Consider the following 72,089-nt stretch of genomic DNA (forward strand, 5'->3'; position numbering starts at 1 on the left):
ATACTAGGTGGTCTAATTTAATAAATTACACTTTTAATTTAATTAAATTGTAAACCAAAACTTATGGATTTATTAAATCTCCTTTAATTATACACCTTAATTAATTAATAAAACCATAAGGGTGTGATTTGAACTATTCAAAACAATACTAGGGTTTTAGAATTTAACATTTCTAAATTAAACTTTTAATCAACTTTTAAATTCCAAAACTTGAGAGCAAGTTTTGAAACATTTCAAAACATTAGAGTTTCAACTATTTAAATTTCAAAACAAAACTTTTGAGTTCAAATTTAAACTATAAAACCTAAAAGGGAAAAATTGAAATTTTTCATAACACAAGGATCAAAAAACAAATAATATAAATTAAACAATTAATTTCATCATTATCTATATTTGACCTGATTTCAGTTTCTTGCAAAATAAGTTACCCAATTAATACAAATAATCAAACTTTATCATATAAGGAAGTTATTATCTAATTAATTGGTAATTATCTATTGTTTAATCAAGGATATACTTAAAATATGATTAAAATTCAAATTTTAATGACCCATAACAGTTAAGGCAAGTATCCATGACCAAAACAGCCAGAAATCCCGAACATGCCTCATTCTGACGCTCGAACTCGCCGAGTACCACACTGTACTCGCCGAGTTTAGGCCTACTCGCCGAGTACACTGTGGTACTCGCCGAGTTCATCAGGCAGGGAGCTCAAAATTCGATTTTGCAACTTGAACAAACACACAAGGCATCAATATAATAGAAACCAATCAAGGCTCTGATACCACTGATGGGTTTTAGCCATAAGAACATCCTATGTGCTCATGCAACCCTAATGCTTGGATCTAGATTTCTTTATTGTACATGCTATTCATCCAAGACTTTAAACCCTAGTTCTAGCATACAAGTAATCATATTAGCATAAGAAATAGGTTTAGATGTTACCTTGATTGTTATGTAGCAATAAAAATCACAAATCCTTCTTGTAATGACTTTAGAAAGCTTAGATTCACAAATGTCACTCCTCTAATGGCTCACAAACACCAAGAGCAAGAGGATGAAGAGGAGAAGAGAAGGAGGCTGCCAAAAACATGTGGAAACCCTAACCAATTAGTTCACCACGTTTTTTAGGCTTAAGGGTACTATTTATACATGTAGGCTATTAGGGTTTTAAACTAGGAAACCCTAATTTGGATGCTTAGGCCCTAAGCAACCCATGGACCCTTCTTTAATAAGCCTTGGACGATTTCTAATGGGTTTCCCCATAGAATTCGTCCAACCTTGTATAATAAGGTAATCCATAGCCTAATTGCAATTATCTTATAATTACAATTCTAGTCCCTTAAGTTTAATTAATCTCTTTTAGTCACAAACTTAATTCTTATTAATTCTTGAGTAATATTAATTAAACAATATGATTTCTCCTTTAATATATTATTCTCATAATATATTAATAAATCATATTTAATCCTTTCTCTCCATAATTCATCCTATCAAGTTGCTTTGGTGAAGGCAACCCAAAAGGACCATGCACCATCGGGTCAAGTACATACCAAAATAGTTATAGACTTAGACACTAATCCAAAAATATCAACGGTATCATGCACCTAAGGAAGGTACGAATCTACATAATAAACAAACATATATTAGTGATAAGTAAAAAGTAATCGAGATACATTACCATGAAATATTATACAAATCAATAAAAGAAATATATTATACCACGCAACCTAATGCCACAAAACATAATTGAAAGCGGTTGGTATCTGTTTTCTTAATGGCTGTGAAGGTATTAGGATTTGTTCTTTGAAGATTATGCAAGAATATTGGTAGCTGAGAAAAGCTTCTTTCGGTGTAAGTACTCATTTTCGCAAGCAATGAAAGTGTTTTACAATCATCACACAAATGCAATTATAATTATATTAAAATTAGTGTTTCTTTACAGCTCATACTTCATAGTTCAACTTTTTAAATTCATAGTCAAACCAGTTCATTTCATAGTCAAAAATCACTGACCGACAAGACAAGACAAGACAATGTACTTGTCTGCAGTTCATAGTTCAAAATTTTCAATTCATAGTCAAACCAATTTATTTCATAGTCAGACATCATTAACTGACCGACAAGACAAGAAAAGACAATGTACTTGTCTGCAGTTCATAGTTCAACTATTCCAATTCATAGTCAAACCAATTCATTTCATAGTCAAACATCATTAACTGACCGACAAGACAAGACAAGACAATGTACTTGTGTGCAGTTCATAGTTCAACTTTTTCAATTCATAGTCAAACAAGTTCATTTCATATTCAAACATAATTGTCTGTAATATAATTTCTTCTATAAATGGGTGTAAGTCATTATGAGAAATTTATCTGAGAAAATAACTCGTATTTAATAGAAAAATAAGGCTAATGGCATACTGCAATTACAGAGGTGAACGTATCGTTAGGTTTTCGGGTACAGCTAAAAACCCAAGAAGATTGTTGTTTTACGCTTGCTCGTATTTGGTATCATGTTCTTAACGTCATTCATATGTAAACCCTTGTGTTTACTTGGCAACAATTCTTACTGTCTATGTTTAAATTCACAGGGACCAAAATGCGGGTTTATCAGTTGGGTTGATGAAGAGAAGGACCAATCATCTATGGTAATAGCTAAAGTAGCTAACTCTAATAAGCTCTTTCAATCAGAAAATAAGAAGTTGAAGACAGCATTGGTTTGTAGTTGGGTGTTGTTCTTGGCAGTTCTTGTTTACATGTTGTAAGCTTTTTAATATTATTTTGATAGTTTTGAAGTTGTTAGGTCAATAAATTGTTATATTTGTACTTATGTTTAGAACCATGTACTTGTAACGTTTAAATGAATGTTGTTGTCGTTCTTATGTTGTAACGTTAAAACTAAAAATAAACTAATAATGAAATCCAACATTAATTTACATATACAAAAATATACTCCAACTACATAGGACCAAGACTCGACCCCCAAAAAAATTTTGCCATCCGTTGGCAAAACTCTAAAGCTGCGTTCTTTGGGTCAATAAATTCACAGATTGGTTGACCTGAAACTAATTGCTCCATAAACATACAAACAAAAACACCGCAATCTCCCAAATGACTAATTTGTTGGGGAACATTTTCTTCATAAATGAATTGCATATCCAATGGAATCCTTGGGATGTTCCTTCGGGCCCAATAGTTAATCTTGTCTAAATAATTTGCCACCCAAGATTCAAATTTGGTAAAGGTTCCATCAGATTTGAATTTTTTATAAGCCAATCTACCAAGACTGTCATAAATATGGACTTCCATTGACGCCAATCGTAGTTCCCCAAATAGCCAGTGATTAGGGATGAATGAATCGACAATAGGACCTGTATAAGGATAAGAAAAAAAAATTATGTTTTTATATCACAATACAAAAACATAACGACAATATCGATAATATTTTGAATATAATAAATTAAGTTTACAGTATCGACATCCCCCAAATCCTACATTAAAAATAAAACATTATACTTATTAACGAAATACACATTATAAATTAATTATTAAAATCGTAGTGGTAATATCTATAACAACCTTTTCGTCATCAATATCACCAAAAAGTATTTTCAGTCGTATTATTTTTATTCATCACTTCATCTTGTACAACCTACATTTTCAAATATAAAATATGAACACAAATATTTATTTATGTTAATAAAATTAAAAAAATAATGTAGTGTGTAACTAACCCGTTCATCAAATTTTGTTTGGAGTACTACAGGCTCCTCAAAACTGATGTCATTCAAAAATTCTTCATTATTCACTTCTTCAACAAAAACATCTCTAGGTTCTCGGTTCATAAACACATGTTGCTCGATTGCATGTAGCCGTTTCAACACCTTGTTTAGGTTGTGTTTCTCACTGCCCCTACCTCTACCATGAGAGTGACCACTGGACGACATACTAGACGAAGATTCGTCTTGTCTCCTAAAATGGTCCCGTACTGGGGATGGAACTGATTTCCGTTCACCATATACATACTCTTGAAATGACATATAATAACAAGATGCCATCTCACCATCACTCGGTAACATGTTTTGTCTTCATGGTTGTCACTCCTAAAAAATTAAACATATTAAAAATGCATATAAAGTATAATAATGAAGTTTATTAATAATAAAAAATATTTATAAACCTGTATCTTTGAAAAAATCTTGTTCACGTCAACCCATTTTAATTTTTTTGTCTCACTCCATCGTTTCATCCGTGGCATGTCTCTATTTTTTCTCAATACAAATTCACATGCACGAACAACCGGAAGCATCTCATATATCCATATCTACAATTTTTTACAATTACAGTAATAAAAGTTAAAATTAAAATAAAAAACATAACAATAAAACAATTTAAATATAAGAAAATTTGTATACCCTTATTGGACCCGTAAATCCTGAGACGGAGTATTTTAAAGTTTGACGATGCTCAGGAAGTGATAAATATTTATTTATCTTGTTCCATGTTTTCTCAAGGTCATCATAAGTAAAATCCCAAAGATAGCTACCCCAAGCGAAACTAACAAAACAAAAAAACAAAATTAGTTATAATATAAATTATAACTTTAATAAAATAAAACTTTTAACGTAAACAAAATATACCTGTTCCAGACATCCAAATTCTCAGCAAAAAAAAATCAATCTAGTGGCACCCGATCATTTATTTCTTTTCCCAAAACACTTTCACACAAAATGTATATCAAACATACTCTAACTGCATCAGCGTCGTCAACTTCTAAGAATGTTTGATTTAAAATTAAACTTTTGAGGTCGCCGATTTTCACCGAACTATTTGTATGGTTCGGAAATTGCCGCTCACGCAATAAACATCTTTTTTTACTAGTTACTAATTTTTCCGACACTTTTTTACTGATGTTTTTTCGGATACTCCCCAAAATTGAAGTCGGTTATCAAACAAAACTCTTCCGGCCCATATACCATTTTTGTATTGCCTACTCTAAAATATAACCGTTTTATTCCATCTGGAGATAAAACAGGGTCCGACCGGATCTGATGAAGGAATATTTTATGGAACAACAATCCGTCCCATTGTAAACGAGGGACATCCAACAAATAACCAAATACGGTATCTCTAAAAATGTCACGCCTGACACCATCTAAAACTTCAAATACTTACCATATATTACAGCCTGAACCTTTTAAGTTTACAATTGCTTTCACATTGAAATAACTAAAATCATGCTGCAAAAAACACAAAAACATATTAGAGAACTAAACAAGTATTTTTTTTTTTAAATATATGATTATTAAGTGCAATAAGTACATAAACAATAATAATTTATTAATGCAAATACAAATATTTAATAAATAATTTATATATTTACGATAAAAAACAATAACATACATATAGTATAACAATTTTTCAACTTAAACGACAAATATATAAACAATTTTCCAAGTTATACGACAAATATATTTACGATAAAAACAATAACATATACAAATAACCAAATAACATTTTGTTAAACAGTTTTTCAACTTGAACGGAAAATATATATAAACAATTTTCAACTTTCTAATTATATAAAATAACATTTTCTAACAATTTTGCAAACAATTTTCGCAAGTTATACGACAAATATATACAATTTTTCAAATAAAACGACAACCAAATTAACAATTTTGCAAGTTATACGACAAATATATACAAATTTTCAACTTATACGACAAATACAAACAATTTCTAACAATACTATAAAAAAAATTTATACTTCAAAAACAAATATATACAAATTTTCTACTTATACGACAAATATATATACAAACGACTATTGTGCACATACTGTAATTTAACTATTTTTCAATTTATAGAAACAATTACACGATAAGAATATACAATTTTTCAAGTTATACAACAACTAAACAAACGACAAATAACATATTGTAAGCAATATTCTAACAATTTATTTAACTAATAACTTAAAAAAATTAGCATATTCTAACCATTTTACTAAATGTACAACCACCCGATGTACACTCTACGCAGTCTCTACTTGTACATTCAAACAACCACTAACAAAATAGTATTTAAACTTCAAGTATACTAATAACAAATATTAAAACTATCAAATACAGCAAAATTACTCTTTCACAAACATTATAATTTCTATTTTTTTACACTAACTAATATAATAAATAATAAAATAATAAAGAGTTAAAACATTAAAAGAGTTAAAATCTAACCATATTTGCGCGATTGTTGAAATAATCCTCCATGTTCTTCAAAAAATCACCAAAATCGCGAAAATCGCCCCGAGAGAGAGAGAGAGAGAGAGAGAGAGAGAGAGAGTTTTTCTGTAATGAAGAGTGAAAAATGAAGAAGAAAAAAGTTTATATAGGAAAATCCGGGGAAAATCGCAGATAGGAAGGCAATTTCGCAGATGGAGCTTTCCATCTACGAATGTACAAACAACTAAAGCACAGTTGTGCTTTAGCTGCTTGTACATTCGCAGATGGAAAGCCCAAATCGCAGATGGGGCTATTCCATCTGCGATATTCGGGGCTATTTTTGCAATTTCGATTTTTTTTGGCTATTTTTATAATGTAATTAATGGTTATTTTTATCATTTTCTCTTAATTTTTTGTTTGGTAGATGGAATATGAGAAGCAGATAAAAGAAGGACAAGTAAATGTTGAACCAGGAACGGATGCCATGAACTTAGTTTTTGGAAAGGAAAAGGGCAGATTTTTAAAGGGTGTCGGCACGTGAGTCACTTGCAACAGATATTTCAATGTTCCTCGCATCTAAGGAAGAAATTAAAGATCTTAAAGTTGCACTACATAATGAAAAACTTGTGCTTGAGAAAAAAGATGTTGAACTCATGGCTTTGTCTACAAAGGTTAATGAACAAGATCAATAACTAAAGCTATTTTTGGCTCATCTTAATGCAAAAGGAGCTGACTTTCCAAATTTGTCTCATACAATTGTAAGTATTCTTATTGAAAATATCTGTTGTCAATGTTAGTTCTAAATTGCATTTTCTTTTAAACATTTTTCATGTTTCTTTATATTTTCTAGGGTATTTCAAGTGAGAAGATTATACAGAGTAATGAAACGTCTCCTGTTAGTCTAAAAACCAATGAACCTTCAGAACCTGTAACACCAGTATGTTATCGTCTTATTAGATCATCATTGATATATATATATATATATATATATATATATATATATATATATATATATATATTTGTTTGATACTGATTTCTGATTTTTCATGTTGGACTTTATATTATGTAGGTTATTCCAAAACCCAACAACAAACCTGTTCAAACGAAATCTGCAACTGCAGCACCCGATGGAAAATTGATTTCCATGAAACATGCAACATTAGTATATACTAACTTTATAGTTTTCAATACTTTTATTTAATCTTTTTTATTAAAATATATGTTTAAATATGTCTTAAATCTTGATATCAGACAAATACAAAAACCACCAACAAAACAGTTGAGTCTAAGACTACCACCATCAATCATGACATACCAAAAGTTTCACCAAATAATCCCATTCACCAGACCAGTGTTTGTTTACATGATGAATATACATTTCCGTTTTTTTTTCCAGATTATAACATTACTTGTCATTGTAGCCAATCAAGTGTAGTCTATCATATCTATATAAAAGGAACATTGTTGCCCGCAGTACCATTCACTTATCATCAGAAAGACAATTCATTCATGGAGTTCCTCTACTAGATGATTGCTATAAAGTTTTCATTGATGAAGTGGTTGTAAAAAACTGCATTTCTACCCCCATCAAACTGGAGAATTCAAATTAGTTGAGGATGCATATAAAAGTTTTGTTCCATGGCCAAAATACCTTGTGCAAACCGAGTCAGAGGTTTGTTTCAATGTGTCCAATACTTTTTGCATTAAACTTTATTTTCTTCATAAAGTACTATACTAAGTTTATGATGAATTTATTTTATTGGTTTCAATGTTGTTGTTATAGGTACCAGAAATTATATCACATCAAAAATCAACAAAAAGGAAATCAACTTACATATCATCTGATACCCTTCTGAAGAAGACAATGAGCAATACAAACAAAAAGAATGCCTAGCCAGTTATGTTTAGGTTTTGGTTTATGATGTGTTTGATTTTTTAACCGTTATATAAATTCTTTTAATTATGCAAATTTTCCTTTCTTTGATATTTTAAATAGGAATATAATATATATATATATATATATATATATATATATATATATATATATGGATTTCGATTTCAATTATTATTAATATAAAATTATGAATTTTGTTTGTGTTTCATATTGTTGTGTTTCGTTACTTTAATTTAAAGTATTTTCATGTGTCTAAAATGTATAAAAAGTAACAGTAAATAGTAAGTTATAGTGGCTGTAGTATAATTTTTGTCATGTTACTTACGGTTTTAATATATCTCTAAAAATATACAATGGTTACTTTACATTAATTTGTAACGTGTGGCTAAATGGTTAACAATAGTCATAATGTACAAGAATTATGAGACTACAATTGATTTAAAGTGATGTTTATTAAAAAAAAATTATCACTAAGATAAACAATAACAACATGGAAAACAATATATGTGGCAAATAAATACCATAATTAATTGTTGTTGAGACTAAATACTAGGAAATCATCACATACATCATTAACTATATGTGTCCATTTACAGAACACGGACATGTTTACCGTAAATTATATGTGTCTAAAAGATACTCAATAGTCTTAATACGATACCGAATTGTCCTTAATTTTAACAAAATGTGTGACTTTATAATACTTATGATTTTAATTCACTTCTTCGTTTGTCTCTATACGTTAGGTTATAGTCACAAACGTTGATTGTTTTTTGTGACTAATAATTAACAATTCGTCATATATAAAAGTAAAGAATTTGTGGCCATTTAGCAAACATGGTCACACTCACCATAATTAAAAGTTTACGAAAGATACGCAATAGTCTTAATAAAATTTAAATTGTGTGACCATATGTAAGAAAACAACTATACTAAAACATCATGAATGTCGCATTTTGGTGATATACAGTCACAACGTTAAATAAATATGTGTGACTAATAACTGTTTAACGCTACAATATTAGATATTTAAGGAACAAAATTTCGTACACATTTGCCACACTTTTATACTACGGTCACATGTTTTCATAACATACAGACACTACATTTTAAAGTGACCATAAGACCCATATGATGGCGTCACCTTCCGTCACTCTTTCAGTGAAATAAAAAATATCACTATACGCATATAGTCACACTTTTTTGGTGTGACTGTAAATCATTTTTCTTGTAGTGTAAAAATGTTTTTATTTTATCTACTAAATGAGTGGATAGGATTACGTCTTAAAAAAAAAAAAAAAAACGGAATTTTTTTTATTTTTTTTATTTTTTTTATTTTTTATATTTTTTTAGTTAATTCAAGTTCCGAAAATAATATTTAAAAAAAGAATTTTTGGATTTTTCCATTTATTTTGCATTTTAAAATTATTTTTAGATTTGGTTTCACGGTCTCACAAAATTAAAATGGTCTCAAATGAACCTGAATCTCTCTCTCTCTCTCTCTCTCTCTCTCTCTCTCTCTCTCTATATATATATATATATATATATATATATATATATATATATTGGTGTGTAACATCTTCAAATCTAAGTGCTAATATATACTAAAGAAAAATAGTTATAAGTATTGTTTTTGCGAACAATATTATTTTTTTTTATGGATTTTAAACTTGCGTGTGTATAATTTCTTGAATCAAAATTAAATAAATTATTTTTCATCAAATGATGTAAGTTTTTTAATTCTATATTTTAAAAGTAAAAAATTATGCATACGTTTTTATGCTTGATTTTCTATGATTATTTGAAAAGGTAAACTTTTATTAAACTACTAGTTGTGAAACCCGTATATTATACGGGTTGATTAAAACAAAATGTTAAATAGAAATGATTAAATGAGAAGTTTATTTGAATTTGAAATTTAAAATAAATAAAAATTATGAGAAAAAAACATGCAAAAAATAAATAAATTAAAATTATTGTTTAGTTATCATACCCGTATATTAAACATGTTAATTATAACAAAATATTAAACACAAAGGTTTAAACTGTAAATTTATTTGAAATTTAAAATTTAAAATTTAAAATTAATATCATTATGGTAGGTTTAATTTATGGAGACTAATTAATAATATATTAAAAATGAAAAATGAAATAAATGACAAGTGGAAAATAAATATATCTTTAAATTATGACAAAATGACATGTGGCAAATTGAATGAGAGAAGGACATTTATTCTTATTTATTACGGTAGATTGAAAATTTTCATGTAGAATGGAAAACATTTTTTTTTCCATGATTAAGGTTATTCGGTTGCCTCTAAGCCGCTTGTTTGTGATAACAAATTAGGGCATTAGAAGACCACATACGTTAGGCATTTTTAGACGAAACACCAAACATGGTTTTCATTATATTTATCACTGTAACAGAAAAGACAAAATACATGTGGCATTAAATGATGACATATGAAACTAGTTTTGTCGGTTCTTTGAACATTTGTTTTTGCTTCAATGATTTGCCGGTTGAGTTAAAACTCTTGTACTACATTTTCGTTACTATTTTATTTTTGTACATCCTTAACAAAATGATTTTTTGCTCCTTTATATACCACTGTATATGCTTTTCATTATTGATTGTAATTTAATTCTAATGATTGTATTTTTTGTTTACCTTCAATAACAACAGAAACATACTGTAAATCAATTCTCACCAATAGACGCAACACAAATTGTATTATATATTTATTTATTCGTTACGATCTTGCTTTATTGAAGTTTAATTGTATTACATTATTACTTTCTTGCCACTCTAAGAAACGGTTGGAGTCGATATGCATGAACCAACCTAATACATATTCGAGGCCAAACGAGGGGCCAAAAGGACCTCAAGTGGAGTAGACTTGCTGATAGTCAGTCCCGAAGTTTCACTCATATCAATAGGTTCATTAGATGGATTTTTCAGCACAAATTGTTGAATGAAACTAGCTAGTGTTAAACCAACAGCCTGAAGAGCGAAGGGAATACCAGGGCACATTCTTCTACCACTACCAAAAGGTAGTAACTCATAATGTTTTCCCCTGAAATCAATATCCTTATGCCTTGTCAAGAATCTCTCCGGCCTAAACTCGAGGGGATCTGACCAAATATTTGGATCACGATGCATCTTATAAACATTTACCACCAGACGAGTGCCTTTTGGAATGTTGTAGCCACCCACAATGCAATCCTCAATGGACTCATGAGGAATAGAGAGAGGAGCAGCTGTGTACAAACGCAATGTTTCTTTGATGATTGCATTAAGATACACTAAGTTCTTCAAGTCTGACTCCTCCACCAGTCGCTCCCTTCCAACATGCTCATCAATTTCATTTTGCGCAATCTCTAATGTTTTTGGGTGGTTTAGCAATAATGACAAAGCCCAGGTTAACGTCCCAGATGTAGTGTCCAAGCCTGCTATCAGGAGTTGCTGCGAAATGGATATATTTATAGGCAAAATGCTGAAAAAAATGATAAATCAAGAAACAGTGAGATGATAGAGTTTGAGTTTACTTGACATGCGGATTTAATGATCGTATCATCGTCAAAATCCCGGAATTCCTCTTTGGAAACACCTTGAAGAATGGAAATCAGCACATCTATAAAGCCTAATTGGTTGCTTTCATGTTGCTGGGTAAAGCTCTTTATTGTTTTATGTTCTTGTAACCATCCGCCAAAGATGTTGTCCAGATCTATCGCCATCTTCTTCATTTCTTTAATGTATCCACCCATATCAAAACACTTGAGATAAGGGATAAAATCTGAAACCACAAATGCTCCCATTAACTCAATGAATTTCTTTACTACAGTCTGAAATCGAACCCGTTCCTGATCATCATGTGGCGAAAACTTCTTCCCCCTAATAATCCTAACCATAATATTCACAACCAAGTTACCAAACCATTGACTCATCTCGATCTTCATCATCTCTGAATTTTCGCTCATTTTATTTAAAACCCAACGATCATATATATCTTTGATGGATACTCTAACCTCTGAAGCTCGAATATGTGCAAACGTTTCAACTCGTCGCTGGGAAAGAACCTCCAGCGTGATCATCTTGCGTGCTTGTCGCCAATAGTCTCCATATGTAGCAAAGCCGAACATAGCATAATTATAGCCCATGAGTTTTGTTGCCTCAGCTTTGGGTCGAGTTGCAAAGGCCTTATCGTTTGTAGTAAAGCACTCTTTAGCTATCGACCCATTACTCACCACCAAAGCTTGGTGATAACCAAGCTTGATTGTGAAGATAGGGCCATATTTGTCTGCCATGTCACCTAAAACGTAGTGAGGTAGCTGAGAACCACGTAAAAGGTGCAGGTGTCCGATGATAGGCCATGCACCTTGTGCTTGTGGTGGTTTTTGGTTCTTCCCTCTATTTGCCTTCTTCCTGTTGAGGCTATGGAGAAGGAAAAGTGCTACAATAACAGAAAAGCTGGTTGCTACAATGGTTGAAAACGAGAGATGGAATTCCATGTCTAATTTGTGAATCAAGAACTGAGTAAGCGCATGTACGAATGTGTGTTATAAAAAGTTCGAAGATATTTTTTACAAATATAAGAAAAACAAATCTTCAAACATCGTCCTGTGGTTAACATTTTTAGTTTTTTTTAGGTCATCAAAGCCTCAACGGTCAACATTGGTCCATATAGTTTCAAAAGTTTGAATGGTTAGGCCATTTCCAATGCATTGAACTCTTAAGAGTTCAATGGATTGCCACATCAGCATTCCACTAACTATACCATTTAACCTATTAAACTCTACACTCCATTAAACTCTTAAGAGTTCAATGGATTTCCACATAATCATTTTAATTTTTTTTATAAATAATACTAATAAATAAAACTAGAATATTACATTAATTAGAAATTCAAAGTTACAATTACTAAATATTAATTAAAGATTACAATTTAGAAATTAAAAGTTACAAATAATATACTAAATAAAAAGTACAATATCTAAAATACAAATTTTACTTCATATTGTATTTTATCTTAATCTGGTCACAACGATTTCTCCAAATTTCACGTCCATCTTCCGACATGGTACTGGGATCCATGAAAATGAAAATGATTGAAATTTCATCATTCTTTACCTTTTCTTCTTTAATCTTCATCTTTCTTTCTTTCAATGCATTCTTCATATCCAAAGAGTTTTGATAGCGTTCAAAAGTCTTTTTATTTTCTTCTATATGTTTTTTAAGTATTTCATCAAGCCTATTACCAGATGACGAAGTGGAATTGGTAGCTTTCCCTTTTGCTGCTTTTTTTGCTGCATTCCTACCAATTGGACGAGTTGTAACTTCATCATTATCTAGGTTAATGAAAGATTCTGTATTTGATGAAGACATAGATGCCCCATATGCAGTGCTTGAACCTTTCCATTTCTGTTCATTTTTAACGATATTCCAAATATGTTCGTGCCTAAAATCGGCACCATTTCTAGCATGATAATGCTCAAAAGTTGCACGTTTGAGATCATCCTCAGACCATCCACTCAGGTGTTGACTTTTCAACACTATATACATTTGATTAAATGCAACTGCAAATGGGTTCATGTAATGCCAATGCGTTTTGAGGTTGGCTTGAGTTCTTGCAACGTTCGACGTGTTGCTTTTTTCATAGTATGCAGTAATTCGTCTCCAGAACTCTTTATCACGTTGTTGACTTCCGGTAATGCTATCTTCTGAAATTTGTAGCCAAGCTTTTGCCAACAACATTTCTTCTTCTTTGCTCCAGTAGGTTTTTTTATTTTTTTGTCGTTTGCTGGTAGGAGTTTATGTTGGTGTTGGCTCATTTTCTGGAATATGGGGAGGATCCGGGCTAGTAGAATCTGGGTATGCATTTTGGTATGAATGTTGTGAATGATTATTTGGATTTGGGTATGGATATTGTGGATAATTGTTTGGACTTGGATATGGATATTGTATATGATTGTTTGGATTTGGGTATGGATGTTGTGGATGATTGTTTGGATTTTCGGGATCATAAGAAGATAACAAATGTGTATAGTAATTCGGATTCATGATTGGTGTATCAGATGGTTGGTAGGTGTGAATGAGAATATAATATGTTCGTCTTTATTTATAGAGTTGAACATCTTGTATGCATTTGCCTTTAATTTGGATTTCATTCCACTTTACTTTCAATTTCATTTGACTCCAATTTCAATTTTATTTAACTTTAATTTGGATTTCATTCCACTTTAATTTCAATTTCATTTGACTCCAATTTCAATTTCATTTAACTTTAATTTGGATTTCATTTCACTTTAATTTCAATTTCATTTTACTTTAATTTCAATTTCATTCGAATATAATTTGGATTTCATTTTACTTTAATTTGAATTTCATTTGACTCTATATTTTTGCTATAAAAGAATACAACGTTTTTATTATTTCATACCTACCAATTCAAACTATTTCTTATATCTTTCTTATACGATGTCATCATCATCCTCAGACGATTCTGCTTCTGAATTCATAATCAACCATCTCACAAGTAATTCTACATTTCAACTATATAAGGAGCTAAAATGCTTGGAAGCAGAACAGTCAGATGCTGAAAGTTCAAGACGTCTTGGGCAAAGTCGAAGATATATAGATAGAAATCGTGAAGAAGGGCATAAACGTCTTTGGAAAGACTATTTCGATGAGCATCCTGTTTTCCCACCTCAAACGTTTAGACGAAGATTTCGAATGAGGCGAGATCTATTTGTTCAAATAGTTAACGGTATCTCTAACCATTCTATTTATTTTCAACAAAGAAAAGATGCTTTAGGAAACAATGGTCTTTCCCCTTTACAAAAATGCACTGCTGCCATACGCCAGTTGGCATATGGCACAACTGGTGACCTCTTTGATGAATACATACGAATTGGTGAATCAACTTCAATCAAATGTCTACAAAACTTTTGTCGATGCGTGATTGAGGTTTATTCAAGCCATTATTTGAGAAAACCAAATGCTAATGACATCCAAAATTTACTACAAAAACATTCAGAAAAGCACGGGTTTCCTGGTATGCTTGGAAGTATTGATTGCATGCATTGGCCTTGGAAAAATTGCCCGGTTGCATGGCAAGGTCAATATACTCGAGGTGATCAAGGTTGTCCAACAATTATGTTGGAAGCAGTTGCATCACAAGACCTTTGGATATGTCATGCATATTTCGGGGTTGCCGGGTCTAACAATAACATTAATGTACTTAACCAGTCACCGTTATTCAATGATGTATTACAAGGTTATGCTCCTGAATGCAATTTTACTGTTAATGGAAGAACATACACAAAAGGATATTATCTTGGAGATGGTATATATCCTGAATGGGCTACAATGGTTAAAAGTTTTCCACATCCGGCCGACCCAAAAAGGATCAAGTTTAAAGAAATGCAAGAGGCTGCAAGAAAGGATGTGGAGAGAGCATTTGGTGTTCTGCAATCTCGTTGGGCAATTGTACGAGGTCCAGCAAGATCGTGGCAACTTAAAAACATAAAGGATATAATGTATACATGCATTATATTACATAATATGATCGTAGAAAATGAAGGAAATGCAATTAGTAATTGGTCAGATGATGTTGATCCTCCTATACGTGTGAATCGAGGACCTGTCGAAGAAGTTCAATATCAAATTCAAAGAAACTCTGAACTACGCGATAATGCCGTACATCATGCTCTTCGACATGATTTAATGGAGCATATTTGGGAACGTTTTATTAATAGGTAATATCACTATGTTGTATTATAATAAATAAGATGTTATTTTTTTAAAATGTTTTTAAGATTTATATATTTTTTTTTTATTGTTTAGAATAAAAAATATGAAGTAACTTAATAAATTAAATTATTGAATATAAAATAAAATAAAGTATGATATATATATATATATATATATATATATATATATATATATATAGTTTATTGTAAAAAAAATATTAAATATTACTTTTTATTGAGAAAGAAAAACAAAAAAAAAGTGTTTACAATAAAATGAGAAAAAAAAAGAAAGAAAAAATAAGCTTATATAATAAATTGAAAAAAAAAAAAAAAAAAAAAAACATAACAAAAGCCATACCACGGTTGAATGGGGATTAAACCCCTCATTCAATAAACCCCCTCCACAATGGTTTCTATGTTCATTCAACTGCCACCTAGATTTTTTTTTCCCATTAAACTCCCCATTAAATGGCATTGGAGATGGCCTTAGTCCTTAACAATAAATTTGTTAGTTTTTTTTTTTTTCTTCAGTTAAACTGTTGTAAAATAGGGAGTCACGTTTGATCTTCCTAACATTCTTCATGGACGTCAAGGAGAAAAATAATGTGATGGTGGTGGGTGTATCTCCCCAATCCATTTGATCACAGTGATCATGGAACAAAGGTTTTTGTGACGCCGCCATTCATAAAAATCAGATCCTCCCTCAGCCAATGGTCGCCGACTGTCAGACCTATTCGGCGTCTTTCAATCACTGGGAATTTGTATACATTCTATTTTCATCATTTTTCACTAGTACAGAAGAGGTTTAATAAAGCGGTTTTTCTTTTGTTTTCTTGATGCGGTTATTCAACCGCTTCAAAAAATATAGCATTATAAAATAATTTTGTTTTTTGAGGCAGTTCTACAACCGCCTTAGAAAATGTCCTAAACCGCTTCACAAAAATAGCTTCATAAAATAGACTTATTTTTTTATGCTGTCCAAACCGCCTTTTAAAATATAGCTTCATAAAATTGACTTATTTTTTGATGCTGTTATTGAATAGCCTTTGAAATCAAACTGCCTTTTAAAACACAATACGAATGGCAACAGAAAATATCATCAATCATTAGTTGATGCTATTAGTCAACAACATTAGAAAATGTAGAACCACCTTATATAGATAAGAAAGACGCCAATCTCACTTGTTATTTCCTTTTCTTATGATTGCTACTTTGGCTTTGTATTCTTCCCTCAAGATGCTTCTGTAAATCAATCTCACTTGATGAACTCACATTACAAATAAGACATATCCACTCCATTATCTTCTTTAAAACCTCACTTGAACCTGCAATAACTAGTAATGACGGTGGTGGGTTCTTATCTTTTTTTGAATCATTTGGAACACATTCAGATGAGTTCTCAGCAGACTCCATGGATTTGATAGAGTTTTTGGTTGTCAAATATGCCACTTTGGCTTGATCTTTCTTTCTTGCAAGATGTTCCAGTAAACCACGCGCAAATATGCACTAATTTTCCCGATCGAACACCTCCTCTCTTCATTGTCAGCATCTCTCTTCCCATCATCATTTCCTTCTTTACCTGTGCTTCCTAAATGTAAATATGCTTCACATCCTCTAATATAATCTTCATGCTGAATCACTTTTCTTATATCTATCGATCCTCCTTGAAAAGTTATAGAAATCCCAATTTAAATAAAAGAAAAAGGGATATATACAGTAAAGTCCCAATATTTTCATCGATTTGACAAGAAAGTCTAAAACTTTATTTTTTTGACAGTAAAATCCAAATTACCGGCAGTTTTTGACACTTTTACCCTTTTTTCCGGTCAGCCGGTAATTAGGACATTTTTGTCAACAAAATAAAGTTTAGGACTTTCTTGTCAAATCGTCAATTAGGACTTTACTGTCAAAAAATAAACTTTAGGACTTTTTTGTCAAATCGTTCAAAATATTGGGACTTTAGTGAATATATAATTTTTTTTGTTAGAAATTTAATGGTATGATACTCTTTAAGCATAAGAGTTATTGAAACCTTCTCTAATCAGCTAGATCCTATTGAAATCCTTTACGTTTGCTTCTTGTTAAATCGTTTTTTTAATCTCAACGAACCGACATTAAAAAAAATTGAGATAATCAAGAAAGAAAGAAAGAACCAGGGTTGTGTTGGCTTTTTGCAGTCTCAAAAATGGAGAAATTAGAAACCTAAAAAAACGAAATTGCCCTAGCTTTATACAAACACAAACAACACATGCCTAGTCAAAAGGGTGTGAATGTGGAGAAGGGAAAGAAGGGCAATTTCGTTTTTTTCGGTTTCTTATTTCTCCATTTTTGAGACTGCAAAAAGCCAACACAACCCTGGTTCTTTCTTTCTTTCTTGATTTTCTCAATTTTTTTCAATGTCGGTTTGTTGAGATTAAAAAAACGATTTAACAAGAAGCAAACATAAAGGATTTCAATAGGATCTAGCTGATTAGAGAATGTTTCAATAACTCTTATGCTTAAAGAGTATCATACGCTCGCAATCTCCTGATCCATCAGTGCAACATCCATGATGTAGCACACGAGCATCCTCTTGAAATGGTCGATGATCGGACCGTATTCAGCTTCGTTGGTGAGGAGGATGTTGTGCAAGATAATCCAATGATGGGGATTAAGATTGGGAAGATCTGCAAGGGAAATAGCATGTTCGGCTTTGGCAGATCCTCGAAGTACCTTGAACCGAACGTTGATGAAGTTACCTTCACTGTACAGTTTCAAGACCCGAACGTTGACAATTTTCTGAGTGCTCCAAGTCTGATATTGTGGTTTAGCAGCCTTCAGATAGAAATTGATTAAGTTCCGATCAACCTGTGGATGAGGATGAGGGAACTCTGCAACGTTGGAGAAGGCATGAAAGATAAACGCCTTTCGGGTCATTGGCATGTCGAACTGTGAGTCGACAGTGTTGGAACAATCTAGAGATATCACAGGTTCCAGCCACAAGATACTCGGTGTGTCAATGGCTTCTTTAATCATCCTCTCGAGAGTCCAAGCAGGAAAAAGAGTTTTCCTACTCTCAAGAAGGTCGTGGGCTTCCTTCTGTTTTCGTTCGGCTTCTTCAGCCTCTCTTGCGACACAAGCACTTATATCAGCCTCTCTGTCTTGACCTTGACGCTTCAATAGGTCGGCGATTGTTGCTTTATCTTCATCTTCACTCTCCTCAGCAATCTTTTTGCCTTTGTCATTCACACCAGAACCGGAGGCTTTGCCAACTGGAGGAGGTTCGGTTGTGTGAGTTGCTGTTGAGGTAGGAGGTGGTTGAGACATTGTCTCCTTCTCTCCCCCTTGTTTCGGAATGGACACGAAATCAAGGAGCCCTTCGATTTTGCTTAGTAGGGCAAGGGCAGGAGCGAGCTTCTCTGCAAGGTCACGCCTCACAGTATCGTTAAGAATAGGATCATGTGCTTCTAGGATGTTTGAAATAGCAGAGTGGACATTCGAAACACACGATTTTACCACCTCTCTTTCAGATCGAAGAGATGCAATCTCCTGTTGGGAGTGGGAGAGTTGAATGCTCTTGACCTTGAGAGCGGTAGTCTTCCTCGCAAGAGCATCCATGAGAGTGTTCTCGGCAGCTAAATCTTCTTGAAGCTTGGAGAGACGCTCGTCAATATTTGTGCGAAAAGCTGAGTTGTCGTCAGAAATGGATTGACGAAGAGAAGCGAAGGACATCAACTCAGTTGTGACTGATGTTGCTATCTGGTGGACAATAAGTTCCAGCGTAGTTTTGGCAGCATTTGCACTCTCCTGTAAAGACTGTAACAGAGAAGAGGCATCAGTAAATAGTTTATCGACTTTTTTGGTCACAGCCTGACAGGCTTTTGTGGAGGCATCGATGGCGGTGGTGACAGAAGCAAGGGAAGCTTGTTGAGCTTTGGAGAAAGCTTCAACAATTTTCTGAACTGCAGCTTCAGATAGGGGTGACTAAGAAGCGGAAGAGGAGGCGATGAGCGAGTCAATTTTGTCATGGAGCTCCTTGAGATGTCTTTTGGTGACAGGAGCGTCGTCATCGTCATCACTCTGTACTTGAAACGGGCTATAGTAGACCGAGTCAAAAGTCATGTTCTCCGCGCCAAGGAGTGGTTCTTCTTCCTCTGATGCATGACCAGGAGAATATGGTGGTGGTGAAGCTGGTGGTTCGGTAGTATGGGTAGGTTCGGGTTGGGTTGTTTGTTTGGGTGTAGGTGTAGGTTCGGGTGCTTGGGTGGTTTCGGGTGCTGGAGTGGATTTTGGTGCGTCAGTATGAACCCCCGTATCAGATACGTTGGCTCTAACATCTGCAGTGGTTGTTTTGGTTGCTTCGGTGAATATAGGTGGTGGTACTGGGATGGAGGTGGATGGTATTTGAGTAGTGGAAGTTATGGGGGGGAATAGAAATAGGAATGGTTTTAGGTGGAGAGGAAATGGGAGAAGTAGAGACATGAACTTCAGGGGTTTGAGAACGTGGTGGAGTGTTGCCACGTTGAGAGCCTTCAGAATCAGAACTCTCACCATCAGACTCGCTTGAGGAGGAAGCGATAACAAGCTTTCGCCTCGGTTGGGTTTTTCTCCTCTTCTGCTGTGGAGACTGAGCAGCCCTGGTGGGTTTCCTCTTCTTTGGAGACGGGCCTTTTGCCCCCTTGGCCACCTGTTTTCCCTTATCAGCCTTCTTGCCTCTTGGAGCAGGCTTGTCGGCGTCATGTATTGATTTCAGCATCTCCGGAGTTAGATCCCTCGGACCCGAACGTTTGAACTCCTTGTACGTCCTGATAATCCGGCTGTCAGCAGGAACATCTCCATACATGGTTTCCGGGATAGACCCGTTGAAGGGAAACTTGGATGCATCTGACACAATGATCTTCGTGGTATGGAAGGTACCAATCGAAGACATTGGAGCACCAGCGACAATGGGGACGAGGTACTTGTCCATCACCCATTTCGTGATAATAGTCCAAAACCTAGCATAAAAGATCTCCGAGTCTCGGGAAGTTGAGGAGAGACTCTGAATAAGTTGTTGCCACAGAACAGACCCATAGTCCATGTTGATGCCATTGTATATCCCATACATGATAAATAAGAACAAACGACTTGTCCCGTCTGATCCAGCACTTCTTTCGGATAACCCCTTGAAGAGAACAGTGAACATCCCATTCCACTGTGGAGGTAGGCACGACTTCTTGAACTTCCTCACCGTGTTAAGCACCTCCGTGTAGCCCATGTTGTAGAACATGTTGAACAAGTGACCCATCAGAATCGTTTCAGGGTTAACCCTCGAAGAATCAGGTTCAAACCCTAACAGTGAGCATAACCGCTGCTTTGAAATCGACGCCTTGTGCTCAAAGACATCGAAGAAGATTCTGTCAACGACCTTGTCGTAGTGTGCTATAGCAAAGATTTGAGACAAGAATTCCATGGGAACAGTCTCAGCCCTGGAAATAGCAGGAGCGATTGGAGAAAACTTCAGGCACTCCATGATGGGGAACATGAACGCATCATATGAATGTGGGGTTAAGTCGAAGATTAAGCTTTGCTGTGGGCGAATGGGCAAAATGTGGGATGTTGCGTGAACTGAGGAGGAATCTGCCATTGCTTGTGAAGAAAGTGGAGAAGATGATGAACAGTGAAGGGAGAAGAATTTCTGGCTCTCTGGAAATATAGGCACGGTAAAGAGGTAAATGGTGGGTCACACTTCCTTTTATAGTGAGGGTAAAGGAGAGAGAAAAATCTTTCCAAATCTTTGATCGAAAAACGAAGCGATTTTCGGAGTTAACTCACGCGTGACAGTTGGCGCTGGCGATGATCACGCATGAGAGAGAGTGTCAGGCCCTAATTACACGCCTTCCCATCAGGCGCCGTTTGGAGATGAAACGGTTCCGATTCGCACGCTTTCCCTTTTGCGCCTTTTGAAATCCAATCGATTGGACTCCCGCCTGAGTCATCATGTCGTCATCTTATCCCTTTAAATTGCAACGACATCTGTTTTTAAAAACTCGTCCACGTGGATTAAAATCCACCACAATCTTTGATAATAACCAAGCTAATTAAAACCCATTGAAATTAATGAAACCAGAATTTTGGAAAATCAAAAAGATTTTCATGCGGAGTGTGTAAAAAAAATAAGAAGAAATAAAACAACACTTTTTGTGGGATTATGTGATGTGAATAAAGACACGAAACATTGGATCCCGGGCACAAATCTCTTCCTTCAAAGTCAAGAGAGACCTTAAAGTGTTTGTGTGGTTTCCCGTTAAGTAACGATCAGACACTTATTAAGAAGTGTTGAAAGGCTTCTTTTAATTAGGCTTATGAGGGTGGCTTTCGCTTTGATTCAGAATTCCAAATCTTGAAATAAGACAGAAATCGAGCGAAGTACTTGTGAGACCGGTGTAGTCTGCTGAACAAGTAGGTTTGAGATAATTTAACTTGGCTAGGAAATATATATATAAAATCTCAACAAAAATTTAAAACTGGATCCCAAGGGAAGAAATGTTATTGGTTTTAACAATTTCATAGGAATCACACAAAAAAGAAAATTTTGAGATTTCATGGAGGTACATCCGTCAATTCATTAGTGAAAACTAGAGCAAAGTAATTGTTCACCGTCAATTCGTATTGGGTATTGAATTTTGGGTTTCACTTAGCTCGTAGTGGCATGAAACTAAGATCATAAACACAGAAATGGTGTAACCATAGACCTCAGTGGTAATTTCTGAGAGTCTCAAGGGTTACGTTGGTGAAATGAAGAAGATGGAGAAATGGAATGTAGATGTTGTAAAGAAACCAAAGTACCTCTGCTGTGAAGAGAAGGACCAAGCAGAAAACTCTTATCTCATGTGAGAAGAGAGTTAGGTAGCTCATGATTAGAATAAATATGAGAGCCTAATTGGGAAGACAAGGTTTGTTTATACCAAGTCATTAAGGCTATTATTCAGAATCAGGTGAGGCTTTGGACACATACAACAGCATGCTTCTAGGGACACTTAGCTAATGAAACGATTTCCCCATAAACGAACACACAAATAAAATTAGAGCCAAAAAGAAAATAAATAACAAAATATTTTTGGAGTTTTTGAATTTATGAAAAAAATATTTTTGGAATTTTTGATAATAATGAAAAATAAAAAAATAAAAAAATAAATAAATAAAAAAATTAAGACATAAAAAAAAATGAATACAAAAAAAATAACTTTGGAAACGAACCTGAGCGTTCGGTTTATTTCGGTTGTGAAAAACATTGGAACCGAACCCGAGTGTTCGGTCTATTTCGGGTGAGAAAATTTTTTGGAACCGAACCCGAACGTTCGGTTTATTTCGGTTGCCAAAGAAAATAGGTTTGAAACAGAAAATAACTTTGACAATAAGATAAATGCATTTGGAAAAAGTATACATAAGATCTACAACCAAGGAAACTACCTTTGAGTGATGAGCGCAAAGCAGATAATTCAACCGAACCTGAGCGTTCAGTTCATTTCGGTACATTAGTACAAGACCCGAACCCGAACGTTCGGTCTATTTCACTCCTTACTTTTGATCTTGAGAGGTAAATTTTGGTACTGACTCTGATTCCATCATACCTAGCCCTTGTAGAATTTTGTTGAACGATGCTTCAAGAAGAGCTTTGGTGAAAATGTCAGCCAGTTGATCAGTGGTTCGAACAAAATGAATTTCGACGTTCCCATATTCCACATGATCCTTAATGAAGTGATACCTCAGTGCTATGTGCTTAGTCTTGGAGTGTTGCACAAGGTTATGACAGATCCTAATTGCACTTTCAGAGTCACAATATAGTGGGATCTTTTTCATATTGAGTCCATAGTCCCGGAGCTGGCTTTGGATCCAAATCACTTGAGATGTACAGGAGGCAGCTACGATGTATTCTGCTTCAGCGGTAGACAAAGACACACAAGTCTGTTTCTTTGATTGCCAGCTAACCAACTTCCCATCAAGGAATTGGCAGCCTCCCGTGGTGCTTTTCCTGTCTAGTCCACAACCTCCAAGGTCTGTGTCGGAGTAGGCTTAAACAAAGAATCTTGAGTTGGATGGATACCATAAGCCTAGAGAGGTAGTTCGCTTGAGATACCGGAGTATGTTCTTCACTGCAAGCATATGGGGTTCACGAGGATTCGCCTGAAATCTAGCACAGTAACAAACAGAGAACATTATATCAGGCCTGCTAGCAGTAAGGTACATCAGAGAGCCGATCATCTGGCGATATAGCATAATATCAACTGCTGGCTTATCCAAGGATGGAGTGAGCTTGGTGCCGAACGCCATTGGAACTTTAACCTTTGAGTCTCCCATCATGCCAAATTTAGCAAGGAGAGTCTTCGTGTAAGCTTCCTGGTTAATAAGGATGCCTTCGGGTCCCTGTCTAATATTTAAACCAAGGAAAAAGTTAATTGGACCCATTGAGCTCATTTCAAATTTAGTCTCCATCAGTTTTCTGAATTCAGCCGTTAAGCTAGGATTTGTTGAGCCAAAGATGATATCATCGACATAGATTTGAACAATCATAAGGTGGTTACCTTCCTTCTTACGAAAGAAGGTTGGGTCAACCGAACCTTGTTTAAATTTGGACATCTTTAAAATCTTGGTTAACGTTTCATACCAGGCCCTCGGAGCTTGTTTCAGTCCATATACCGCCTTGTCCAAAATATAACAGTGATTGGGGTACCTTTCATTGACGAATCCAGGAGGTTGCTCCACGTATACCATTTCTTCAAGTTCTCCATTTAGAAATGCGCACTTGACATCCATTTGGTAGACCTCAAAGTTCTTATGTGCAGCATAGGCAAGAAATATTCTAACGGATTCCAGCCTAGCTACAGGAGCAAAAGTTTCTTCATAGTTAATTCCTTCCTCCTGATAGTATCCTTTCACCACTAGACGAGCTTTGTTTCGTATCACATTGCCTTCCTTGTCCATCTTATTTTTGAAGACCCATTTGAGACCAACAACTGAGGCATATTGAGGAGTTGGAATGAGGCGCCAAACTTTATTCCTTTCGAATTCATTAAGTTCGTCTTGCATAGCTTGAACCCAATCGGAGTGATCAAGAGCAGTGTTAACTGTCTTTGGTTCAACTTTTGAGCCGAAGGAGTTAAACATATAGAACTCTACTTTTGAAAATAAGGAAGTTTGCTTTGCCTTTAGTTGTGATCATATCTCAAGTGTGTCTTGAGTTTCCGGAGCTACAGGAGTTTCGGGTGGTGACGAGTTGTTGGGTGTTGTAGCACCTTCGGGTGTTGTAGCACCTTCGGGTACAATAGGAATTTTGGGTACAACTGGGCTTTCAGGAGCAACTGGAGAACAGTTCTCCCCCTCAACATCTGAGCTCGGCTGTGATGAAGAAGATGGATCCTCCCCCTCAACTGAAGCATCATGCTGTGGAGGTTCGTTTGGACTTGATCCTCTTTCGTGCATTTGCTTGGCAACATCTTCGATGAGTTGCTTCAGATGATCTACTTTGTTGTCTGCTGCACTAGCTTCCGAGAGAGTAGCCTTCTCTGGTTCATCGAATAACTCAACAAACTTCTCAAATATATTTGTGATCGAGGCTGTGACTTGGCCTGTTTGAGAAAAAATTTCTCCAACTGTGTCTTCGGTGGCCTTCAGCTTTTTGACATAGCTATCATCAAAAGTCACATAATAATTTTCTTCTATCTTTCTCGAGCGTTTGTTTAATACCCTGTAGGCTTTCGAAGTGAGAGAATATCCCAGGAAAATCCCTTCATCGGCTTTGACGTCGAACTTGTTATGACATTCTTTAGAATTGAAGATGAAGCACCGTGAGCCGAATACATGGAAGAATTTGACATTTGGCTTCCTGTTGTTGATGATCTCGTAAGGAGTGAGAGTGAATCGCTTATTGAGATATGACCTATTCTGCGTGAAACATGCTGCAGCAATAGCGTCAGCCCAAAAATATAAAGGTAAATAAGCAAAACTTAGCATGGTTCGGGCCGCCTCACACAAAGATCAGTTTCGTCTTTCGACAATTCTGTTTTGTTGAGGGGTGTATGGAGCTGAGAAGTTGTGACTGGTTCCTTTTTCGGCCAAGAAATCTTCGAATTCTTTATTTTTGAACTCCATCCCATTGTCGCTCCTAATGTTGCGAACGACTTTCCTCAGCTGCACTTCAACTTGCTTGATAAACATCTTTAGCTTGAGAGTTGCTTCAGATTTGTGCTTCAGAAAGAATACCCATGTAAAACGTGAAAAGTCATCAACAATGACAAGAATATACTTGCTATTGCCGATGCTTTCGATAGATGATGGACCACACAAATCAATGTGAATTAATTCTAGTGGCTCAACAACTTTAGTGTTTACAATTGATGGGTGACTTTGACGACTCTGCTTCCCCATTTCACACGCAACACATAAATGTTCTCGATCGTACTTGAGCAATGGAAGACCTCGAACATGACCACCTGTGGCAAGTTTGTTGATATCCTTGAAGTTGAGATGAGAGAGCCTTCGGTGCCACAGCCAGCTTTCGTCAGATTGTGCTTTGGATAACAGGCAGATAGTTGGATTCCCTTTGATGGGTTTGAGGTTCAGGGGAAACATTTCGCCTTTGCGCTCCGATTTGAGAATTACTCTTTTCGTTTTCTTTTCAATTATCTCTGAACCCTCATCGTCGAATGAGACCTTGAGACCAGTACCTCCAACAAGCTGAGATACACTGATGAGGTTATGCTGTAATCCTTCAACGTATGCGACCTTTCTAATCGTAAAATCACCATTTGTTATCATTCCATAGCCTTTTATTGTGCCGAATGAGTTGTTCCCGAACTTGACATTTCCACCGTTTGAAAGAGACCGAAATTCCCTTAGCTGTTCCTTCCTTCCTGTCATGTGACGTGAGCAGCCACTGTCAATATACCATTCTTCGTCAAACTGCTCGTCACTGATAACCTGCAAAAATTAAGCAGATTTAGGAACCCAAAGTTTCTTGGGTCCACGTGAGCCTTTCACAAGAACAGGAATAGTAAGAGAGATGTCAACAATATATGTTCTTTTTATTAACGTTGTTTCATCTTTCTTTTTAATGGTGAAAACCTTAATTTTATTGGGATTTGTTGCTTTTGGTTTGGATTCTGGTTTAGGTATTTGGACTTTGGGATAATTTTGATCGGTCTTGACTGATGAAACCTTCAATTTTCCTTTCAGATCTATTGAAGATTTAGGTTTTTGAGTGCGAACATAATTGAATTTAGAATGAGGTTGAGAGGAGTTAGAAGGATTAGAAGAAGTAGAACGAGAGAATTTAGACTGAGATGTTTTCTTGACTTGAGGTTCTAAGTGACCCTTTTGTTTTTGATCATTAGTGGGACCGAACCTAGCACTTTGATTTCTTTTGCCTTCGGAACCGAACCTATGCTTTCGGTCGCTTGTGTTCTCTGAACCGAACCTTTGCCTTCGGTTGTCATATTTTTCAGAACCGAACTTGTCCTTTCGGTTGTTATGATCCTCAGAACCGAACCTCTCCTTTCGTTTGTAATTACTTTCTTGCAATCTGACAGTACTTTTCTCTGACTTCGAATTTCTATCATGGTAAGAGAAATGGGCGTTTTGAGATTGCCAAAACTGTTTTCGTTCAGAGAGATTCTTCTTGTATCTCTGATTCCTTTGCTGTTTTTGATTTTTCACTTGCTTCGGCTGTCAATGGATATTCGCTTTTTGCTTTTGCTTTTTGTCCGCTGGTTCACTTTAAACTGATGACGTTTCGCTTGCAGAAGTGACTTCTTTTGCAGAGACTCCTTTTTCTTCAGGAACATCTTTTGTACCACTAGTACTTGGCACGTCGAAGTTATCAGGCTTGTTCAAAGGCTCTGGCACATATCTGCCTTTGGTTTTCCAGGACGTCCTTTCTGACAGACCAACAGTTTCGTCAGCATTGTCGATAGGGGCGGACCAGAAGAACTCATCACAACCATCAGCATTATACACCTGTGACCTTATATACCTGATTTGGAGTCGTCCTTACCTTTTGGTATACAACAGCCTTTTCTTCAAGGATCGAGGACTTTTGTTGTGACAGACGAGCAAACTCCACAAAATTTTCTGAAATAAGATTTTTGTGGTTTTCGGGTTCACTCTTGACAAACTCAGAACAGTCAACTTCATCCTCTACAGAAATTTCACTCATATCATCGTCCTCATTAAGCTCAGATGCATTTTCAACATCAATTTTATTTTCTGAGCTCATGTTGGCATTCAATGAGTCAAACTTTTGTATGGTTTCGTTCCTTAGTTTCAGTTTATCATTTTCATCCAAAAGATTTTTCAGCATGTCCTTATGGTCCTTGGACTTTATGAAAGATTCGATTTTGTCTAGACCATACATATATGTCAGATTTACATCCTCAGACGAAACTACACTTTCGCAATTATATGCTTCAGCGTCAATTTCATCCTCCTTAAACTCAAGGAAGGGCAAAATCATGCGATGAATTTTCTGCCCTATTTCACAGTTCAAATGAAGTTGAGTGATATTAGTATAAAGACGTTTAGGAATTAAACAAAAGACATTTCTCTGTTTCAAAAGTTTCAAATTGTCTCTTTGTAAATAAATATTTTCGTCCTTGGATTTGATTAACTCCGACTCCTTCAGCTCTATCCACATCCTCCGTTCCTCACTCTTTGAAGACACCCTGCTGATTTGGTCAGTTAGGTTAGAATTGGTGACCCGTGTTTGAGTTAAATTGCTGTCTAGATGATAGATTCTTGAATTTACATTTTTTATTTCTTTTTCGTATGAATTTTGTGGGACTTTGAATGAAACAAAAATAGATTGTACCTTCTTGATTAATTCATCATGCTCATTAAACTGCACGCTGAGAGGTTTTGCTGTGAAGCACAAGTCCTCTCGCTCCTTCGTGTCTTCATTCCCACCGTCTATGTTTTATCCCCTCATTCGAGATACATCCGACACCATCAAGCACTTTCCACCGCTTCCTTCATCTTTCGCAACATAAGCCTTTCCATGAGATGGCTTCCTGACTTCATCATCCTCAGAGTCAGTTGACCAGACCTCTACGCCACCGAACTCGTCATCTGCTACTGAACCCTACACAATTAAAGCATTCATTGAAGGGTTAGTGATAGTTTTCTTTCTCTTGATCTCTTCCAGCTTTTTCATTAACACAACTTCTTCATCTTTATCCTCATCCTTTTCTGCCATTTTCTTTAGGACACAGTCTTTGGCATAGTGGTTCTTTCGTCCACAATAGTAGCAGTTCACACTAGAATCTCCTTCAGCTTTCGGTTCTTTCTTTGGTTCTTCTGCCTTCGGGTCTTCCCTGACCTTTTCAGAACTATAACTTCCCTGCCAATTTCGGTTCTTATTGGTAGGAAACCTTTTCTTGATGAACCTTTTAGGGTTTGACACCATCATTGCATAGTCTTCTAAGGTAAGATCATAGTCTTCTAAGTTAAGGTCTTCATCTTCCACCACACCTTTGCTTTTGGACAGAAGGGACAATGATCCCAAGCTTGAAACCACATTTTTCTCCTGCAAGACAATCTTTTCTTGGAATTTCAAAATCCCTACCAGCTTTGCCAATGAGTAAGATTTGAATTGCTCATGTGCTTTAACAGTGGACACAACCGCTCTCCACTCAGATCTAAGACCGTTTAAAAACGTAACCTTTTGTTCAATCAGCTTCCTTTCAATATCGTGTTTAATCATCTTACTAAGAAGATGATTGAAGCGATCGAACGTCTGAGTAACAGTTTCTTCAGGATTCTGCTTAAATTCACCAAACTCAGATAAAAGTAAGGTTTGAATGGAATGCTCGAGATCTTCGTCTGTGGAATATAGCTCTCGCAGCCTATCCCATATTTCTTTAGCAGTGCTGCACGAACTCACTAGCCTGAAAGTATCAGATTGAAGAGCGAATCTGATTAGTCTCAATGCTTTAATATTGCACTGAAATTTATCCTTTTCGTCTTGGGCAATATCTTTTACGTCTTTCAACAGATCATTATACTCTTTCTGAGTTTTAATGATTCTTGATGTTGCTGAATGAGCGAATGGTCCAGACACGATTGCTTCCCAAATAAGATATCCATTGTCCTCAGATCCAATGACATAATCTTCAAAGTGATGTGCCTAGACTTCGTAATCCTGGGTGTAAAGGATGAGAATCTTCGTCGTTGATCCAATGCTGTTTGAGATGTTAATGGGATTTGATTGTGACTCGTCCATGCTTGATCGAATAACCTGTTTGAAAGATCAGACTTGTAACATATTAAATTAGGGCAAAACAAATAAATGCTGAGTTACGTCAATTATGGGATGACGGCTCAATAAATATTAGTTAATGCGGAATAACCCTAATCGCAACCTTTTTCACAGAAAATATGTGTATGAATTACACATCCTCTTGCTCTGATACCAATTGATAAGTTATAAAACAAACTTGAAAATCGATTAGATCTTTGTAACAGGTATTGCAATGAACACAAAAACAATAAATAACACAAGTGTGGATCAAAATATGTCGAATGATTAGATCAAACAATCTCAGCAGAGCTCGACTAAGAACTTCCGCTGTAGAGGATTTAGGGTTACAAGAACGATAACAATAATCTTGCTGAAATAAATCTCTGATCGTTCTATTCTATCATTAACCCCTAAGATGCATGCAAGCACCTTTATTTATACAAAACCCTACTAAACTCACGGATGGACAGGCCCATACCGAAGATACATAATGGACTAGCTAACGAGCCCAATAGACGCAACACTTTATACAAAACACGACCCAACAGTGCGTAAGCCAACAGACCGGGGCATACCAACCCGATGGTTGAATGGGCCCAAGCGTATTCCATCCCGAGGATCATTGGACCCTACTATGTTGGCATTCCAACCTGATGGTTGAGGGTCTGGGGTATTCCAACCCGACGGTTGATTGGGCCCATAGTACGTTGGCATTCCAACCCCATGGTTGACGGCTTGGGGTATTCTAACTTGATGGTTGATTAGACCCATAGTATGTTGGCATTCCAACCTGATGGTTAAGGGCATGGAGTATTCGAAGCCGATGGCTGATTGGACCCATCGTATGCTGTTATTGTATTTGTGTTATTTGTTTTATGTTGGTATTTTAGGGGAACTCACTAAGCTTTGTGCTTACAGTTTTGGTTTATGGTTTAAGGTACTTCAGTGGACCGTGGCAAGGAGAATGTGTGACCGTACACATCCTTGGTTTTACAAATAGTTGGATTTTGGGAGACTCTGATTTTAAATAATGTTTTGAAGCAATGGTTTTGTAACACTTCTATTAGACAAAAGGTTTGTTATGAAAAGTTATAAATTTGTTGAATTTTTTGGATGTTACAAGTTGGTATAAGAGCCTTGATTTGAGTGAATTGGAGGAACACTCGTGTGAATCCAGTCTTAACTAAGGAAAAAGATTTTAAAAATGATTTTTAAATGGTTTTAAAAATAAACAAGGAGGATGCGATGTGTATGATCAGACAGAGCTAGTAAGTAGACCCCAAATTACTACACAGTTATTTGAGATTATGTTATGTTAGAACAACATGGTAGTAATAAGATAGGGATCTTCAGGAATCGTATGATAGAATTGTCTGGTGTATGATGCCTTACCTCTTGTAGAATACCTTATTGGTTGTTGTATGACTCTTTCGCGTGTGAACTAACGATTGAGTGAATGTGCTAATTCACGTATTGCATGAGTTAAATGGTCTTAGGTTCAGGGATATGGTCATGTTGCGCAGCTCTTGCCTGATTCTAACCGTTGTAGGATTGAATCTTTTAGCCTAAGATTGTTTAATTTGTGTAGTATGTGATAGTGCCCATGCGATATTTATCTTGCACTAGTGGAGGGTTGTATAACAGTTAGTGGTAGGATGAGTTATATGGGCTGATCCGACCAATCGCGATATGTTTAGCCTTCCTCTAAGGATTATAAATAGAGTGTATGAGCATGCTAGTGTGTATCCGAGATGCTGGGAGATAGAGATCTGAATTTCTTATGAGAATCCGTCTGATCTTATTATGTTTTAGTTCTAGTCGACTCCACTGCTCGAAGTTTCCTTCCTTTGTGCTTTGTGGGACTCTTAAGTGATGTGAGTTAGCTGTTAAGTGAATATTTTAAGTCACATGTAATAAAGATTGAATAATCTCATAGTGCTGGGTTTGACCCTATTGCACAACTCTAGTCTGAGTCTAACAGTTGTAGGGATAACTCTTTTACTTAAAGGATTATCTGAGCATTATTACATGTGATTATGTTCATGAAGTAGCTAACAAAGATTATGAGGAGTTCTTTAACAACTGATGGCAGGGGAGGTGGGGGATCCTAGGATAGCCTAGGAAGTATTTTAAAACGATTCTCCATTGTTGAGCAGGTATTAGAAGTATTATTATGAGTAGGTCTTAGAGGACCCTAGATGATTCTTGAAGAAAGAATGGATAGGTGTGGAAGGTAGTATTGGACCCGTACTACTGGAAGCACATGATCCTTACTCGAAACAAGGAAAGTTTTGGGGTTTTTGAAGACTGATCGGGAGAGATTAGCATGGTTTGATACCATTATTCATGGCAGTAGCTCCGTATCTGTTGATATTTGGTTATGGCTGCTCAGTCATGGATGAGCTTGTTGGTTTTGAGGTGTCGAAGGTCTTGCTCAAAGTCGTCCATTCGAGTCGTGGGACTTAAGGATGGATCTACTGTTATGATCGGTTTGGGGATTACAGTTGGAAGTACAACGGTTGATTGATGGTTTGTATGTCGCTGTAAATAGCAGCAATTTTGCCCTTTAAGTCTTCTGGGTTCAGAGGAGGAGTGATCAGGCTTGTGAATTTCAGTGTCGGGATGTAACCCAGTATAGGAACTGTTGGTCAAGGTGTTAAGTGATAGATTGTCAGCGAGGTAGTATGCATGTGGGTTAATGTGATGTGGATGTTGGTGATGTGATCAAGGGTCTGTGTTCTTGGGTGATAGGTAGGTCAGGTACTGGATTGGCGGTTGGAATTACAGGCAAGGAGTGTATGTTTTGGATCATACGTCGGTATTGGTTTACGCTCTTGTAAGGGATCCTTAATGTTAAATGGTCATGATTGGGAATTTCGGAGATCTTCAGTTAAAATTCCGGATTCTCTATTGATTTGTATGATCCTTAACAGGAAGATCATCCTATATGTATTATTTATTCCCGGGGTCAGGGATGGTTGTACCTGGCTAAGCCGGTTTGAGTTATACTTGGTTTTAACACCAGTGGGTGGTAATTCGAACCCTAAGTGGGGGAGAACTGGGTATTCTCCTTGGAGAATCATCGATCTGTTTAGGTTTGTGGTATTGAGTGATGGTTTTTAGGGACCTGCGGTGCGAGTATGTGGGACCTCGGTTCAGGGTTTGGTCAAGGAAAGGGTATAGTAGGTCGTGATTGTATGCATGGTTACAGGAGACACCTAGGTTGTCGCTCATCAGGAAGTGGGTGATCAAGGATCTCGTTGCAAATATCGATTCCTTTGGGGGGGATCCATTGAATAGATAAGGAACCGATGGGATTACTCAGGTCGAGTATCAGTGGTGGAGGGAAATTGTCAGTTGCGTATAAGAATATCTATTTATAGTCTAGCTTAGGCAGAGATCTATCAAAGCATCAGTTTCAGAATTTGGTGCATTTCAGCCCCGCAAGTGTTTTGGTTCATTCAATATAATATGATTTGTTCACGATTATCAGTCCGTTTGTTTGTCTTTCAGAAAAGGTTCTATGAATGTGTTGGAATATAGCAGTTGAATTCTTATGGATGTGTCAACTTATCATCAAATCTGGTATGTTTTATGTTCCTTTGGCCTTTGGGTATTCTTACCCTCAATGGTGGTGTGGAATTTTTGTTCATAGCAAGCTTGGGTTGGGTGGCATTTGGGATTTCTTCAAACGTCTTCTCCTGTTGGTTGCCTATTGGTGGAACCTGTTCAGTCTCAATTAATTATGGAATCTTGTTTCGATCAATCATAATGATCTCTTCTGTTAATGATTGAGGTTCGTTGTTCGATAGAACATTGGTATTTCTGCCCTTTTTAGATGAGGTTATGGGATCCCTAAGGATATGCATTATGGTAATTCGTTGTGTGTATGTGAGCTATACAAGATAGCATTGGGGCTTGGATCAAATTATTCGCATCGTTCTTCTGGAGGATATCCTTTAAATTGGATCAAGGGTGCAACTGTTACCCTATTCTCAGGTCGTGGGAAATTATGATTTCCAAGGGTTGTGTAATGGTAGTAGGTTGTGTTGTGAAAGGAATTGTGCGTGGTAAGTTTTCGGCAATGTTGTGCTCAGTTGGCGTTGAAAGCGACATTGTTTAGGTCCTTGCAAGGCGATGGAATGAGGCGAGTATCTTTAGGCTCGGGGTGCTGGGTGAATGATATAATGTCCACAGGATCGGTGTAATATCAGGAGCATTGCAAACATGTGCTGAGGGACAGGTAAGGCATTCCAAACATAGGTTGTGGGCTGAAATGCCTTGTTTTTAATTGTTCCCATGTTGGTGTTGGTGATCAGGGACTTGGTATTAGTAGGCTTCGAATCCTAGACGAATTGTGTTTTGGACCTAGTTGGACTTGGATAATGTATTTCAGATGTTTTGGGTATCCGGTTTGTGTTTTAGAATCAAATGGCATTTCGGTAATTTGGTAGACCGGGCTTATATGGAATGTGGAATTTTGTTCGGGATATCTTATGGCGAGTATGAATTGAGAATAGTGCTGACCGTTTCGATACCTTTTCATGGATATAGGGATGGTCAAAAGCAAAGTTGTATCAAGAAAGTTATGGTCCTCAAATGAATTAGGTTTTGGAGGAAAGCCTAGTACGTGGGGCATACCAAGGTAGTAAGTAGGGCATACCGATGCAACGGGAGTTACGCGAGGCGTAGCTGGAGGAACGCGTAGCGTAGTTATGAAGTAGGTCGGGGTGCGAGACCTCGTACGCTGGGCGTATGAGGGTCAAGTTGAAAACCCAAATTTTAGGGTTGCACCTTATATAAGCATAATGTTATCCCTTTTCCTTCATTTCTAGGTCAGCCTCCACCACCTCAAAACCCTAAACCATCCTTTAGCCATCATGGTGGCATTTTGAGCTCTTGGTGTTGATTTTTGGTGTGTTAGGTCCATTTCCAAGAATATGGAGTTTGGTGTAAGGATGGGAATCAAGGAAGAGCTCAGGATGATTGTAGTGCACACACCACATGTTTCTGCATTCTATGAATAATTTTGATTTAATGATGTTTTGTTAAATATTGGTTACTCTAGTTTTATGGAAACAATCAGTATTGACTATTTATTAAACTAAAAACAAACATTTTTATCATAGCCTTGGTTTGAGGGATTCGGACATACTCCCGGGTGTGTTTGAACTCAAAGTGAGGATTGGTAAAGCTTTCAAAAGTATTTTGAAGAAAAGAGTTTTCTAAGATAAGAGAAGGGTGTGGTGGGTGCAATCTGTCGTGCTCAATTAAGTATTCCCGGAATACCCATACATGTTATCTTGTATGATTTGATTTATGAATCTGTGAGTTACATGCTAGTTAGGGCTAAGGATCTGCTCAGTTCTTTCTTGATAGAATGCTAGGAAATATGCCTTTGTATGTATATTCTATGAGCTGGTAGATTTGCATGATAACATTGATTATTTAGTGGTAGTTTGGCCTGATATGTGATGCGTTGTTGCATTGGGTGAATTGGATGTAATGTTGAGATGGGAATCTTTGTTGGAATCAGTAATTGCTAAGTGTACGCTTTAAAAATTATATACGGTTAGGATCTTATATCCCTAGAAGAATTGATTTGGCCTTATTTCATGTTCCTTGTCTGGTTGTGGTTCTAGGGTAGAGTCTGTTATTTGACAGTTTATTTCATCATCTTATGTGTACAATTAGCATGCACAAGGCAAACCGACAGTAAGGGTGAAATTTCTAGCATAAGTGGTCCCATACTACTGAAAGCACATGATCCATACTCAAACGAAGGAGAGTCTTAGAGAATGTAAGAAGCCTGTGGAAGAGGATTATCGGGTATGTCTGATTAGTGGCATGTTATATTTTAGTTTATTGATGAGCACTTACGGACGAGGCTTCGGTTGTGGTACCGACTCAGGTGAGGGTGTTGAGTCGATTAGCGAGCATATATGGGAATTCATATCGTCAGATATTTCCCGCGGTATTTTGGAGCAGACTCCTGTGATTTTGGTGCAGCAAAGGAAGGGATCTTGGAGATCCTGGGTGAGCGATTGGCCACGATCCATGCAAAGGTTATGGTTATCATTGGAGTTTGCACTCTATCTTTTGTGAGCGGGAGATGGTTTTGGAGAACTTAGGGAAGAAGGGACTCATTACTTTGGGTCAGCGATTCAAGGGCCGACAGGGCTGGGGTCGGTACAGCACACGCAGGAAACTACACGATGGAGTTTGTCATACCAGGGGTATGGGTTGCTACAAGTGTAGCAGGATTGATCATGTCAGCAAGGATTGTCCTCCGGGGGCAAGCCCATTATGTTTTCTCTGCGACCAAGTGGGCCATAAGAGGGTCGTCTGTCCAATGAGGAGGGGAGGAGCGGTGAGTGCACCTGACCCGGATACCTTGCAGATCCCTAAAAATCGTGACGTTTACGGCAGGAACTAGTAATTGCAGTGTCAGTCAGGGAAGGTCGTGCTCCGGCAGGTGCTGTTGCGGACATGTTATCTTTTGTGTCCTTTTCGGTTGTTATCAGTTTTCATGCTGCTTGGAATTTTATATTGATTTTGGTAAGCTTTATCTTTGGTTTATCGCTCTGTTATCATTGGATTATATCTTTGAGAATTGTTTTATGTCTTTTGCATGCCATGAATTATTAGTGGGTTATTGAGGGGTTGTATCTTGTGTAGCGGGTTCCAATGTGCTCGGTTGATATTTTGCGTTTGTTCGAGATCAGTTCAGGGGAATTGTGTGGAAGGTATATGGTCAAGATTCAACGAGTTAGTTCTCTAGAAATCGTCAAGGTTCAGTGGTTCTAGTGTTTGTTTCGGTCGGAATGGAGGTTGCCTATGGAAGAACGTTTGGTTTCAAGCACTGCTGTTGCTAGGAGGTGAGCGGTGGCAGGAAGGTGGTAGTGTCAGTTTCATGAGTTGTTTGGTCATCGGAAGTGTCAGAGGAGCTTTATATTCACATGGGTTGCAGTCTGTTAGAATCCAATGATTCTTTGGAATTGGAAGTGGGATAAAGATTCGTCAGTTCAAGGAAAGGGTTATTGTTTTTAGTCACCAGCTTAAGAAATTAGGAAATTGGTATGGTATCATGGGAGGTGAATTGGATTACCAGATTGGCTAAGATTTCAAGATTGTCCTTCAGGGTTTCAGGAATCGAGTGATCAATAAGTTTTCCTAGCAATGGAACGCTAGTATTATGCAGTGCAGGGTATGAGCGGTTCACGTTATTTGCAGGAGATGGATCGGAAATCCATAAGGATTAATAGGTGAGAGAGCTTCACCGAGTCCAAGTGGGGGAAAATTAAATGGTTGTGCAGATTGAGGTTGTGATTGATTGGAGTTTAGGAAACTCCCAACCACAGGTCGGCATCTCCATTGTTATTCATAGTAGGTTGTGGGATTCGAATGTGTGAGCCAAACTCCTGATTCGTTTCAGGATTTCACTCAGGAAGAGTGGTATTGTGATGGTTTGAGTGTGGTAGGGACATAGGTGGTAACCATGATTGATTAGAAGTGTTTTAAGACTGCGATGGCATCGTAGTATTCTTCATTTGAAGGTAAACTATTATTAAGGATGGTCATGAACATGGAAAAAGAATCAATTCGTGCCTTGGGCACACCGGCCAGGATGGTTAGGGAATTATTCTCTATGCTAGGTTGAGAACCATTCGGGTATGAGGTGGAGTCATGCCTTAGTGTCTCTTGATGAGTGGGGCCCGTGGGCGAGGCCCATGTGATTATGGTAGTCCAAGTGGGTCCTCGTACAGACCGTTGGATCAAGGTATTGGATCTTGAGTTACAGGATCATGTGGTTGATCAGTGTGTGACATAGAGGGCTTTTAGGCCGATTAGCCAGGTGCGAGACTAGTAGTCTCAGAGATGGTTTGAGAGTAATTATTTATTGGTCAGGTGAGGGGTTGATGGGAATCAAAAGGTTGTGGTGTGAAATGTAAGTGTAGATTCATGAATCTTGGGTTGTGAGTGGAGTATTGATTTGGTTTTGGGTAACATTTCGAGTCAGATATCGCGTGTGTTTTGTGCAGGATTTCCTTTCAATGGAATAAGAATTGGGGAATCTATATGCCAAGAGCATCAATCGTAGGGTTAAGGGTAATGAATGGGTTTAATTTTGATGACAAATCAATCGATTATTTTGTATCTTGGGTTGGTTCTCTGTGGGAGGGCCACAGTGTGTTTGGAATCAGGAGAAGGTAGGTCGTTGGAGACCGAGTATGATATCAAACTGCAGTTGGTCTTGTGGCATTCTTTTAGCAATAGGATTGGTGTCGAGCTTGTTTGGGCTTTTATCGCTAGATAGGGTTTCTCTCGGGAGTCGTGTGGTGCTACTGTGTGTTTGTGTGTCTTTTGGCTCAGCAACTGGGTAGGAGTCTGATGTTTCAGATAGTAGGTAGACAAGTTGGGACCAGGGAGGTCTTAGCTTCTTTTAGGAAGCAGATAGGTAGTAGCAAGATGAGTCGGATTGGTTTCAGTGATTTGGGGATTCGTCTGTGAAGTCGATGGTGATTCGGGGCATATGTTATGTCGCTCGCAGTGGAATTACATAACCTCAGAGTAGTTCATTGGACCTTGTTGCACAAGTCTTGTATGAGTCTAACCGTTACAGAGAGGAATATTCTACTCGAGGGATTATCTGAGCCTTCTGTCAGTGTAGTGTTCTGCAGTTGTTCATGATCAGTAACTTTGTTCCCATGGAAGCATCAAGATAATCAGGGTTGAAAGTATTTTGTTTAGTCTGGTATTCATGATGAAATGGTTTGATAGTGTTTCAGTGGGGGAGGTCTGTCGGTAAGTAAGATCAATTTGAGGTTTCGGGTTTCGGGAAAGCTAGTAATGGTTTTATGGAAGGTTTTAAGGTTTGTTCTTTTTCAGGTTTCTAGACCCATGCAAGGGTTGGTTTTGGTGGCCTTGGGGAAGGCAGGAGTATGCCCGGGGTTGTTGCCATGTTGCTCAAACTATAGGGTGTTCTTGTGATGGCATGTAAGGATTACGAGGACAAAATCTAATTTATGTGGGGGAGAGTTGTAACACCTTGTTTCTAATTGTTCCCATGTTGGGGATGGTGATCAGGGATTGGGTATTAGCAGGCTTCAGATCATATAGGAATTGAGTTTTGGACCCAGTTGGAGTTGGATAATTTATTTCAGATGTTTTGGGTATTCAGTTTGTGTTTTATAATCAAACAGAATTTCGGTGATTTTTCAGCTCGGGCTTATATGGAAAGTGGATTTTCATTCAGGATGTCTTATGGAGAGTATGAACTGTTAATAGTGTTGAGCGTCTTGATACCTTTTCATGTATATAGGTATGGTCGGAAGCGGAGTTGTAGCAAGATAGTTATGGTCTTCAAATGAATTAGGGTTTGGGGGAAACCCTAGTATGCGGGGCGTACCAAGGTAGTATGCAGGGCGTATTATTATACCCCCAAACTAGACGGTGGAAACGTCCGGGGGTTTGCGCGTGACTTCATCCTTTTAGTTGATGTGTTTTAGTATACTACAGCATCCTATGGTGCACATACAATCTTAAATACCTTGGATCTATTTTTTCACTAATTATACATGTAAATGGTTTCCAAGGCATTAAACCTAGAACTAGCATGCATTTTCATATACCAAATAAGATACTAGTTAGAGTAACATACCTTTTGTGTTGTAACTTGATTCCATGGAGCATAAGATCCGAGTTCCCCAAGTGTGACACCTCAAATGGTTCACACAACACCAACAACAACTTGGAATAACTTGAGAGAAAACTCTTTATGCTCAAAATCGGATAGCCCTCTCATATGAACCCCTTAGGGCCGATTTCTTGAGCCATGGGGTCTTTATATATTGTGGCTATTAGGGATACCCCATGTAACTCATGTATTTCCATATTCTTCGTGATCCATGGGTTAAAACCTCCATGGAGTATCCATGGGTTTAGCCCAACATGAAGAACTATAGATCATATGCCCACACATATAAAAGAAAGAATTATTCACATAATCAATCCCCATATATTTAATTAGTGTCTTTTGATCACAAAATTAATTCGAAATTAATTCTTGATCAATACTAATTAAATAATATGATTTCATATTAATATATTAGAACTTATAATATATTAATAAATCACAAATATCATTTTCTCACAAAAGTCTATCCAAATCGTTTCGATGCCATACAACCCAAACGGACCATGCCAAGTCGGGTCGAATACATACCAAAAATAGTTATGGACTTAGACATCTAATCCAATAGTAGTATCATCACAAAGTATATAACTGAATCATAACATCATCATCATCATCATCACACATGTAATATAACAACGTACATTGTTTACATCGAGTATTGTGTTTAAATATTACATGCCAAAAATATGAAAGTACGATGGAACAAAACATAAAAAAAATGTCCATTAAATTGTTCAGCTCAACCTGCTTCAGCGATATCCTGAGAATACAAGTTAATTTGAAAAAGGTCAACATAAAAATGTTGGTGAGTTCATAAGCATGTTTTGAGAAAATTATTTGTATAACTTTGTAATCACTAGAAAATCCTATACTTTCTTAAAATAGTTTAATGTGTTTGTGCCCGATCTTGTATTAATGCATGTGTGCTTTTGTTTAGTAGAATCCCAAAAGTCAGTGAAGAGAATGTAAAGAGAATGCCCCCAGACAACCCTATGTTGTCTGTAAAAGATAATGTTGTCATACCAACCCCCGAGGTTGAGTACCAATGCGAGTATGTTACTAAGTAATCCAAAGAGATAACAAAATGGTCTCCCGTAAATTTCATAACGTTAATTCCTCTAAGTGATTCGTTATAACCATGCTAATTAATGACAAATTCACCTATTTGGCATTGTTGAACGCCGATGGAAAAAAGAATAAGGATTTTGGTCACCCTATATTGATGTAGTCTAACTGTAGCGAACAGCTCAGGTGTGGGGTGTCATCCCCGTATAGATCTATACACGAACCCCTGCTCTCCCTCCAAGAGACTCTGGTTATAACTACAGGCTACGATCGTACACACATTAGGTGTTAACCGACATGTCTCACTAGATCCTTAATCAAATTTTACGCAAAGAGAAACTTATAAAACTCATTTCGAGCCCAATGAACCATGTTACCAAACCACAGAGGCTCACTAAACACGTAAGTCATTTTCAGTTCCAAAAGGGACGAGATTATATACCATGGGCCCATAATATATGTAAAAGGACAACTAAGGCCCATTTCACATGTAAGGTATTTCCAGACCCAAATAATATGCAAATAGTATCCAAGGTGCTTTGCGTATGTTAAAGGGTCAATGAGGCCCAATAAACATATAAATATCATTCAGGACCTATCAAGCATGTAAATGGGCCACTAAGGCCCAATAATCATGAAAATGACAAAATTACCCTGTTTGTTGTTATTATTGTTAGTATTATCCAAATTATTTACTAAAATAGCATAAAAGCCCATTTTTTGTAAAAATGACATTCTTGGGCCAATAAGCCAAAAATTTACAATTAAGGCCCAATTTTAAAAAAAATAACACTTTGGTCCCCATTTTGGACAAAGATTCTATTTATGGCTAGTTTTTGGTAAAAATAACATTTTTAACTCATTTTTGTGAAAAATATCATTTTTGGATTAATTTTTGTGAAAATATAGATTTTCATCTCACTTATAGAAAATTTCATCTTTTTAACCCAAATGTTCAAAATTTGCAACTTTGACCCCTTATTATCAAAAATTTACATTTTTGACACAAACTTTCTTGAAAATGAAAATTTAACCCACAAAAGACTAAAAATTACCATTTTTGGGCCCAAAACCGTGAGAAGCCCAAATAAGGCCTATTTATAAAAATAATTACATTTTCAATCCCTATAATGTTTCAAATGTCGAGTTTAGCCATTGTTTAACAAAAATTTCCTTTTGAACCACATATTAGCCGAGAGTTACAAAAACAACCCATATTTTATCATTTTTGTCATTTTTAGCCCCTTTCATGAACTTTTCTTAGATTCAAGTATTATTGATGTATTTTAAACCTTTTTGTTGTTAGATATGTTGAAAAGAGTGTTATGTTATACCAATATCATCATATTTTTAGTGTATTTTTTAGTTCATGAAGTTTACAACACATAAACACATATGTATACACACATAGATCTACACAAAACAACTTGTATTCTCCCCAAAACAATGTAAAAATTGAAAATAGGTGGTATGAAGTCACTTTGCTTTGATGTTTTCGGTTTTTGGGGAGGAAATGAGAAGATATCGGCCCTAGCAAGCTTCTTTAGAAGGTGTTCGAACTCTAAGATTTTCTAAGAAACATGATTCACGAAAAACATGGGTGTAAGAGGGGTGATTGAGTTTAAAAATAAAGTATATCAACTTGGATTTGTAAGATCTTACCACAATGTGAAGCTTGAAGTGATTCTCATGAAGATCTTCCTTATACCCACAATTGTCTTGAGAGAAGAAGGGTGGAAGAATGTTGAGAGAATAAGTGTTGATCTTGAAATATGAGAGAGGTTGGAGAGTGAGAGAGAGAGAGAGAGAGAGAGAGAGGCCAAGAGATAGAGTGAGAGATAAGAGAGAAGAGAAATTCACTTTAGTAAAGGGTGATGTGAGAGTTGCATCGATACATGCACTCTTGCATGGATATCCAATATGTATTAATGAGGTGTCACCCCCCCCCTTTCCTAGCTATTTGTTTTTTTTTGTAGTAATGTTGGGCCAATAATGGGGTAAGAAAAAGGAAATGAATTGTTTTAGGCCTTTTCTTACTTTAGTTCGAAATCATGAGGCCCAAAATAAATATTTTTCGGCCAATTGGGCCTTTATGAGGGTTCACGACCCAAAGAAGCCCAAGGATGTAGTTTACAGCCCATTAGGGCTTATGAAACTAGTTATGCCCATCATGGCCCATTAGAAATAAGAGGGATCATTATAGGCCCATATGACCCAAAATACCTTAATTTCATGGATGTGGATCCAATTAGAGCCCATATAGGGTTCCTAGGCCCAAAGTAGTCAAATTGAATATTTATTGGTCCATTAGGCCCAATAAGAGAATCCTAGTCCATAATAATCTTGAACCAGGATTTTTAGGGTTTTCAACCCATAGTTGAATATATGAGATGCATTGTATTAGATTTTGAACTCCACTCAGGTGTTTGAATTCAAATGGATGATTTCATGTTAACATATAGTATGATATTCACTTATACTACAAGTTTTTACAATAGCTGATGTATACATGGGAGTAGAATTTACTAGCTGAAAATGCTAGTTGTGGCATCATCCCCTTGTTAGAGGGAATTTCATCCTGAAATTCATTGGAATAGTAGGATCATGAATGAGAGAATAAGTGAGGGTACTTCTGTTCATTTGGTCTTCGTGTTCCCATGTGAATTCCGGTCCACGCTTGGCGTTCCATCGAACCTTCACAATCGAAATACGGCTCTGTTTCGTACACTTCACTTCCCTATCCATTATCTCAACTGGTTCTTCGATGAACATGATATTCCCATTTATTTCGATTTCTTCTAGAGGAATGACAAGTGTTTCATCTGATAGGCACTTTTTCAAATTCGAGACATGGAACATGTGGTGTACGTTGTTGAGCTCCGAAGGTAGCTGCAGCTTATAAGCTACCAGACCAATTTGGGCAAGAATCTCGAACGTTTCAATGTATCGCAGGTTTAGTTTTCCCCATTTCCTAAAATGGATCATCCCTTTCCAAGGAGAGACCTGTAATAGTACTCGATCTCCAACTTGGAATTCTAGAGGTTTTCGTCGATTGTCAACGTAACTCGTTTGTCGGTCATGCGATGCTTGGATTTGGGCTTTGATTTTGATTATCTTTTCTATAGTATCACTGATGATCTTCGGTCCTGTAAGGGTGCTTCCCTATGATTGCCCTTTTGTCAGCTGGGTGTCACCCACCTCAGCCCAGCAGAGAGACGATCTGCATTTGCGTCCATATAAGGCCTCAAAAGGAGCAACCCTTATACTTGTATGATAGTTGTTGTTGTACGAGAATTCGATCAAGGACAAGTGGGTATCCCATGACTTGCCGGAATCAATCACACAGGCTCGGAGCATGTCTTAGAGCGGTTGGATGGTTCGTTTGCTTAGGCCATCAGTTTGAGGGTGGTAAGTGGTGTTCATGTCTAGCTCTGTTCCTATATCCTTCTTGAATGATTGCCAAAATCGTGAGGTGAATCTACTGTCCCGATCTGAGATTATGGATATCGGCACTCCATGGAGTCTCATGATCTCTTTAATATAGATTTGTGTTAATCTTTCCATTTTGTACGATTCTTTTATTGGCAGCAAATGAGCAGATTTAGTTAACCTATCGACAATTACCCAAATAGCATCCAATTCGTCTTCTGTCTTAGGTAATTTGGTTATGAAGTCCAAAGTAATTCTTTCCCATTTCCACTCGGTTATTATTGGCTATTGTAATTTTCCCGAGGGCTTTAGGTACTCCACTTTCACCATGGCGCAATTGAGACATTTTCCCACGTAATTAGCGATATATGCCTTCATATTTGGCCACCAATAATGTTGCTTAATGTCCATATACATCTTATCTGAACCCGGATGCATGGAATATCGCGTTTTATAGGCTTCGTTCACAATCATTTCTCATAATCCCCTAAGTTTAGGGACGCATATTCTATTCATGAAGTAGTAAGTTCCATCCTTCCTGGCTTCAAAGTTCTTTTCCATCCCTCGCAGTGTTTCATTCATGACGTTCTCCGTCTTCAATGCATACGTTTGGGCTTCCCTGATCTGCGAGGTGAGGTGGTATTAGATAGTTATGGATAGGGTTTTCACCCGGCGGCCTGAGTATTCTTTTCTGCTCAGGGCATCAGCTACCATGTTAGCCTTGCCTGGGTGGTACTTGATCTCACACTCATAGTCATTTAGCAGCTCAACCCACCTTTGTTGCCTCATGTTTAGCTCCTTTTGGTTTAGAATGTGCTAGAGGCTTTTGTGATTGATGAAGATGGTGCACTTTGTACCGTAGAGGTAGTGCCTCCAAATATTCAGGGCAAAAACCACAGGTCCCAGCTCGAGATCATGGGTGGTGTAATTTACTTCAAGCATCTTTAAATGCCTGGATGTGTAAGCTATCACCTTTCCACGTTGCATGAGGACACAACCTAACCCTTTATTCGAAGCATCACTGTAGACTATGAAATCTTTGGTTCCCTCCGGTAAGGCTAGCACTAGTGCACTACAGAGGGCTCGTTTCAAGGTTTGGAAGGCGGCTTCCTACTTTTCCGTCCAGTCGAAAGGCACACCCTTTTGTGTCAAGGCGATGAGGGGATTTTCTATCTTGGAAAATTTCTAAATAAACCTTCGGCAATAGCCTACGAGACCCAAGAATTGTCGGATTTATGTTGGTGTTTTCGGAATCTCCCAACCTTCAATGGCCTTTATCTTGGAAGGATCTATGTGAATCCCTTCCTTTCTGACTACATGACCCTAAAAGTTTACACTGCGGATCCAAAACTCGCACTTGGAGAGCTTCATATATAACCTTTCCACTCTAAGGGTTTCCAAGATTTGATGGAGGTGTTGACCACGCTTTTCGATTCTTTGAGAGTATATAAGAATATCGTCGATGAAGACGATCACGAAATTATCAAGAAATGGGTAGTAGACTCGAGTCATGAGGTCCATAAACGCAGCGGGGGGCATTTGTTAGACCGAAGGGCAGCACAACAAATCTGTAATGACCGTATCGAGTTCAAAAGGCAGTTTTTGGAATGTCCTCGTCTAGGACTTGAAGTTGATGATAATCAGATCTTAGGTCTATTTTGGAGAAGTAACTAGCTCCTTGAAGCTGGTCAAAGAGATCGTCAATTCGAGGAAGTGGGTATCGGTTTTTGACAGTTAGCTTGTTTAATTCCCTATAATCGATGCAAATTCTGAATGATCTGTACTTTTTCTTAACAAACAAGACCGGAGCTCCCTAGGGTGAGAAGCTTGGTCGGATGAATCATTTGCTCAACAGCTCGCTTACTTGGCTAGGTAACTCCTGTATTTCGGCGGGACCTAACCTGTAGGGTGATTTGGCAATTGATGTGGGTCCTGGTATTAGATCGATTCAGAATTCGACTTGCATTTCGGGGGGTATCCCCAGATGTTCTTCTGGAAATACAACCAGGAAGTCACTTCCCACTGGGATGTCTTTAATGTTTACTTCTTCTCTGGTTTTATCAACAATGTGAGCTAGGAAAGCGTAGTTTTTCTTGTGCAGGCACTTTGTGCCTTGATGCACGAGATAAGACGAAGATTGGCTCCATGTTTATCACCATAGATTATTAGGTTTTTGCGGTTGGGAATGTAAAAGTGAACGTCCTTCTCGCGACATATAATATCATCATGATGGGGGCTTAACCAATCCATGCCGATTATCACATCAAAACTCCTAATATTTATTGGCATCAAATCTATTTGAAAAGAGTGATTGTTTAGTATTAATGTGCACCCTACATAGATATCTTTGGTTGTTTCGGTTTTCCCATTAGCGATTTCCACTGTGAAGGCTTTGTTGAGCTTTTGGGGTTGTTGATTTAGTAAGTGTTTGAACTTGTTGCTAACGAAGCTTCGCTCGGCTCCACTATCGAATAAAATGCATGCATATGTGTTGTTAAGTAGAAATGTACCGGTAACAACCATTGGGTCTTGAACTGCCTAACCTTGCCCCAATGTCAATACCCTCTCTGATGTTCCTTCCCCCTGGTTGTTAGCTTTGAGGTAGTCGCGCTTGAAATGACCAGTTTCTCCACACCCATAACAAGTGTAACTGGCCCTAGCATTGTTATTGTTGTTATTGTTGTTGTGATTGCTGTTGTAATTTGACTGCTGGTTCTACTGAGGTTGAGTTATAAAATTTCTTGTGGTATCACCCTTTCGGTTGCAACTCGTCCAATGCATCTCCCTACATTCTCCATGGTGGTAATAATTGCATTTTCTACACTTGGGTAGGGTCCCTGAGTATTGCTTGGGAGCAGTTGGTGTGGATGAGGCTGGAGCATGTGGTGTCGAGGTGGCCTGAGCAGTACCAGCATGAACTACTATTGTTTGTTGCTTCTTTGATGAATATGAGTTTTGTCGCCCTTTTCGCTTGTTGCTCTTGCCTTTCTTATTATCGCCATCCTTTTAAACTTCATCTTCTCCTGCCTTGGCACCCTTCTTGCTTCCGTGGTCGTATAACTTTTTGGCTAGCCTTTTAGCGTTGTCATACATTCCCGGTTTGCTGCAATTACCTTTCTTTGAATTGGGGAGGTCAATCCCCAAATGAATTTTTCAATCTTTTTCCCTTCGGACGTGATCATTACTGGATATAAGAGTGACAACTCACTGAACCTTGAGATGTATGCATCAATGTCAGACTTTTAGACTGTGAGATTCCACAGTTCTTGCTCCAACTTCTGGATTTCTCCCTTTGGATAGTATTTAGCCATCAACATTTCCTTGAGCTCTTCCCAGGGAATAGCATTTTCCACAGGGAGTGTGATGACCTCCATGTGACCATTCCACCATGAGAGAGCTTGATCCATGAATGTGCAAGTCGCGAACTTCACCTTGCACTCCTCGGGACATCCACAGATCTCGAAAACACCGATTCCACTTTTTCACACCACCTTTTCAGAGTTATTCCGCCTTCGGACCCGTTGAAGGTTTGAGGCTTAGCGTTAGCGAAGTCCTTATAGGTACAGGTTCGGGTGGGTCCTTAGTTTATCCCATGGTTTGAGCTTCTGGCCCCTTACCCATTTCCTCCACCGTTTTCCCGTTTTGCATATGAGCTAGGGTTGCTCTAATTACAGCTGAAACTGCTGCTTGAAATGTCGTTGAGTTCATCTCTGGTGGAGGTGGTGGTGGTGGTGGTGATGCGTTGTGGTTCTCGCGTGTCTGTCTTCGAGGCATCTTTAGGTTGTGGAACGGAAAGATGTTGAGTATCCAATGTATTTTGTTTCATGATTTCTTGGTTATAGCACAGTGTCGGTGATACGGTTGTGTGTAAGTGAGTGAATGCACACTAATCAACATGTAGTAAAAATAATAGAATACATAGCAGATAACAACATCATGATAAAATATATATCCGTTTTCATTAGTGAAAAATATTTTGAGTACATGAAAATTTGCCTACATAAGGCATACAATAAATAAAGTGAAATAAAATTCGACAGATTAACGACTCCATGAGTAGTGTAATTACTTAATCATGTAGTCGATTTACATAAAGTAGTATATAAAAGAAAACCACAACGGTAGTATGTGAATGAGTACTAGTTGTGACAATATGGATCTGGTGATGAAATCACATGCCAAAATGTCATGCTACAAGATCAGCCATCTCGGTCATCTCCCTGATGACCTTGTCCCTCTCGTGCTCCGCCTGTACAGCTCGGGCCTCTACTGCTAACAGTTGTTGTGTAGCACCTGATTCGTGGTATGCATTTAAATTAAATAAAAATATTGCACTTTACTCTGGGACTCGAGGAGTTGGAGGCCCGACTTGTCGAGTAGGCTCTACTAATGATCAAGGGTTTAAGTGACCTACTCGACGAGTCAGAAGACTAAATCGACGAGTAGGAGATGACTGGACAAAACCCTAAGGGGGGGGGGTGGTTAGTTCTCGTTTACCAGTTGAAAGATACCGAAGGGGAGGTTAGTTCCGGACTACCGGTTGAAAGATACCGAAGGGGAGTCCGACTCCCAGATATGCCAAACAGATGCTGATTGAAAGATACCAATGGATAAGCTTTATGTGGTATGTGGTATAATGGGGGAACTCACTAAGTTTTGTACTTACGGTTTTCAGTTTTGTTTCAAGTACCTCTTCAGCGAAGGGGAAGGAGCCGGCGCGGTAGCGGCACATCACACTCACACATGATTCCCGCATTTGGTTACTGGGATTGTACTCTGATTTTTATTCTATTGATGATATAGTTATGAGACACGTTGTTACAGTTTTTATAAATTGATTTGACATTGGTAATGTTTACGGTAAACTATTTTATAAGTTACTTAATTAAAAATGATGTTTTTTTGGCATTGAAAATTGGGATGTTACAAGTTGGTATCATAGCCTTAGTTTGAGGGATTTGGATACACTCTTGGGTGTGTCTGACCTCAAACTGAGGACTTGGTATGAAAATTTTCATAAAGGAAAATCAATTTTATGAAAAAGTAGTTTGAAAAGAGCAAAAAACTTGAAAAAGAACAAGATGTGTTATGTACGCAACCGGCTATAATATGATATGATTATGAGAATTGCATGCTAGATTAGGGCTAGAGGGTCTAAGAAGATTCCTGATATGCCTGCTATATGTGTTTAATGAGCTTCAACATAATACTGATTAGTCAGTTACATGATAGCTTACGTAGAGTGTGTTTTATTGAGTCACTCAATGCCCGAATGTTGTTGCTTTGTGCTAATAGGAGTTCTAACCATATTTAGTTAACTAATGAATGAATACATCACATTACATATTGCGAGGATTGAATAATTTAAGAAGGTTAGCTTTAGCCCTATTTCACAGCTTTCGTCTGAGTCCAACCGTTGTAGGGTTGGACCTCTCATTCGAAGAATTATCCGGTCTTAGCGATGTGTAATAGTATTCATGGGATAGTTAGGTAAGGGTGGAAGGAACTCCTTACACAGCTGATGGCGGCGAGTGAATTGGAGAGTTACCCTAGGCTAAGCCTAGGATGAGATGGGCAAGAATGCAGCAATAGTGGAAGTGACTTGGTAAAGTCGAAGCAATCCTTGATGAAAGTACGAATAGATGTAGAAGGTAGTATGGGCCACTACTATTGAAAGCAAAGGATCCATACTCGAGTCAAGGAGGGCCGAGATAGAACTCGGAAACTTGTAGAGTGTATGATACCTCTCGAGGTGTATGTATGATTCTGACGATTATGTGTTGTGTTTCACGATGGTGATGATCACACGTCACAGAGGAGGAGGTTCAGGGCCAGGATCTGGTTCAGGTTCAGGTTCGGGAGCAGGTCACGAGCCAGTTGATGAGGGACTACGTGAGTTCATTGCTTCTGAGTTCACGAGAGGTATCCTTGAGTCGGCCCCAGTGATTTTCGGGTCGAGCAAGGAAGGGATCATTGAGTTGATGGAGGATCGCCTCAGGGCATTCATGAGCGATATGGCATTCAGTCAGTCAGGATCACACACACTGTCCTTCGAGGACTAAGTCTAAAATAAATGGGGGAGATTTGTAGCACCCGATTCCTGGTACACATTTAAATTAAAGAAAAATATTTCAATTTTCATTGGGACTCGACGAGTTGGAGGCCCGACTCGTCAAGTAGACTCTACTGATGATCGGGGGTTTAAGTGACCTACTCGACGAGTAGGAGCTGTCTGGACAAAACCCTAATATTTAGGGTTTTCACCCTATTTAAACACTTTATTTCGTCCCAAACCAGCCTCCATCACCCTCCCAACTCAGAGAAACCCTAGATTGAATCCCTAAACCATTTTTGAATGATTTTTAGCTCTTTTGTGCCTTTGATGTGTGTTTGAAGTTGAAGGAGAAGAAGAGAGCTTAGGAGATCAAGATGAAGCTAGTAGATCTAGAGGTTTTGCTTCATTCTCGGTCCATTCAAGGTAAAAAGATTGAACCTTGACCATCTATTCCCTAGATCTTGTTTGGGGCTATTTTTCTACCTTTTCTAAGCTTTTGAGAGGGTATGCTCATAATTTATTGCATAAGTGGGTTTGTTCTTTAGATCTAGAACCATTGAGGGTTCCCATGGCATAAAGGTGCCAACTTTATGGCCATGGGATACCCATGCATCATTTAAACCCCAATTTATAGCCTTTTAAGCCAAAAACCCCATGCATGGACATCAAATCCGTGACTTTACGTATAAAAGGGACCCTAGGAGGTCAGATCTATGATTTGGATACACTAAGTTACACTGAAATCGAGTGTATAGTATTGGACAAGGAGGGACTCGGCGACTCACTTGGGTGACCCGGCGAGTCGGGACGCTTTTTCCCCCAAAACGTCTTCTAGAAATGGTTTTGGTTGGCTGGAAGGAACGCTCAGCCTGCTAGGGGTTTGCCTTGGACCTGGAAATCATGGGACTTGACGAGTCCAAGTCAATCCCCCAGCTTATGAAGACTAACTCGGCGAGTTCGAGAGGAACTCGACGAGTCATAGAACGAACATCTTCTTATGGATGAAGATGAACTCGATGCGTTCGAGAACGAACTCGGTGAGTCGGTTGAAGATTGTCCAATGTGTGGATGAAGGCGAACTCGTCGAGCTTTTGCTACACTCAACGGGTGGAGACGGTTTTATGATATTTTGGTGAATATGGGGAGTCGACGAGTTGTCGGGGCCAACTCGGCGAGTCGAGTCAACCAGATGTTGACTTTGACCAAAAGTTGACTTTGACCATGGTTTGGACTTGGACGTTGAATGGGATTGAATGGCCCTTGTAAGTGTTACGAGTATGAGTTGATATTTGGAAGGGTTGTGGTGTAGGGATTGAGGATTCGAGGAGAGTCGATTTCCGCATCGAGACTAGTGCAGACACTACGCGACATTGAGGTGAGTTACCTTCCAGTTGGAGTGGGTCTACGGCCACAATGTCGGCCCACTAGTAGGAGTTGTTTGTTAGATGATTGTCTTTGTGATAATTATCTGATGTGGTTATCTCATATGCTTTATGTGCTAGGATGCTATGACATATGTGTTAGTAGTGATAGGGGTGACATAGCCCTAGTTACTGGTTGAAAGATATCGAAGGGGTAGGTAGTACCCATGCATGCCTAGCAGTGTGATTGTGATATGTTATAATGCGATCAGTATGCTTATGATATATTATTATGAGATAGAGGTAGGATTGAAATAGTCCCTAGTTACTGGTTGAAAAATACTGAAGGGGAGGTTGGCTTCCAGTTACCAGTTGAAAGATACCGAAGGGGAGGTTAGTTCCCGATTACTAGTTGAAAGATACTGAAGGGGAGGTTAGTTCCTAGCTACCGGTTGAAAGATATCGAAGGGAATCCGACTCCCACATATGCCAGACAGATACTGGTTGAAAGACACCGATGGATAGCCTTTATGTGGTATGTGGTATGATGGGTGAACTCACTAAGCTTCGTGCTTACGGTTTTCAGTTTTGTTTCAGGTACCTCTTCAGCAAAGGGGAAGGAGCCGTTGCAGTAGCGGCACATCACACTCACACATGATTTCCGCATTTGGTTTTTGGGATTGTACTCTGATTTTTATTCTATTGATGATATAGTTATGAGAGACGTTACATTTTTTATAAATTGATTTGACATTGGTAATGTTTACGGTGAACTATTTTATAAGTTACTTAATTAAAAATGAATTTTTTTTGGCCTTGTAAAATTGGGAAGTTACCTGTTGCCTGAGAGTGGCAACCTCCTCCTCCAAAGAGCGAGTCCTATCAATACGGTCCCTCGGTGGTACTGGGTGGTCCTGACTCACCTTTGAGGTAGGAGGTTCGCTGGGGACTTCATTAGTGTCCCCGTCTTCCTCCATGACCTCGTCGGTCTCACCAAACTCGTAGTCCGTCTCCATGTACTCCTCATGCCCAATACCAGGGGCTGCCTCCTGACCCATCACAAGTTCTTCCTCGATCACTCCATCAGCCACTAGGGCCTAGTAGTAAAGGACACCCTGATGTGCCACGTCCGTGGCGACTGCGCAAGAAACTGGGGGTGAGAAGTGTGTAAAGAGAGTATGTATATAGTCTTTCCAAAAATACTCCTATAGTATTTTAATTGTTTATGTTTGAGTTCCTTAGTGTTCTTGGATACGAGGTAAGCTTCTTGATCCATTTCCCCGACATGATTACTCCCAAACTCATGTTGGTCATATTTTGAATAAATATAGTCGATCAGGCTATATTTATCCCCAATATGACTACATAACTGTCCGGGTTTAACCACAATGTTCAATTTCCTCCAAGGGCTTTTAGCATTATAGTTTTATTGCATTCTTAGGCTTTATCTTATTCAGAGTGTTTTAGTCCCATTGTATTTATAGTTGCATATCGTGTATGATTACATAAGCCAGTTCACTATAAACAATACTCTGATACCAATCTGTCACACCCCTGAACTAGACGGTGGAAACATTCGGGGGCTTGCGCATGACTTCATCCTTATAGTATCATCACAAAATATATAATTGAAACATAACATCATCATCATCATTACACATGTAATATAACAATGTACATTGTTTACATTGAGTATTGTGTTTAAATATTACATGCCAAAAATATTAAAGTACGATGGAACAAAATATAACGAAACATCTAGTAAATTGTTCAGCTCAACCTGCTTTAGCGGTTTCCTAAAAATACAAGTTAATTTGAAAAGGTCAACATAAAAATGTTGGTAAGTTTATAAGCATGTTTTGAGAAAATGATTCGTATAAATTTGTAATCACAAGAAAATCCTAAATTTTCTTAAAATAGTTTAGTGTGTTTGTGTTCGATCTTGTATTAATACATGTGTGTTTTTGTTTAGAAAATCCCAAAAGTAAGTGAAGAGAATGTAAAGAGAATGCCCCCAGACAACCCTATGTTGTCTGTAAAAGAGAATGTTGCCATACCAACCCCGAGGTTGAGTACCAGTGCGAGTATGTTACCGAGTAATCCAAAGAGAAAAGAGAATGGTCTCCCATAAATTTCATAACATTAATTCCTCTAAGTAAATCGGTATAAACATGCTAATTAATGACAAACTCGCCTGTCTTGGTGTTGTTGAACGTTGATGGAAAATACAATAAGGATTTTGGTCACCTTATATTGATGTAGTCTAACTGTAGCGAACCGCTCAGGTGTGGGGTGTCATCCACGTATAGATCTATACACAAACCCCCGCTCTCCCTCCAAGAGACTTTGGTTATAACTATATGCTACGATTGTATACACATTAAGTGTCAACCGACACGTCTCACTAGATCCTTAATCGACTTTTACGTGAAGAGAAACATATAAAACACATTCCGGGCCCAACGAACCATGTAACCAAACCACGGAGGGTCACTAAACACGTAAGTCATTTTCAGGTCCAAAAGGGATGAGATTATATAACATGGGCCCAAAATATCTGTAAAAGGACAACTAAGGCCCATTTCACATGTATGATAATTATAGGCGCAATGGTGTGCAAATAGTATCCAGGGTCCGTTGCGTATGTTAATGGATCAATGAGGCCCAATAAAGATATAAATATCATTCAGGACCTATCGAGCATCTAAATGGGCCACTAAAGCCCAATAATCATGAAAACGACAAAATTAGCCTGTTTGTTGTTATTTTTGCTAGTATTAGCCAAATTATTTACTAAAACAGCATAAAAAGCCCATTTTTTGTAAAAATGACATTCTTGGCCGAATAAGCCAAAAATTTACAATTAAGGCTCAATTTTAGTACAATTAACACTTTGGTCCCCATTTTGGACCAAACTTGTATTTATGGCTAGTTTTTGGTAAAAATAACATTTTTTAACTCATTTTTGTAAAAAATATCATTTTTGTCAAAAATATCATTTTTGTCAAAAATATCATTTTGGGCTTGATTTTTGTGAAAATATACATTTTCGGCCCATTTATAGAAAATTTCATCTTTTTAGCCCAAATGCTCATAATTTTGCAACTTTAGCCCCTTTTTATCAAAACTTTACATTTTTGACACAACTTTCTTGAAAATGACAATTTAACCTACAAAAGACCAAATAATATCATTTTTGGGCCCAAAACCATGAGAAGCCCAAATAAGGCCCATTTATAAAAATATTTATATTTCTGGTCCCAATAAGGTTTCAAATGTCGAGTTTAGCCATTGTTTAACAAAAATTTCCTTTTGAACCACATACTAGCCGAGAGTTACGAAAATAACCCATATTTTGTCATTTTTGTCATTTTTAGCCCCTTTCATGAAGTTTTCTTAGATTCAAGTATTCTTGACGTATTTTAAACCTTTTTCTTGTGAGATATGTTGAAAAGAGTGTTATGTTATACCAAGATCATCATCTTTTTAGTGGATCTTTTATTTCATGTAGTTTACAACACATAAACACATATGTAACCAAAGAAAACACACAAAATCATGCATACACATATATCTACACAAAACAACTTATATTATCCCCCAAAACAAAGTAAAAATCGAAAATACGGGGTATGAACTCACTTTGCTTTGGTGTTTTCGGTTTTTGGTGAGGAAATGAGAAGATATCGTCCCTAGAAAGCTTCTTAAGAACGTTTTAGAACTCTAAGATGTTCTAAGAAACATGATTCACGAAAAACATGGGTGTAAGAGGAGTGATTGAGTTTAAAAATGAAGTATATCAACTTGGATTTGTAAGGTCTTACAACAATGTGAAGCTCAAAGTGATTCTTTTGAAGATCTTCCTTATACCCACAATTTTCTTGATAGAAGAAGGGTGGAAAAGTGTTGAGAGAGTAAGTGTTGATCTTGAAATGTGAGAGAGGTTGGAGAGTGAGAGAGACAGGCTGAGAGATTAGAGAGAAAAGAAGTTGACTTTATTATAGGGTGATGTGTGACTTGCATCGATACATGCACTCTTGCATGGATATCCAATATGTATTAATGAGGTGTAACCCCCCACCCCCACCCTTTCCCTCCCATTTGTTTTTTTTTTTTGTGATGTTGGGCCGAGAATGGGGTAAGAAAAAGGAAATGAATTGGTTTGGGCCTTTTCATTCTTTAGTTCGAAATCATGAGGCCCAAAATAAATATTGTTTGGCCTATTGGGCCTTTATGAGGGTTCACGGTTGAAAGACGCCGAAGGATGTAGTTTACCGCCCATTAGGGCTTATGAAACTAGTTATGGCCCATCATGGCCCATTAGAAATAAGAGGGACCATTCTAGGCCCATTTGACCCAAAATACCTTAATTTCATGGATATGGGTCCAATTAGAGTCCAAATAGGGTTCCTAGGCCCAAAGTAGTCAAATTGAATGTTTATTTGTCCATTAGGCCCAAAAAGAGAATCCTAATCCATAATAATCTTGAAAAGGGATTTTTAGGGTTTTCAACCCATAGTTGAATATATGAGATGCATTGTATTGGATTTTGAACTCCAGTAAGAATTTTGAATTCAAATGGATGATTTCATGTTAGCACATAGTATGATATTCACTTAGAGTACAATTTTTTACAATAGATGATGTTTACATGGGAATAGAATTTCCTAGCTAAAAATGCTAGTTGTGACCCGTACCGAGGCAAAGAGAGTTACATGAGGCGTAGCTGGAGGAATGCGTAGGGTAGTTGCGAAGTGGGTAGGGGTGTGAGACCTCGTACGTTAGGCATACGAGGGTCAGGTTGAAAATCCTAATTTTAGGGTTGTACCTTATATAAGCATAATGTTAGCCATATTCCTTCATTTCTAGGTCAACCTCCACCATCTCAAAACTCAAAGCCTCCCTTCAGCCTTCATGGTGGCATTTTAAGCCCATGGTGTCAATTTTTGGTGTGTTTGGTCCATTTCCATGAAGATGGAGTTTGGTGGAAGGATGGGAATCAAGGAAGAGCTCGGGATGATTGCAATGCCCATACCACATGTTTCTACATTTTGTGAATTACTCTGATTTAATGATGTTTTGTTAAATATTGGTTACTCTGGTTTTATGGAAAAAATCAGTATTAACGATTGTTTACCTAAAAATAAAAATTTTAATGTCCTGATTTTGGGATGTTACATGGGCCCATTGATCATGATTGTTGATTTCATTTGAGTATTGTACTTTCGGTTTTGGTGCATTGATGGAAGTCGGGAGACACACAATCAGGTGGTTTGGATAAAGGGAAAAATTAAAGGTTGTTAGGAGTATTGGTTGCGTAGCAGAAAATCTCTCGGAATGTTCACATTATAACCCTGTTTTGTCGCAAGCTTTTACGAATGGTTGATTATCAGGGTTAGGAATCGGTCATGAGGTCTCAACTAAAAAGCTTTTCATTAATGTATCAGGTGTTTTGCTTGATGGTAGTACACCTGAATTGTTAACGATTGGAGGTAAATGTGGAATTCTTGGAATTCTCATCCTTGCTCATAGGATCAGTGGTTGGAATGGCGTGTCAGGGAGTCACAGGTTAATTAAAGGCTTTTAGTGCATCTTTGGAATTGGGATTTGTGGGAAATCGGCAATTTATGTGTTTGGGTTATTTTCAGAAAAGGTATTGGATTCCTGGTTTTGGAGCTGAGTAGTGATGGTTGTCCTTTATCAGTTAAATTCAGCAAGAGTGAGGATTCGTCCGTGGTTAGTATGATAATTTAGCTTAGATTGGGATTGATTAATGGAAGGCCATCGTGTGCTATGGTAGAATTTAATCAAGGATCTAGCAGGTGGTTATGGGTATATGTTTTCGGGTATCTGTAAATTCGTTCAGGCCGGATAGGTTGTTAGGTTCGGGTTGTGAATATGTCTTTGCGAGAGTAGTTTTGATTGGTTCTGTCTGTGTTGGAGTCTGACATTGTTCAGGGTTTTCAATTTTTGGTATGGTGGTTGGATACTCGTTGGCTTAAGGAAAAGTTGAAATTCATTCTTCGTTAGGGCTCGTGATATCTTCTATTTTGGATTCGACATTAGTAAGGGTGGGCGGCCATCAGAGCGAGGTGACTTCCCCAGTCATTTTGGGGATTCAGGGAGGCCAGACATGATCGTTTAGTTCAGTAAATGAGATAGTAAGGAATGATTTCGAGGACAAAATCTAATATAAGTGGGCAAGAGTTGTAACACCCGGAAATTTGAGGAGCAATTTTGGGAATGAATCACCTTTTGAGGATTTGACACGGCGTGTTGGAGGCAACAACACGGCATGTTCAAATATGATGAAACACGGATTTCATTAAGGACAACACGTCGTGTTGCCTCTTGGAACACGGCGTGTTGATGGCTGGAATGAAACCCTAATCTTTCGGGTTTTGCTCCTTATTTAAAGGAATGTAGATGCTAGGGTTTGTTCACCCTCAGCCCACATCAACCCCTCAAGCCCTAAAAGAAACCCTATTCATCTTTCCCTTCCATTTTTGAGCTAGTTTGTTGTTTTTGAAGTTAAAGAAGGGAGAAGGTGGATGAAGGAAGCAAAGATCTAGCAAGAAAGCCCCCATTCTTTAATTCGACACTCTTTTGGACCTTTGTAAGTGTCCAATACTTGATTTTTATCATTCAAAGTTGTTAGATCTTGGGTTTTGTCCCTCTTTTGTTCTTGTTCATGAATGTTGGAATGGTTAGATCACATAAAGTTTTCAACTTTATAAATTTCTAGATCAAGTTGACCTAGTAGTCTCTTGGATATAGTCTATAATCAGGTTTTGATGCCATGCATAAAGATTAGGTCATAAATCCTCATTTTGACCTAATATCGGTTCAAAACATGCATTGGACATATATGTCTAAAAAGAACCAACATTTGAGATGGTTTAGGTGTTAGAAGCATTCTAGAAAGGAAGGACTTCAGGCTAAAAGGATTAAGTGCGTATTGGTTAAGCCCTTGCATTATCAAGCTTTATGGTTTGGGGTTTGGACCTTTTTGGTAGTCCCTAATGGATAATGTTAGAAACTTTATCCTTCCTAATAAAATTGTGGTCTACATCTCAGCTTTGGAGCTCTTGGAGTTAAAAATTAACTGAATGTATTAAGCTGCTGGAACTCGAGCGAAGACGGCGTGTTTGCAAGCCAACACGACGTGTTGGCTGAGGTTTTCCTGACTATTAAGATCTACGCAGAACACAATGTGTTTCTAAGTCAACATGGCCTGTTGGGTTAACATGGACTGTTGACCTTGACTACTGACATTGACCAACTTTGACCTCATGGGGGCAATTGAAGTATTTTGAGTGGTATCTAAGGATTGGTCTTTATTTGATGAATAGGTGTTGTTTGGAGCCGAGATTCAGAGTCAGTCCTCATCATTTTTGTTCAGTCTGCGAAGTGATTTTTCCTCACTGTATGTGTGGGTCGAAGGCACCAATGCCTATCCATTGGATTTGATATCTTGTTATGTATGCTATTGTGCTATAGTGATTTGTTAGATCGATATCCTGCTATATAGGATGATGTTATCCTTAGTGATTAGTAGATATGTCTAATTGTTATATGATTATCCGTTATATGTGCATAGGTTTTTTCGGTGGCTGAGGCTTTACTGCTTTGTGTGTAAGCCAACAGGCTGGGGCATACCAACTCGATGGACCATTCTTTAATTCAACACTCATTTGGACCTTTGTAAGTGTCCAATACTCGATTTTTATCATTCAAAGTTGTTATATCTTGGGTTTTGTCCCTCTTTTCTTCTTGTTCATGAATGTTGGAATGGTTAGATCACATAAAGTTTTCAACTTTTTGAATATCTAGATCAAGTTGACCTAGTAGTGTCTTGGATATGGTCTATAATCAAGTTTTGATGCCATGCATGGAGATTAGGTCATAAATCCTCATTTTGACCTAATATTGGTTCAAAACATGCATGGGACATGTATGTCTAAGAAGAACCAACTTTTGAGATGGTTTAGGTGTTAGAAGCACTTCTAGAAAGGAAGGACTTCAGACTATAAGGATTAAGTGCGTATTGGTTAAGCCCTTGCATTTTCAAGCTCTATGGATTGGGTTTTGGACCTTTTTGGTAGTCCCTAATGGATAATGTTGGAAAATTTATCCTTCCTAATCAAATTTTGGTCTACATCTAAGATTTGGAGCTCTTGGAGTCAAAAATTAACTGAATGTACTAACCTGCTGGAACTCGAGCGAAGACGGCGTGTTTACAAGTCAACACGGCGTGTTGGTTGAGGTTTTCCTGACTGTTTGGATGTAGGCAGAACACAATGTGTCTCTAAGTCAACACGGCGTGTTGGGTCAACATGGACTGTTGATCTTGACTGCTGACATTGACCAACTTTGACGTCATGGGGGTAATTGAGGTATTTTGAGTGGCATCTAAGGATTGATCTCTATTTGATGAATAGGTGTTGTTTAGAGCTGAGATTTAGAGTTAGTCCTCATCAGTTTTGTTCAGTCTGCGAGGTGAGTTTTCCTCACTGTACTTGCGGGTCGAAGGCACCAATGCCTGCCCATTGGATTTGATATCTTGTTATGTATGCTATTGTGCTATAGTGATTTGTTAGATCGGTATCCTACTATATAGGATAATGCTATGCTTAGTGATTAGTAGATCTGTCTAACTGTTATATGATTATCTGTTATATGTGCACAGGTTTGGTTAGTGGCTGAGGCTTTACTGCTTTGTGCGTAAGCCAACAGGCTGGGGCATACCAACTCGATGGTTCAAAGGGCCTGAGGGTATTCCATCCCGAGGATGATTGGACCCATAGTATGTTGGCATCCCAAACCGATAATATTATTGGGTCTTGACTAAATATTATTTTTGTACTGATAGCTAGGGAGTCGAAGGATCAATAGTTGGGGATTTGCCAGTTAGTAGCCAGAGGATTATCCAAGGGACTTCAGCAGTGTGAGATGATTTTCCTCCTATTTGAACGAGTCGCAGGCACAAATGTCGGCTCGTATTTATGTTATGTGTTTCCATATTACGATCCGATGTCAGGCAGTGCCCGAGGAATGCATGTATGCTTGATGTCTTCTTGATTCTTGCATGTGTCTGTATTTGTACGTTTCTAGATTACAGTCCAATGTCGGGCGATGTCCGAGGAACATCTGTATGCTTTCTGGATTACAGTCCGATGCCAGGCGGGGCCTGATGAATGTTTATATGTATGATTCCGGACTGCGGTTCAATGTCGGGTGGTACCCGATAACTATGTGCATGTTTAGTTATAGTTGTTGTCTTTGTGATACTTGTATGTGCCTAATAGGGAGGTGGGAGTGGACGGCGTCTTATATCTCATCACTAGCTGAGTGTGGACGGGGTTCCATATCTCATCATTAGCAGTGTAGGGGCAGGGCCCATGATAGGCGAGGCCTTAGGACTGGAACATATAGTATTGTGTATAATTCTTTATGTGCTAGCATGATTACATGATATTGCTTGTATGTGTATAACGGGCGGGGCCTGGGAGAAACAAATATGTATATCGAGCGGGGCTCGATGCCAGACGGGGCCTGATGTTGGAAAGTCTCTGATACCGGGCAGGGCCCAGTTTATGTGATTATGTGTATGGTATGCGGTAGTTTGGGGAGACTCACTAAGCCTCGTACTTACGGTTTTTAGTTTTGGTTTCAAGTACTTCTACTTGCAAGGAGAAGGGCTCGGGATGACTACATTGCACACACCGTGATGCTTAGCCTGAGATGTTTACTCTGATGTTTTGATTTGTGAACTACGATAATAATGTTTTGATTTAGAAACTATGATAATAATGTTTTGAAAGACTTTAACTCATGTTTTGATGGAATCTTTGGATAACTATTGGTTTTATTTAATCGTTTAAACAAATTTTTGGTCATGATTTTTGGGATGTTACACATACCTTCCTTCTTCTTTTGTCCCTCCCATTCTCAACTTTTCCTTTTCTCTCATGAGGACATGTTCTTATGGTGTTAAGACTAGAAGGAAAGCTTGATACTTTGACACTCTGTTTGAGTTAACACTTGGTGTTAATTTAAATCTTAAGAGTTTTATATTACTATAAGATTTTGGCTAGTACCTCTATCAAGTTGATCTTTTGTTCGTGTCCAAGATAAGAAGGAGTTTTGTTCTATATTCTACATCAACTTCCTAATTCATAAAAGGAATTGTAGTCTTCAAATGTGGTATCGCTTTATCTTTTCTATGGTTGTTTTAATATTTCCTAGCCTTGCAATATGATCATTGATGGGTAAAATGGTTAAGTTTATTCGAAACAAAAAATGTTTATGTTACTAATCACATCAAGTTTGACACTATAATTATACTATTTTTGACTAAAATCCCAACAATTTTCAAAATCAACCAAGCGATGGGACATATGTTTACTATGAAACAAAGGTAAATAGGGGTTGATGTGTTACATAACTATGCTGATTGCCTATTTTATTGATGTTTATGTTACTTGCTTATATTATAGGTTGGAAAATAATTTTCTTTTCTTCTAATGTACATAAAGTGGTTGCTATTCCATACAATAGATGAGCTTATATTAAAATAAATTGATTTTGGGTACGTGACTTTCTCATTGGTGGATATAATTTCATTGGCTATATAAATAGTCTGGATGACCCTAAGAGAACACTTTACCCTTGTATTTAAAAAACAAATGTCATAATATTCATTAGTTTTAACAATATTCGTCAATTTAACATAATATGTAAATGGTTAGTGTCTAAAATCTAAATACATTCAGCTATATTTTCATGCTTAACCCAATAGGTCGATGATTCTAAATTATATCAAAACTTTTTGTGTAAGTATCGACATTAAGCGCTTAACCTATTACGATTATAAAGACAAAAATAAACTTCTTCTAAGTTAGTCACTTGCAACCACTATCTGAATCATTATTTATTCTTCCTTTTCTTATTTTATTTTGTTTCCTTTTTATATGCTTACAACTATTTGTTCTTCCCTTTCTCCATTTATGGAATCGGAAAACCTCAACCGTGCAATATAATCAAATGTACATGTTATGTGTTTTGGACAATTTTTATGGCGAATAACGACCCTTCGCCCCATGTGAAGCATAGGTATCCTTCTTGTTATATATATATATATATATATATATATATATATATATATATATATATATATATATATATATATATATATATATATATATTAAACCTTTTTAAACATAACCAACAAACTAATCTTAGACTCTTTGAAGCAAAATGATCACTAACCAAAAAAATGGAGGCATTATATGAAGTTCGACGCACATGCACCAAATCATAACAAAAAACACACTTCTTTCTTTTTTTGATTTTTTTATTATTAGGATAACTTTATTATCCAAAAAAAACTCTAATATAACAAAATTCATATTTTCTTATCCTCCTTCCACAGACATCTATATTGATATATAAAAACAAACTTTTTATTTTGGAAAAAAAAGCCACTTCATGTTGGTGTTTTTTTCAATATTTAGGTTAGTTTTTTTATGAATAAAAACTAAATATACAAAAATTATGAATATTTTGTGCTTTATAAATAGACATCAATATCGATATTAAAAAGAATTAGTTTCTTTGTCACCTTAATATGGCCAGATTCACACTGTGAATCTAAAATGTATATAATTCATTTTTTAGTATTCACAATGTAAATATAATTTACTATTCCAAAACTTTGATCAATTACAAAGTAATTTAGTAAAATCTACATTTGAATCGAAATATATATTTCTTTGTAATTTATAATATTTTCACGCTTTGATTACTCATAAACTTGTTTTTTAAAATTCACATGTGAATCTATTCACGGTGTCATATAAGTGTTAATTTAAAAAATACCAAAAAGTACGAATTTTAATATATCTATTTTATTTTTATGATAAAAAATAAACCTAAATATTTAAAAAAATCAATACTAAAGACTTTTTTTTGTTTATTTTTTCACAAGTGAATTTACTCACACATTCTGATTGTCAATTGTATATAATTCAATTCTTAGGATTTATAATGTTAACCAGATTTACTATTATACATATTCTAACACTATGTTGTATAACATTTAGTTTTCAACATTTAATATTTGAATATGAGTAAAAATGTTAAAAAGAAAATCATTTTTATACATCAATACGAATGTCTATTTGAAAAATACACAAAAATTATGAAGTTTAATCTATTTAATTTATGTTTTTTGATAAAATTAAAGATAAATATTAAAAAAACAACAAAACAAAGTTGTTGTTTTTTTTCAAATAAACTTTATTTTTAATATATCAATAAGGCTCTCTATAATAAAAAATATAACAAATTGTGAATTTTGCAATATTTGGGGTATATTTTTATAAAAGATTAATCATAAAAATAAAAACAAATAAAATAAGAAATTAGATTTTTTATTATGATCCGGTGCATGCACGATCATTGTTTATAAATGATTAAATTGTATGGATGACATTGATAGTTTGGTTAATTTGTTATATGGACTAAAATGGTTCATTATTGAATTTTTACACACACACACCCATATATATATATATATATATATATATATATATATATATATATATATATATATATATATATAAGGAAAGGGTATTTAGAAAACTAAAAAAAACCCTAAAAATCATAAAAATGCATAAAAAAAAGACTTAGAAATTACAAAACATTTTTTTATTTTTTTATAAAAAAAATCGCAGGTTTTTTAATAAATTCGTTGAAAAAAATCAATTTTTTTATAAAAAAACTAAAATTAAAAAATAAATAAATAAATAAATCAGCGAATTTATTTAAAAACATGCGATTTTTTCATACAAAAATTTAAAAACAAAAGTTTTGTGATCTCTAAGTATTTTTTTTATGTATTTTTATGATTTTTAGGGTTTTTTGTTTTCCATAGAACCTGAACCTATATGTATATATATATATATATATATATATATATATATATATATATATATATATATATATATATATATATGGTTAGGTTCATGTGAGACGGTCTAATTTTGTGAGATTGTGAGACGAAATTCTAGTCACTCATTTGATAGATAAAAAAAAACATTTCTAAAATGCAAATTAATTGAAAATTTTTGAAAAAAAAATTACAAATATTATTTTCGGAATTTATAATTTCCAAAAAAATAATAAAAACTATATTTTTTTTACATATTCTAGTAGAATATTAGAATATTCTACATATCTAACAAATCTAACAGAATATTCTAACATTCTAAATATTACATTAAATTATTTACTGTGTAATATTCTATTAGAATATTTCACGTATTTAAAAAAACGGTAATTTTTTTTGTTTTTTTTAATTTATTTTTATTTTTTTAGATAATTAAAGTTCCGAAAATAATAATTAAAAAAAAGAAATTTTGGATTTTTCCTTTTATTTTGCATTTTAAAATTATTTTTAGATTTTGTCTCACGGTGTATCAAAATTAGCATAGTCTCAGATGAACATGAACACACACACACACACACAAACACACACACACACACACACACACACATATATATATATATATATATATATATATATATATAGGGTTCGGTTATTTTATTTTTACTAACTATTGTGTGATAGAATGCACAGATCTGGACCAACGGATGTAATTAATCAATGGACATGATTTGAGGATTTATGATATTACAATGGGATAACATTTACCATATAATCAAACAAATTTTAGCAAAAGGGTATTTTGAACAATTAACTACATTTATAAAAGGAAATTTTCGCATTTTTAGGGATAATTAATTCTCCTGATTTTAAAAATCTGAATTTTCTTAATTAATTCAATTTTAATTCTAACGTAATTTTTGTATATAACCGATTTTATTCTGTCAGAATATTTTTTGTTAGAATGATGTTCTTTAAAAATTTGATTCTATTAGAATATTATTGAAGAATAACAGCATTATTGAATCCAAAGTTGAAAAATAACAACATTCTAATATATTTGTTAGGGCTTATTGTGTTGTGTCTTGGGCTTTTTGTATTATATCCGGATTGGGCATGTCCTTCCGTGATTATCTTGTAGGGTCCGACTATATATATATATATATATATATATATATATATATATATATATATATATGCATGTATGCATATAGATATAGGTATTATTAATTACGCTTGTGTTTTGTAACCCTAAACACCTCTATAGTTGAAGTTCTTAATCGAGCTCCTCTGAGGTGTTGAAGCATTAATCATTCAACGTATTCAATCCATATTTGTGTTCACTTTTACGTACTTATTTGTTTGCATGCTTAGAATCAATTGATCCTGATAGAAGAACGTTCTAACAATTGGTATCAGAGCATGAGACTGTGTGATCAATACACATTCCTTCTGTATTCAGAATTCCTTAGGGTTTCCGTTTTTATCTCATAAATAACAAGTCGTCTTCTTTGTTTCGAAGGCAACTTTGTTTTAGATAAAATCCTAATCTCAAGTTTACAGGTTTGATTCTAAAAACTCACCATGTCTCACGACGATTTGCAAACAAATCCCATCAACATCTCAAACAACATTGGATCTACAACCAGGATACCCATACTCTACACTCAAGACTATGAAGTATGGGCGCTTCACTTTGAAGACTACGTGGTCGGTTCTGAAGATAAAGGCTATCTTATCTGGGAAGCCATCAGTCTTGGACCGTTTGTTCATTCGGGAACGAACACAACAGTCAAGACTTAACAGGAGTATAACAAACTGGTGGCAGATGAACAGAAGATACCACAGGATGAGAAAGACAAGTTGTTTTGTAACGTGAAAGCCATGCGAATGATAAAATTCGCCTTGAAATCTAACACCTTTTCGGTTGGTTGGTTCATGCACGACGGCTAAAGAAATCTGGGATAGGTTGAAAGAACTCTATTCAACTGATGAAGATCTGGAACACTCAACTCAGACCTTGTTGTTGTCATAATTTGGAGCTTTCGTACAGAAACCAGAGGAGAAACTCACACAAACGTCCGATCGGTTCAATCATCTTCTAAGTAGGATGATCAAGCATGGAATAGAAAGAAATTTGATTGACAAGAAGGTGACTTTCATGAATGAACTAAGACATGAATGTATGGCGATGGTCTCTACTATAAAAGCGCATGAGCAGTTCAAGTCTTGCTCACTTGCAAAACATGTGGGAATCCTTATGTCCCAAGAAAGTCAAGTAACCATAGAAGCGAAAGTGGTTTCTGGTATGGGATCACTGGCCCTTATCTCAAAAGGAAAAAAGTGTTGCAGAAGAAGAAGAAGAGTCAGATGTGTCTGAGTATGACCTTACAAGCGAAGAGTATGCTATGATGGTCACCAATCCAAAGAAGTTTGCAAGAAGAAAATTTCCTGTCAACAAGAACCGAAACTGGCAGGGAAGTTATAGGTCTTAGAAGGTGAAGGATGAAGCAAAGATCCCCTCTCAAAAGAATGAAGACAAGAAGGAGAGCAAACTTGCAGGAGACTCTAGATACGACTGCAATTACTGCCACGACAAGAACCACTTTGCCAAGGATTGTATGCTAAGGAAATTGGATGAGAAAAGAGATGGGGAAGATGATGAGGCGTATCACATGCGCAAGCTGGAAGAGATCAAGAACAAGAAGACATCTAACAATGCAAAAGGTACAATGAATGCTTTGATTGTGCAGGAAAATGATGATGAAGATGAGTTCGGTGGCGTGGAAGTCTGGTCAACCGACTCTGAGGATGAAGAGGTAAGAAAGCCCACTCATGGAAGGGCTTATGTAGCAAAGGAAGAAGGTTCGGCTGGGAATTGCTTGATGGTCTCTGCTGGATCATCAACCGAAAGTGCAGATGAAGAACCGAACCTGACTGAAAACAAATGCTTCGCAACAAAGCCAGTCAGTGAGCAGATCAACGACTGCGATCGTATGATCAAAAAAGTACAAACCATCCTTGAGTCACTTAAAGTACCACTAACAAATTATGAAGAAGAATTAAATGAATTAAAATTTAAATTCTCTAACTTAAGTGGTAGTCTCATGCAAACTTGCGTAGCGAATTCTAACCTAACTGACCAACTCAGCAGGGTGTCTTCAAAGAGTGAGGAGAGAAGGATGTGGATCGAGTTGAAGGAGGCGGAATTGGTTAAAGCTATGGATGAAAGTTTTTATTTTCAAAAAGACAATTTGTAAATTTTGAAACAAAGAAATGTTTTTTGTTTAAATGCTAAGCGTTTATACAATAATATATCTCAATTGCATTTTTGTTGTGAGATAGGAAAGAAAATTCATAAGATGATTTTGCCATTTCATGAATTTAAGGAAGACGAGGTAATAGCAGAATGTGAATCAGAAGTATCATCCGAAGAGACGTCAATGTCATACAAAATTGGTTTGGACAAAATAGAAACCTTCATTGATTCAAAGGAACACAAATGTATGTTAAGAGACATTTTAGATGAAATTGATAAGTTGAAAATTAAGTCGGACACAATTCACTCATTTGACCAATCTAATGCCAAACTAGCTTCTGAAAATAAAATAGACTTAGAAAACACGTCTGAATTTGATGAGATGAGTGAAATATCTGTAGAATATGTAGTTGATTGCTCTAAGTTTACGAAGAGCGAAACTGAGAATGAGAAACCATTAATCTCAGAAAATTCGGTGGAATTTGCTCGTCTAGCAAAGGATAAGGAAAAGAAGCTCAAGGAAAAAGTTGTGGTTTATCAAAAGGTTCAAACTGTGCCGAATCAAGTATATGCAGCTAAAGGAGTTACTCCTAGACAAACAGCATAAATAAGAGTCTTGGTGGAAAATGACAATGCAGAAGGGTGCGCAAGATTTCTCCTTGTCTGCTCCTATAAATAATGTAGACGAAACAGTAGACTTATTTGAGCAGACTTCTTGGAGAGTTAAAGGAAGATACATAGTTGAACCCTTAAATAAACCCTCAAGTTCTGACAAATCAAGCACGAGTGGAACCAAAAACATTCCTGCAGAACCGAAAGAAGAACCGAAAGCTCGAGTCAACACTGTTGGATTAATGTCTAAGTCCATAAATATTATTGGTAAGACTTGACCCGACCCGGCATGCTCCATTTGGGTTGCATACCATCATGCACTTGGATAGACTATAATGAGAGAAATAAGACACTTATGGTTATTAATATATTATAAGTTCTAGTATATTAATAATAAGAATAATAAGATTATTTAATTAGTATTGATCAAGAATTAATCTAGGATTAATTAAGTGATCAAAAGAAGACTAATTAAATATATGGGTTGATTGTGTAAATCATCCATACTTGTATAGTGGGCTAATGCTCCATGGATAATCAAGTTGGGCTAAAACCCATAGGATGGTCCATGGATGCTCCATGGTGTATATGTACCCATGGATCATGAAAATGAAAGGCCATGTCAATTAGGGTTTACATGGTGTAACCCTAACTATATAAGCATCTTATTCTTGACCAAAATTGGCCACTAGAGTGTGATGTAAAAGGGCTAGCCGATTTCATGAGTTGGAGAATTTTCTCAAGTTATTCTAAGTGTTTTGGTGATTGTGATTCCATTTGAGGCTTCCACACTATTGGGGCTAGGCACTCAAGCTTCATGAAGACTTTCTACATCAAGAGGTATGTATTCTATCTTGTTACATTCATTGTTTTTTGTATGCTAGATTAGGATAATACCTTGGAAGTTCTTATTTGCATGTATAATAGAGAAAACATAGATCCAAGGTATTTAGGGTTGCATGTACACTTAGGAGTGTTATAATGCTCAAAACCCAACAAAAACAACCGAAACTCAAAGAGAGAAGCAAAAGGCAAGCTTCAATATGCACAAATCACAGAAGGAACTGGCTGAGCAAAAACGCTTAAGAAATCAAAGATATGCAAAGAATCTAAATGAGCGAAAGAGTTACTGGAATTCACAAAATTCCAACTATGTTCCTCCCAAGAAAATCTCAAAGGACAAGGGAAAGGAAATAGTAAAGCAAAATTTCAGCCCAAGTTCTTACTATTCCAAGTCTAAGAACCGAAAATCATGTTTCGGTCCGAATGTCACTCAAACCCGAAAGTCCACTTTCGGTCCGCAAACTAGATTCGGTCCTAAGTCAAGTTTCGGTCCCCTTACTAGTTCTAAACCTAGTTTCGGCCCTCAGTCAAGTTTCGGTTACAACAAACCTCAAAGCAAAGAAAATTTCAAGGAAAATATCAAGGGAAAAGGAAAGCTAACTTCTGATACTAGGATACATAATAAGCAATCATCGGCTAATCCTGGGTGTCACATGCCATCAAACAAACTAACCAACGAATTCAAATTTAAACAAGATAAAACCAAAATTAAGGTATATGCAATTAAAAGAAAAAATCAATCTACTTTGGTAAAAAGAACATACTTAGTTGATATATGCACTGCAATTCATTTTTCTGTGAAAAACTCACAAGGAACCAAGCGACTTTGGGTTCCTAAATCTGCTTGAATTTGCAGGTAATAAGTGATGAGCAGTTCGACAAAGAACGGTATATAGACAGTGGCTGCTCAGGTCACATGATAGGAAGGAGGGAAGAGCTAAGGGAATTTCGATCACTGAATGATGGTGGGTGTGTAAAATATGGAAATAACTCATATGGTACAATCAAGGGATATGGCATGATAACAAACGGTGACTTCACCATTCGGAAAGCGGCTTATGTAGAAGGTTTGCAGCACAACCTCATTAGTGTGTCACAATTAGTTGCGGGCACAGGTCTAAAAGTATCTTTTGATGATGAGGGTTCTGAGATAATTGAGAAACAATCCAAGAAGGTTCTGTTGAAATATGAACGTAAGGGAGAGATGTACCCTTTAAATCTCAATCCCATACGAGGAAAACCAGCAATATGTTTGCTAACAAAGGCAAATACTGATGATAGCTGGTTGTGGCATAGGTAACTATCGCACTTGAACTTTAAAGACATTAATAAGTTGGTGCTTGGTGATCATGTTCGTGGACTTCATCTTCTCAAGTTCGACAAGGACCATCTGTATGCAGCATGTGAAATGGGAAAACAAAGAAGAAAGAGCCACCCTACACGAATCAACACGAAGATAATTAAAGCTCTTGAACTCTTGCACATCGACTTATGTGGACCTTCGGCTATTCAAAGCTTTTGTGGAAGTAAGTATATTCTTGTGATTGTAGATGACTTTTCACGTTTCACCTGAGTTTTCTTTCTTAAACAGAAATCAAATGCAACTACCAAGCTGAAAAACATTCATTAAGCAAGTAGAAGTACAACTGAGGAAAAGAGTAAGGAATATCGGAAGCGAAAACGGTCTGGAATTCAAGAATAATGATTTTGATATCTTTCTGGCTGACAAGGGAATAAATCATAATTTTTTGGCCCCTTATACACCACAACAGAATGGGATTGTTGAAAGACGAAACCGTTCTTTGTGTGAAGCAGCCAGAACGATGCTCAGTTTTGCTTTACTTCCATTATACTTCTGGGTTGATGCTGTTGCAACTGTGTGCTATACTCAAAATCGGTCCTTATTGAACAAGAGATTCTCAAGTACTCCATATGAGATACTGAACAACCGAAAGCCAAATGTTAAGTTTTTCCACATATTCAGATCAAGGTGTTTCATTTTCAACTCGAAAGAGAACCGAAATAAGTTTGATGTCAAAGCCGATGAAGGAATTTTTCTAGGTTACTCACTAACGTCAAAAGCATACAGGGTGTTGAATAAACGCTCAAAATGAATTGAAGAAGCTTATTATGTGACCTTCAAAGATAGTTATATGAAGAAAGTTCAAAGAAGTGAAAGTGACCTGGGAGACATTTTTCCAGAATCAGGACAAGTCTCGGTTCCTATAGCCAACTTGTTTGAAGAATACATGCGCCTGTTTGATGAACCAGAGAAGGCAGCAACCTCAGAAGCTAAAGCCACAGATAACAAAGTTGAAAATCCTTAGAAAATCATCGATGAAGATGCTAAAGAGATGGAAAATGAACCTCCAACTGCTAAGAGCAATCCACCATTACAAGGGGAAAGTTCAAAAGCATCGGAAACAAACAAAGCTTCTTTCAAGGGGGAGGATTCAATTTTGTCTCCATCTCATAAAGGCTCAGAAAAAGAGGATAGTTCGGCTCAAAATCCACCTATCGGTAGTACAACCGAGGGGGAGAATTCTACTCCCATAGAGAATGCAACCTTGAGTGAAGACACATATTATACTTCACCGTTCGAGGGGGAGAAAGTGACCGAAAGTACAATTGACGAAGGAGAAAGTGATCTATCTAAAGCTGAAGTCGAAGTAAATGTTGTATTGGATCCAACATAT

At 36.8% G+C, this 72,089-nt stretch overlaps 2 protein-coding genes across 2 annotated transcripts; both read right to left on the minus strand.

The window, feature by feature from the left end:
• Positions 1-10,847: 10,847 nt before the first annotated feature.
• LOC145100565 (cytochrome P450 CYP82D47-like) lies at positions 10,848-12,746 on the minus strand. The gene is made up of 2 exons (XM_079037786.1): positions 11,670-12,746; positions 10,848-11,586 (listed from the first exon to the last, which is right to left on the minus strand). Exons 1-2 carry the CDS (start codon positions 12,630-12,632, stop codon positions 10,966-10,968), a joined length of 1,584 nt encoding a protein of 527 aa, XP_078893912.1. The 5' UTR covers positions 12,633-12,746; the 3' UTR covers positions 10,848-10,965.
• Positions 12,747-13,128: 382 nt separating this feature from the next.
• Positions 13,129-13,875, minus strand: LOC145099235 (glutathione S-transferase T3-like). Its single transcript, XM_079036825.1, has one exon. It carries the CDS (start codon positions 13,873-13,875, stop codon positions 13,129-13,131), a length of 747 nt encoding a protein of 248 aa, XP_078892951.1.
• Positions 13,876-72,089: the final 58,214 nt, after the last annotated feature.

The sequence above is a fragment of the Lactuca serriola genome, chromosome 4 (assembly GCF_051521515.1).
Source record: "Lactuca serriola cultivar US96UC23 chromosome 4, Lser_US96UC23_V15, whole genome shotgun sequence".
Taxonomy (NCBI): Eukaryota; Viridiplantae; Streptophyta; class Magnoliopsida; order Asterales; family Asteraceae; genus Lactuca; species Lactuca serriola.

Bases quoted from the DNA above. Each gene is read 5' to 3' on its own strand.
- LOC145100565 (XM_079037786.1), bottom strand. From the start codon at position 12,632: ATGGAATTCCATCTCTCGTTTTCAACCATTGTAGCAACCAGCTTTTCT. The intron at 11,587-11,669 runs GTAAACTCAAAC...TCCATTTCGCAG, and splicing joins TCATTAAATCCGCATGTCAA to CAACTCCTGATAGCAGGCTT.
- LOC145099235 (XM_079036825.1), bottom strand. From the start codon at position 13,875: ATGTTGTTGGCAAAAGCTTGGCTACAAATTTCAGAAGATAGCATTACC.